This window comes from Lagenorhynchus albirostris, chromosome 7 (assembly GCF_949774975.1).
Source record: "Lagenorhynchus albirostris chromosome 7, mLagAlb1.1, whole genome shotgun sequence".
Classification (NCBI taxonomy): Eukaryota; Metazoa; Chordata; class Mammalia; order Artiodactyla; family Delphinidae; genus Lagenorhynchus; species Lagenorhynchus albirostris.
The window spans coordinates 20,877,408-20,949,234 of NC_083101.1; the positions used below are offsets into that span (position 1 = coordinate 20,877,408).

Here is a 71,827-nt window from a genome sequence, read left to right on the forward strand (position 1 = left end):
ATGTGAGATCCTCCCAGACCAGGGCTCGAATCCGTGTCCCCTGCATTAGCAGACAGACTCTCAACCACTGCGCCACCAGGGAAGCCCACCAAAGTGTTTTTAATGTATGTTTTTCTCCCTGCAGTTTCCCTTTTCTTTCCCAAATGTCACTCTTAGTGAAGTCTACCCTGACCACCTGATTTAAAACTACAATCCTTCTTGTATCCTTCACCCTGCTTACTCTCCTTTGTTTTTTTCCCATGGTATGCATCACCATGTAGCATCCTGTTTAATTTTGTTATTTATTCTTCCTTTCTCTGCACTCATATGCAAGTTCAAGGAAAACAGAGATTTCTGTGTTTTTATTCAAGAAGGCACTCCCAGTGCCGTAAATAGTTCATGTCACAACACAGACTGTCCATTAACAATCATTGAATGAGTGAATGAACCCCAGCAGGCACACGTTCTGTGCTTCATTGCTTCAGAGGAAGGAAGTGGCAGGAACAGAGGCAGCCTCCATGAGAGCGTGGCAGGTTTGGGGCGGTTTGTGGGAGAAGTTAGAAAGTAATTTGTAGAGCAGCATGAGGTAAAGCGGGGTTCCCTTCCCCAACCCACAGAATACCTCAGCCTAGAAGAGGGAGCCTGAAGCGAGGGGCCTCTGGATCACCAGGGGAAGGCCCTGGAGGGAATGGCGACAGACAGGACAGAGGGCCATGCCCCAGCTTGGGGAAGGAGCAACTGAGAGGTCAAGAGACCTTGCAGTCGGAACAATGATAGCAAACCCAAGTGTGGCCCTGCCTCCTAAAATCGTGGACCAGGGGTAGAGAGACCACCGATCATACAAATAAACATACAACCTGTTTAGAGGGGGTTAAAAAAAGATGAGCGCTTCTTTAGGAAGCCCTGGTCTTGAGTTGTGAAGTCTTAGGAAAACTTAAACAGAGGACAGGCAGGTGGGAGACAGATCCCTGGAGGGCACCCTACCTTTCAGCCCTCTCCTTTGCTCATGTCTGGGCTGTGACTCCCTTTCACCGATCACCTCAGGCGTTTAGATCAGCCTGATTCCTCCTGGGTAAACATGGAGCAAGTCCCCCTGCAATCACTTTCTCTCTGTTTGCAAAGGCTCTCGCTGTTAACCTGGATTCTTGCAGCAATCCAGGGGCCAAAAGGCCAGACGTGGCCACCCAGAGAGGGGATAGGACTTCCCAGGGTCTACAGTGAGTCCGTGGCAGACAAAAGCCCCCCCAACTTGCACCTGGCCCAGCACTGTGTCCCACTGTGGAAGGCTGTGAGCAGCTGTTACAACCTCAGACTAGCATGTGCAGGATGCGGGATGAGACCTCCCCGCAACTACAGTGGGAAAAGGGGCCCCGGGGAGGTGCACACATTTTACCCAAATGTACCTGAGATGCTTCCCGAGATAACCCCAAACAGGGCCTTGAGATCCCATGCTTTACTTGCACGGTGTCTTTTTGTTTGTTGGTTTTGTTTTTTGAGGGTACTAAATCGTTTATTGATTACACATGATAATGGATGATACACAAGCTTCATTCCCATCTGTAACTTTATCTGGTACCATAATTCAATTTAGATAGTTTGCATGGGATGTGCCAACAATCATATGAATAACAAAAAAATTCCATGACTTTGCTTGGGTGACCCTTTTAATGGTGGACTCCGGGTTACAGCACAGTAACTCTCAGTTCAACTACACCAAGGTTTCTGAAGACAATGGCTTCTCCATCCAAGCAGGTTGTAATAGAACCTGGCATCACCCTGAAGGAATTCTTAGTTCACACTGTTGGGGTAGTTTACCAAAATGGCCTCAGAGTAGACTAACTTTACGCAGCACGTTAAAAAAAAAGACACATTTATTCAGTGTCATGATCAGACTATTACACTGAGCAATCAACAGCATGGGTGCAAAAAAAAAAAAAATCTACATTAAAACCCTTCGTTGGAATGCTTGGCTCTTTCCACAGAACAGAAACTAAAATAAGCTGTTATACAGTTAGTCACAAATACAGTCTTTGAGGGTTTTTTTTGTCCGTACACATGAGTATGGTCTCAAACATGTCTTCTTTGTAGCAGCGAGGCCCTGCCACCACTGTGCTTGGCTGAGCTCACAAATCTGTGTTCACGAACCTGTAGCTTCCCTGTCACTTGTCTGGCTCTCCTCTCCTGCTAAGCTTTGCAGTTAAAACCTTCTGCCATTGCCATAGCTGCTGCTGCTGGAACCACCATAGCCACCTTGGTTTCGTGGTTTGGCAAAGTATTGGCCTCCACCACCATAGGGGCCAGAGCTTCGGCCTCCAAAGTTTCCTCCTTTCATGGGTCCAAAATTTGAAGATTGATTGCTGTAATTGCCAGAATGATTGTAGCTTCCGCCACCTCCAAAATTGCTTCCACCATTACCGAATCCATTATAGCCGTCCCCACTGCCACCATAGCCACCACCACGGCGGCTGCCACCAAAGCCACCTCGACCTATGAACCCACTTCCGTGACCACCACCAAAGTTTCCAGAACCACTTCAACCTCTTTGGCTGGATGAAGCACTAGCCATCTCTTGCTTAGATAGGGCTTTCCTTTCTCCACAGTTGTGACCATTCACTGTGTGGTATTTCTTTTTTTTTTGGCTGCATTGGGTCTTCGTTGCTGTGTGCAGGTTTTCTCTAGTTGCAACAAGCGGGGGCTACTCTTCGTTGTGGTGCACAGGCTTCTCATTGTGGTGGCTTCTCTTGTTGCGGAGCATGGGGTCTAGGTGCACGGGCTCAGTAGTTGTGGCTCACAGGCTCTAGAGCGCAGGCTCAGTAGTTGTAGCGCACAGGCTTAGTTGCTCCGCGGCGTGTGGGATCCTCCCGGACCAGGGCTCGAACCCGTGTCCCCTGCATTGGCAGGCGGATTCTTAACCACTGCTCCAGCAGTGTGTTCATTCTTGAAGCCACGGTTGAGGAGGTAACACCTCTAAGAATTCTTAGGCACAGGCTCTCTGCCCAACTTCACAGGGACCCTGGACTTGTCTTGATGGGCTCCTTTGACACCTCTATGAGGTTGTCCACTCCAACTGCCAAGGGCTCCCAGGCCCTGCACACCTGCCTCCTGCAGGAAGACTGAGGGGCCCCGAAGACTTTCCATCAAGTTGAAGTTAGTCCATGATGTCATGTCCCAACAGTGACTCAGAGGCAAATCTAAACATGAGATAATAAGCAGTTGGTACTTTATTTGTTTGCTCAGACATCTTGTACTGTTTGGTTTGGTATTGCAAAACAAAGAACCACATGGAAGTTTACAGTTCAGGGAGATTTTTTGCTGTGAGTACACAGACATCCAGGCAGCTTTCCCAAACATGCCTGAATGTCCCCTTCTGAGAAATCACAAGTGACAGGCAGGGAGAGGGCAGCAGAGCATTGTGGATGAGGGGCCACCTGTACGTGGATCAGGACGTGGATGTGCGTATAGTGAGTGTGTGTATATGTCAGAGTACGCATGATTGAGCACGTGTGTAACTGTGCACGTGCATTGGGTAGATTTATGATTCTGTACTTGTGAGTCAGTGTGAGTGGCAAGTCTCTGTGTGAGCTAATGTGTGAGTTGAGAATGTGGGGAAATGTTGGACTGATGTGTGTGTGTGTGTGTGTGTGAACATGTAGGCACTTCAAATGATGGGGGAAAGGAGGAAGGGCTGGATGCTCACTGTTGGCCATGAGAAAGCCCGCAGGAAGTAAACCTGGGACACGAATGCTGCAGGGTTGACGGGAAACCACCTCTCTGGTCCCTGACTTGGAAAGCCCCAGGGCTGGCGCTGCTTCCAGTTGGAGCCAGCATTGATTACGATGTACCTCTCTAGATCCAAGGCCAGTCTGTCCAGGTTCCTACTCTCAGACCCGCATTTGAAAGCCTCCTCTTATTTTTTTGTGCCCTGAGACCCCTCCTCGATAGACTGTCTCTATCTGCAGGCCCCTGCCTCGTTTGCAGAGGGGGAGATGGGGTTGTCACCTTCCAGAAAGCAGCCTTGAGTTGCTTCTGTATAAGTGGGTTGAGCACAAGAACCAGGCAAAGAGGTCACCTGGCCTGTCTCTCCAGTCACAGAGAGATACCTGGTTCTAGAAAACTATAATCAGAGCTCCAGGGAATTTGAAGGAGCAAGGATACGTCTTTTTCTTTCAGAGGGGTAAACAGTAAGGGATGTCCCCCCTGAACTGAGACTCAGGAGGCCTGACTCCAGACTGTGCTATTGCCCTAGTAACTCAGGAAAGTCATTTCCCTCCTCTGGGTGTCTGTAGGAATAAAGATAATCTACAACACAGAATCTCTAAATGTTCTTCTTTTCCAAGTGGTTAGCACATGGTATTTTAATGATCTGTAAACTTATCTGTCTCCCCCACTAGAACCTAACAGACTGTTCCTGTCCCCCTGACCCCCATTCATACGTTGAAGCCTTAGCCCCCAACGTGATGGTATTTGGAGATGGGGCCCTTAGGAGATAATTACGTTTAGATGAAGTCATGGGGTAAGGCCCCTATGATGGGATTAGTGTAATTATAAGAAGAGAAAGAGAGACCGGAGCTCTCTTGCACGCGCTCTCTCTGACTCTCTCTCTCTGTCTCTCTCTCTCTCTCCGCCATGTGAGGACACAGCTAGAAGGCAGGTGTCTGCAAACCAGGAAGAGGATTCTCACCAAGAACCAAATCTGCTGGCTTGATCTTGGACTTCCCAGTCTCCAGAACTGCGAGAAATAAAAGTCTGTTGTTAAGTTACCCAGTCTATGGTATTCTGTTATAGCAGCCCAAGCTGACTAATGCAAACGTGGAGTTTTCTTCAGTATTTCCAGGGCTTGCCTGAGTTTCTGGCATATATTTAAGGATGGCAATAGCAATAATGGAATCTAGAGTTATTGTACATTTCCTGTACCTGGTTCTATGCTGACCACTTCACACAGATTATCTTTTCTAATCAGCACAATAACTGATGATGTGGATGCCATGATGATCCCCATCTTTTCAGAGAGGCCAAATAGCTTGCTCAGGACACCCAGCTGGTAAAGGGAAGACCCCAAGCAGTCTGATTCCAGAGGCCCCCTTCTTAGGCATAAACAAAAGCACCTTCCTTAGGAGGCATATCACAGTGCTCAATAAATGAGGATTAAATATTGTTTGAGTTGGGCTTCCCTGGTGGCGCAGTGGTTGAGAGTACGCCAGCCGATGCAGGGGACGCGGGTTCGTGCCCAGGTCCGGGAAGATCCCACATGCCGCGGAGCGACTGGGCCCATGAGCCATGGCCGCTGAGCCTGCACGTCCAGAGCCTGTGCTCCACAATGGGAGAGGCCACAACAGGGAGAGGCCGGTGTACCGCAAAAGAAAAAAAAAATATTGTTTGAGTGAAAGAAGCTGTTCCTTGCAGTTGAATGCCCTCCCCTTCCCAGTCTGCCAAATCCCTTTTCAGGGCTCAGTTTCCCTGACTCATAATAAGGACACAGTACTGTCTTGTGGATACCTTTTTTTAAACAATTTTTGGTGCTTTTTCCTTATTCTTACCTTAGTGATCTCTGACTTAGTTCCTATATGCCTTTGTGGGCTCCTCCAGGATGGACCTGTGTCTTACCTACTTCTCTATTCCCAATCCACTACCTAGATGTTTCTAGGCATATGGTAGGTGCTCAGTTGATACTGGGTTGACTGACTAGCAAAAAGCCAAGGATGATTTCTGAAAATTTCCCCAAAGTGACCACATAATTAACATATATAAAACCATTGACCTATGGAATCATACATGCAGAACAAAATGTGTAAGTAGAGTTATGGGGAAAACACATTTTTCCTAAAGCAACTCTCAGTCTTTCCTCAATTTTGACTTTCAGAAATAATGCATAATTTAATAAGGTATTATTAATTTATTCAGTGAGGTATAATGTACACTTTGATGAGTTTTGACAAATATATACACCTGTAAAACTATCACCCCAAAGAAGATATAAACTTTTCCAACATCCTAAAAAGTTACTTTGTGTCCCTTTCTAGATAATGTTTCCCACCCCTTGCCCTCTACAAAAATTGTTCTGATTTTTATCACTATAGTTTAGTTTGTCTGTCCTAGAACATCATCTAAATGAATCATACAGTGTATACTCTTCTGTATGTGGCTCTTTTCGTAAACCTAATGTCTCTGAGTTCATCCATGATGTTGTCTGTAGTTCATTCTTTTCATTGCTGAATAGTATTCACTGTGTGGATATATTATTTCCTGTCAATATAAATTTGGGTTGTACATGAACTATCATGTACAAGTGATTTTGTAGGCTTATGATTTCATTTTTCTTGGGTAAATACCCAGAAGTGGAATTGCCGTGTCAGGCTATTTTCTTAGGTACCCAGAGTCCTTTGTAATTGTTAGAAACAAATTATTTTTCAGAAATGTGACCACTTAACATGGCACATCATCAGCATAAGGCCTGGAGATTTCCTGGAGCACGAATGCTTCGTGTTCCTTTAATTGGCACACGAGGCAGTATATTCAGGGCTCCGAGTAGGCACAGAAAAAAGAGAACAAAGAAAGAGTATGACCTGTTCACAGAACTGTATGAAGTTTCTCAGAGCACTTATGGTTTGAGCAGAGCAATGGAAGATGCTAAAATCACTTGGCCGTTGCAGACCTTTGGAGTAAAGACTTCGACAGGATTAAGAGGGACTCAGACCACATGTTGGGTATTGGCTAAGCCATGTCCTACCTGTGTGACCTTATACAAAGTTGCACAACTACCTCTGCATCTCAGTTTCTAGCTTGTAAAATGAGAGGAAAACCTTGTGAAACAAAGACAGACATTCTCTGCCCCCTGCACAGCAATGCTGTAAGGATGAGCTAAGATAAAATCTACCTGTCTCACCTTGATAAACTGTAAAGTGCTGTGCAATGTGAGATGGCACCATGTGGGGAGAAGCGGGAACACACACAGAGCTCGCTTTGTGCTCCGATGACTGGCACTTATTGCCAGGAGGACTCAGCTGCCCTTCTTTCAGGAGACTGCGGGCAAGGTCAGACACACGGTGACAGTAACTCTTTGTGAGTTGCCAGCTGGACCCGGGTACCTCTCTCCATTGTGTTCATCTCTGCAATGGGGGACTGTCAGGCTCTTTATTCCTTTACACCTGCAGGAAAATCGTTCCCCAAATCGCAGCCACCTCCCCACCCTCCACACAGTATGTCTTCAACAATTTTGTCCCTCGCTGATCTTTATCACCCAACTTATTCTCGGTCCACCACTGCAGATGACCTAAGGTGACTATTTTATGGAAAGTCTGTCTGGGGTAGTTCTAGCCAAAGACCTCAGGAAGGGATCTTAACTGGAGATAAAAAGGTGAACGCAGGCAACGTCACATACCAGCTGTATTTATCGAGAACTTACCTCTGAGTGCTAAGTGCTCATAACATTTTATGAGTTGGGCACTATTATTACCCTTAGTTTACAGATAAGGAGCATGAGGTAGGACTAGGAGTCTTAGAAACTGAGGATTCCATTGTTGTCACTACCAAGGCTGCTGCCAGGTCACATGATCTTGAGCCTCAGTCTCCCTACCAGTAAGATGACAGTGAGGACTACCTCCCTTTAATTTTAGACATCTTTTCCAGCATCAACATCCTGTGAGTCTGTGTCTGACTTTGGATGAGTCAAATAGCCCCTCTGAAATTGTTTTCTCATCTGTAGAAGGGCAGAACCATCATCACCTGGCTAGGTGCTGCTGTGACAGCGTCCTGTGAAGAGGGAACTGTGCTGAGATACTGCGTGTGTGTCTCCTCAGGGCCCCTGAGCCCCTAGGAAATGGTGGGAACCCGTGATGAGCCGGAAACCAGGCACTTCCTTACAGGTTCCCCGTTCACTTGGTCAGGAGTGGATAGAAGAAACAACAGAGATTATGGGACATTTTGCCCTGACAGGATTTTGAGATCAGCTTGTTAAATACTTTCCATTTGATAGAAGAGAAAACTGTTGCCAGCAAGGGTAGTGCTTTCTCCAAGGACACTTAGAGAGCAAAGGAAGAGCTGGAATTTGCATTCCTGGCTGGCTGATGCTGGGTCAGTTCTTCCTGGAGCATCAAGATGCTCACCTGCAGAAGAGAATGCTGCATCACTCCCTGGGCCCCACTCTCTGCCTGGGTTTGCTTCCTGTCTAGCCACATTTCAAGTAATTAATAGTCACGTGTGGCTAGTGGCTGTCGTACTAGGTAATTGCAGCTTGAGAGACGTGATGCTGTTTTACTGAGGATTGGCCACTGGGTGGCGCCGTTATCCATTTTGATCCGCACTTGAGAAAAGACTCAGACACAGGAGTAAGGCCAAAGCAAGGTATTTATTACCCTGTCCTTGCCTTCCCCTGCCCCTCCCCCTCCTTCAGAAGGCCCACTTACAAAGAACTGCTGCCTAGCCTAGGCACAGACTTCCCAGAGAGCAGTAGGTGAGTTCTCACACGCGGCTGGGGCATCGGGGCAGTTCAGCAGAGCCAGGTGATGGGTAAGGACGCCAGTTGGAGCCAAATGCCCTCGAGTCCTGTCAGGCTTCCAGGTTACACAAGGAGAGGTGCTGTCTTACAGGAAACTTGTGCAGAATTTTACAAAGAAGTTTGGATATCCAAGTCGATGTTATCAAAGCTTTATTAGGAAAAGGCAGAATATACACCTGTGACCCATTTCTTAAGAAAAATCATCTGGAAAGAAGCTAAATAATCTGATAGGAAATTCTAGCTAACCACTAGGTCTTTGGAATTTTAGCCTCTAGGCTCTTTCTTGTGCAAACTTCGCAAACAAGCTTTAATATTTTCTTTGCTCTCTGGTGAGGAGTACAGAAACTCATTACAAATGTACTTTGCATCTAAGAAGACTAAGCCTACAAATAGAGTTTGCCTAGTTTCACCCTAAGACAGAGTAGTCCATGGGAATTACATTATTCTCAGGCTGAGACAGTCCAGTGAATGGGTCATGAATCTGGGTATCCCTACCCATTTTAGAGGCAGCATGAAAAGTGTGAATTGAAGGGCTGAAACACACACAGCCTCGGTACTGCGTCTGCATTCTGATCTATTGGGAACACTGTCCTTCTAAGTTTCTTACCTTTCACTGATCTAGCATGAGATCTGAAACACCAAAAAGACACCACAGTAGGGGCAATACTCTGGATCCCAATTTTTGGAAGGCTGAGGGGGGAATCACTTCCATTCCTCTCCCACTTACGGGTCATTTAGAACACCTGCCACCATCTGTGAAAGAAAGCTCAGTGTGAGTTCCTACCATTTGCACTGTGACCCTTCTCTGAACTTCTTGTGTTTGCTGGCAGCCCCTGATCAAGTTGAGTTCACTGTTAGGAGGCAGTATATTTCCTCAAGCGTGACTCTCTAGGTGTGGCCCTGCAGGTGGACCCAGGGCAGGAGTGGAACAGAGGAAGGGAGAAGTGCTGGCCAGGGATCTAGGAAGCAGGCTTGTCAACGACCCAGGAGCACTGGAGGCAGAAATGAGCTGTAGCCCAGCCCTGATTTACCATGAGAAGGCTTCCACCTGCCCCCAGGTGCTTCTCCATTGCACACTCCATTGTGTGTGTGCATGCAAGCACACAGGGCATTTCTATGGAGAGACAAGCCATAGTCCATCAGACTCACAAAAAAGAAAATGGTAACAATTCCTGTACTAAAGTTCTCTGTGCAAAAGGGATAAATGAACTCAGGGGGTTGTGAAAAGAATAACTTTGGAAGAATAAAGTTCTTGTTAGAACTTATTGGAAGAATAGGCTTCATGGCAAGACAACGCACATTTAAGATCTGACAACTGTTTAGTAAAGGAACATGCTTTTAAAAAAACAACCAATACCATATTCAGGTATCATTGACATACAAAAGACTGACCATATTTAATGTATACAACTTGGAGAGTTTGGGGATAAGTATACAGCCATTAAACCAACACCACAATCTATGCCGTAAACACATCCATCACCTCCAAAAGTTTCCTCCTGTCCTCTTTGTTATTACTTTTTGTGATATGACTATAACTTAAGATCTACCCTCTTAGCAAAATATTAAGTGTACAATACAGTATTGTTAACTATGGACACTAAGATGTACAGCAGATCTCTAGGACATATTCATGGTGTATAACTGAAACTTTGTATCCTCTAACCAACACCTTCCTGTTTCCCTCTCCCCATAGCCCCTGGCAACCGCCATTCTACTCCATTTCTGTATATTTATTTTAGATTCCTCATATCATGTAGTATTTGTCCTTCTGTGCCTGATTTATATTACTTAACATAATGTCCTCCAGGTTCATCCATGATGTTGCAAACGGCAGGATTTCCTTCTCTTTTAAGGCTGAATAATATTCCGTTGTATGTAGATACCACATTTTCTTTATTGATTCACCTACTAATGGACACTTAAGTTCTTTTTATGTCTTGGCTATAATAATTGTGAATAATGCTGCAATGAACATGAGAATGCAGATAGCTCTTCAAGATCATGATTTCAGTTCCTTTGGATATATACCCAGGAGTAGGATTGCTGGATCATATGGTAGTTCTAACTTTAATTTTTTGAAGAACTTCCATACTCCTTTCCATAATGGCTGCACCAATTTACATTCTCATCAACAGTGTACAAGGGTTCCCTTTTCTCCAGACCTTCACCAACACCCCCCCTTTTTTTAAAAAAAATAATAACCATCCTAACAGGTGTGAGATGATAGCTCAGTGTGGTTTTGATTTGCATTTCCCTGATGATTAGTGATGTTGAGCACCTTTTCATATACCTGTTGGCCATTTGTATGACTTCTTTGTAGAAACGTCTCCTCAGATCCTTTGCCCATATAAAAAATCAGGTTATTTGGATTTTTGCTATTGAGTTGTAGGAGTTCCTTATATATTTTGGATATTAATCCTTTATAAGATATAGGGTTTGCAGATATTTTCTCCTATTCCATAGGCTGCCTTTTCATTTTGGTGATTGTTTCCTTGTCGTGCAGGAACGTGCTTTTTATATACATCATCTCACCGACCTTCCCAAAGCTGACAGTCCAGAGATACTAAACAGCTTGTCCGGGTCTCACAGCTTTTACCGACCAGTCTCCGGGTCTCCCGACGCCTGCTCAGTGCTCTTTCAACTCCAACTCCAACTCCGAGACCCAGGCTCCCCGACCTACCTGGTGCTGTGGCTGGCCCTCTCTGTCCAGACTCTGGAGCTGAATCAGCTCTTCTTTCCACGGAGAGAGGCCAAGAAGTGACTTGCCTGGGCCAGTCTTGCTGCTGACAAATCTGGAACCCTTGAGTTCAGAAACACACTGGGCCAGATCCTGAAAGTGCCCAGCATGGCAGCTTTCTTTTTGATCAATTCTCTCCCATGTACATGGAGAGGGGTTGCAAGTGTCCCTGGTACAGGGATGTCATTGCGTGTGAGCTCCTGGAGGGGGATGGGCACTGTGGGGAGGGAAAGGTGGAAAGGGATCCTGTGTCCTGGGGCTGGGCCTGCTACAGCGCACACAGCTCCTGGTGCCACCTGGAAAACAGGTTTCCTAACTCCCAGGCCACCTAATTTTCCCTCCCACTAAACCACCCCTCTGGTGCATCTACCCCAAACCAGTTGAGCAAGCCCAGTGATTGGAAGGATAACCACGGTGCTCATCTTCTGTCCAACCGCGCTACCTTGGGTGGATTTATTATTGAGGAACCTCTGAGGTTCAAGAATATCACCTATGAAAATAAAAAGACAAAGTAAGATCATAGTTTAAGCTGAACCTACTTTCAGTTTTATGCGTAAAAATGTCTTTCATTTCTACAACACTACTTTAGAGTTCACATGATAGGTTCATATATTTGAAAAGCATCTATGGGATTGTCGCGCGGCCCCCATCGTCGGCGGCCTCCTCCGCCCGCCGAGCGCGCTCCCGCGAGGGCCCGGGAACCCGGCGAGCTGGCCGTGCGTTCCGAGTCGCCGCCGTCGCTGCCGGTCTCCGGGGCCGGCGCTTCCAGGCCGGGATAGACGGGCACCTCCCGCCCCTCGAGGCAACCGTCGCCTACCCGCGTGTGTGGGAGGAGCCGCCGCCGCCGCCGCCGCCGCCGGTGCAGACCGCGGAAAAGTCCGGGGCCCCGAGACATGGGAAGCATACCGCCGCGCTGCGGGAACAGGTTCCGGTCACTTCCGCCTGTCGGAACCCCGTCCCCCACAGCCGCTCTAGTTCCGGCGCCCGGAACCTGGCAGGGACGGCGAGAAGTCCGGCCCGAGACGCGGCCGAGGCTACGACCACGACCGGCCGGCAGTTCCGGATGGAGAGCGGAGCCTAGCTGGCCCGGCCCGGCGGCGGGGACTTGCAGGCCCCCGAGACCCGGCCTAGGAGCCGACACCCAGCCCTGAGCCAATCCCGCCCCGGCCCCGGAGGGACTCCCGGGCGCCCTAACCCGCGGCTCGCCGACTTTCCTCCGTGACGAAGTTTTCTCCTGTGCCTTCCCGAGGAGGATCGCTCTCTAGCTCTAGGACTCGTCTTCTGGCGGACTTGCTTGGTTTGCTTTGGGAGGTAACTTGCTTCGCTCCCACCCACATCTCCTTTCCTTGACCACTTCCTGTCGGACGTTCTAGGTGACTGAATGGAGTTTTGAGTTGGACTCTCGTGTGCCTTATAGAGTTGAGCCTGATCCTGGAGCGCTGGGAGTGGGGTGGCGTCAGCTGTAAGATGCAAATTGGATAAAAGGAGGACCTCTCGCCAAAGGCCCCAATGAATGGCACACAGTCTACTATCACCGATGCGTTGGTATGAAGCTCCCCCTGCGCTTAGCCTCCCTGGATGGGGCCCGACCTAGCCGGAGAGTCAGGGTTTGCCGATTCCCTTTGCCCAGTGAAGTTGACAGGCGTCAGAGAGAGGGTTGTTTTGGAGCTCTGCGATTAGCCTGGGGTTGCTGCCAGGTTATCCGGTTGATTGAATTTGGAAATGTAGGGGGTGGTTTGTTTGGTTGGTTGGTTTTTGTTTTTCTGAAGAGAAACATTTCTCCAGATTCTCAGGGGAGGGGTAGGTAAAGCCATGACTGTGTTTCTCTGTCTGCAGTGTGCATTAAGATTCTGTGCTGATCTTGGAATCAGAGGGTGAAGGTCAGTGCCCGAAGTCAGCTGGGGTATTGGTGCATCGTCTGTTTTACTCCTGTCCTGTAGACTCCGTTGCATTTTAGGAATTTCTCAGAACTTCATTCTGAGACTGCCACATGATGATTTATGAATTTGACATCCTTTAAGTATTGACTTGCACAGTGTTTATTATCTAATCGTTTTCCAGAATGTTGGAGTTACCAGTAAATCACAGGCTCCTGGTGGGGACAATATCAAGAAGCTAAAAAAAGGCGAGGGAACATCATGGGGCTTGATTTTTTTTTTTTTTTAGTAATTTTATTTATTTATTTTTGGCTGTGTTGGGTCTTTGTTGCTGCGCGCGGGCTTTCTCTACTTGCAGCGAGTGGGGGCTACTCTTCGTTGTGGTGTGCGGGCTTCTCACTGCGGTGGCTTCTCCTGTTGCGGAGCAGGGGCTCTAGGCTTGTGAGCTTCAGTAGTTGTAGCACGCGGGCTCAGTAGTTGTGGCTCATGGGCTCAGTAGTTGTGGCTCACGGGCTCTAGAGCGCAGGCTCAGTAGTTGTGATGCACGGGCTTAGTTGCTCCGCGGCATGTGGGATCTTCTTGGACCAGGGCTTGAACCTGTGTCCCCTGCATTGGCAGGCAGATTCTTAACCACTGCACCACCAGGGAAGTCCATGGGGCTTGATTTTAATTATTGCGTTTTTAGTATTTCATCTTGCTGAAACATTTGCATTTAAGGGGTATAAAGCCTAAGTGAATTATGTAGTAGAAACTGGCAGGTGGATTTGTTGAGTTGGGTGAGTCCTTTATAGCACTTACCTATGTTGCTTGGTGGTGGTTGGTAAATTGAGCTAGACTATGTGTGGTTTAAGTAGAGTTCCCTTATTCTTAAGAGTTATTCTTTGGACTATTAGGTGAAGTGATAAAAGCATATTCCTTTACTACATTTTACTTCTCAGTTTAATTATGACATTGTATCCAGGTCCCAGGTTTTACTCAGCCTTTTTTTTTTTGGTCAACCTTCAAACTATTACATCATTAAAAAAAAAATCAAATAACTGAAGTAAGGGACCAAAGAAAGCACTTTGATGAGAAGTGCAACAATTGTGCTCCTGCAGAAAGTGGTTGAATTTCCTAATAAGAGAGTTTCACCCAATTTTAAGACACATTTGTTGATTTTAAAAGGGCCAAATTCCATTATCATACCATAGCTATTCCAGAAACAGAATTTCCTCTTCCTATTCATGCTTTCCAGTGTCATGTGAATGTTCACCTAAAAGATTCCATTAAATATTTAACCCTTTTTTTTTTAAAGCACCTGTGGAGTGTACCTATGTGCCAAGCACAGAGCTGTGCTTAGGAGGCAGTGGTGAACAAGTCATTCATGGCTCCCTGTCTACATGAATTCACAGCCTGGCAGAGTGTGAAGCCCTAAGCCCTGGCAGGTTTTGACAGTTTACTGGGAAGCCACATCACCTTGCTGGCTGGTAAGGCTTTTCTGCCTCTTCCCAGCTGACACTTCCCAAGTCACGCGGTGTCCTCGGTACCACATAAAGGACTGCTCAGTGAGCAACAGTGCCCGTATTCTCTCTCTGAGGCCCAAATATGTGTACCTTTTGCACCTTCACTCTGTATCCAGCAGAGGAGTACTTCCTAGGCTCATTCCTCTGGTAGTACCTTTTCCTTGGAGGTGTCGGCTACTTCTCTCTCCTTGACCTACAGGCAGAGTGAAAAGGTCTGTTTCCTCACACTCAGAGTGATGCAATGGAGGATCATGAAAAGATGGTTTTAAGAAGGGTAATTAAAGTTGTTTCCTGTGCTGTGTGCCCTCTCTCTCTTGGCACAGCTAGGGTGGCCCATCCTTGTCAAATGACTGAAACCAGTGTGATGGAAGTCTCCATCTCCAAATTACATCAGCTTGAAAGTGTCATTTCTAGAAGCGACCTCCTTCTGGTCTTTCTTGTAAAAGAGCCTCTTGTATGGGAACAAATGAGGAAGATCCACATTGACTGCCTCAGACAGGGACTTCCACATGGAAAGAGCTACACCAGCAGCTTTACATCTTCCTCTCCTAAAGAGTACACTCACAGTCCTTTCCTTCTGGGATCTCTACACCCTTTGCGGCTCCCATTAACCCTGAAGGTGGTATTCAAGATAATTAAGAGGTGAAAGGAAGGTGTGATAAGGTGGTTTATTCCTAATTCTGAAAATTAATTCTTTAAATCCAGTGCCTTATTGTTTGGTGAATAAGGAGGGGGGAGGGTAATCTAGTACCTTGTTCTTTACTTTAGAATGCTAAGTTCCTATTAATTAATTTTTATTTTTTTTAGCCGCGCCGTGTGATGTGCAGGATCTTAGTTCCCCCGACCAGGGATGGAACCCATGTCCCCTGCAGTGGAAGCGCAGAGTCTTAACCACTGGACTGCCAGGGAAGTCCCTCATTAATTTTTTATATATACAGAAAGACATTTATTACACGGAACTGGCTCACGCGATTTTGGAGACTGACAGGTCCCAAGATCTGCAGGTGAGTCCGCAAGCTGGAGACCCAGGAGGGCTGATGGTGTAGTTCCAGTCTGAGCCTCAAGGTCTGAAATCCAGGAGAACTGATGTTTCAGTTACTGTCCAAAGGCTGGCACAAATTTTTATAGATACAGAAAGAAACTTTAAATATCCTCTTTATGATGGAATGATTTGATTGTGCGGCATAACCCGTTCTGTAGCTGCTATTTCATAGTCCCAGGCTGAGGGTTTGTTCAGAGGGAAACAGAGGAATATCTAAGTACATATACTACCTTGCATTCCTAAGCACTTTGAGTTGTTTCTTTCTAAAGATTAGCAAACATGGCATGGTTATTTTATTTTGTATCTCTTTAATTGCTAGTGAAGATGTCATTTTTTGTCACCACCTGAAGTTTAAGAGCCTGTATTTTATCTGAACACTTATATTTGCATAAATTCTGTGTATATTTGGGTAGTAACCTGTTATCAGCTCTCACCTTCCCCCCATTATGTTCCTTTCCTTTTGATATTTTATGCATTTCCTGATATTTTATGTACATAGTACCATAGAATGTTGGTTCCTAGTGGTGTACTCAGCAAATATTTATGCAGACATGTTGAGTTTGAACTTGAATGGGCTTTGAGGCTTTCTAGTCCAGGAACCTAAACATACATATGTAGAAGGTGAGGCTCAGAGCAGTTCAATGATTTATCTAAGGTCATAGCTGGTAAATAAAGAATATTGAGCTAGACCTTGATGTCCGGTAAGGTTCTAGACACCACACCAAATTGCCTCAAACCCTAGAGCAGGGCTTCTCAACCTCAGCACTAGTTTTTGAGCCTAATTGGCCAGATAATTCTTGGTTGTAGGGGACTGTCCTGTGCATTGTAGAATGTTTAGCAGCATCCCTGGCTTCTATCCTCTAGAAGGCAGTAATGAATGCCCCCACCCCTGAGTAGTGACATCTGAAAATATCTCTAGACATTGCCAAGTGTCCCCCGGGGTACAAAATTTTCCCCAGTTGCTCTAGCAAGAGGTAAACACTTCCTAGGCTTTGCGGGGGAGTGGTGAGTTTCCTCTGCAGAAGTTTAGAGTTGGAGCCTGGCACTCTTCTCAGACAGGTGGAAGATGTGGACAAACCCATATAGTTGCCCCATTCTACCTCTACAGAGCCAGGAGTATGGATACTGAGAACCCCTATCCCATCATATAGTTCTGAGTCAGCCCTTCTTCCACAAGGTTCACAGAAGGGCTGAACTGGCAGGCTGGGAATGGGCAGGGAAGAGGTGGGGTCTGCACACTTGTTGGAGCCCAGGCTTCTACTGAGATGGAGACAGCAGTTCAGACCCCTGAAGAATGACACAGGCAGAGTGCTGAGCAGGTCTTCCCAAGATAATGAGTGTGAAGCCCCGGGAAATCAGCACCAGAGACAGCTCCCAGGACAGACAGTTTTCAGGCACTAGATTGACCCAGAGGAGTTCCTTCCAGCCCTGGTAGTTTGGATCTGAATACCCTTTCCCTGCTGATCTCCTCCACCAACAATGTTCAAAATATATGTTTAAGGTAACCTTCACCACTGCACTATGAGATTGCTACTATGATCCTAATGTTACAGAGACTGAAAGCAGGCTCAGAGGTTCCCTTGCTCAGTGTTACACAGCTAGAAAATCTCAGGCTTCACAGTTGGACTGAGGATACTGGCTTCAAAGTCTGCTCTTTACCAGATGCCTCCTCCAAGCAAAGCTTAAGCATCACATCTTCCATGAAGAACTTCCAGAAACTCTGTTCCCAATGGAATTGACCACTCCCTCCTCTGCCTCCCACCCCCTGACACCATACCTTGTAAACACTTCACAGCCTCTATAATACTTTGTTGCACTTGTCTCTACATCTTCCCCTGCTATACTGTAGACTTCCTTAAGGCCAGGTCGAATATCCCCAGTTAATAACATGGTGCTGCCTGACACACAGTAGACATTTAATAAATGTCGTTGAATAAATAGATTCAGAGGAGCTACATGAATCAGTTATGGGGACCTTCTCCCATGATCAAATCCATTATAGGCGGATCAGCAAGAAGAGAGTTCTTTAATTCCTGATTCTGAACTCTTTTATGTAGTCTTAAAGAATGAAACCAAAGTGATGATTTTGGCAAATGTGGAAAACAAAGATTACTGACTCATTATTTTCCAAGTTGGTCACACTGCTGTTAGGACAACAAATGAAAAAGAAAAAATGAAAGTTACTAGACAGTGTTAACAGATTCAGGTTATTGAATTTTCAATGTTTTCAAGATTGGAGAAGAAAATCCTTAAGGAGGAAAGAAATAAACCACAGACTTTGTCCCTGAGCATCTTTATAAGGCAAGAAGTTCAAACTTTGGAAAGGGTCTGATCAGTCTTTGGGGTTGGACACTGCTCTCCAAGACCTGTCAAGCATCACTCCAGTCTAAGGAGAACAAGCTCTCTTGGTTGACTGAGGAATTGATCTCATTTATCACCAGATTCTTCTTGGCTCAATGTAAGGTTGTGTTCAGATGTGCCACCCCCAAAAATCTGGGTCTTCCCCAGGGAAGCATCTGTTTCTAAGCCACATGAAGGCAAGCTAAGGGCCCTGCTCAGACTCTGTAGTCTTTGGACGACCCTCCACCATTCCTAGTGGAAAGAGACTCCCTGTCATTAGCGATCACTCCTAAGGCTAGAAGGCCCTTCGCTTTGGTGAGTCTTTACTTACTATCAGACCCAGAGATCTTCCTGCCACTTGGACTTGGCATTTCTGAGAGTCAAGCACTGGGGACAGGGAGGGATGGAAGAAACAGTTTAAACCCTGAGAGTGCCTGAGGGTATTGGACTTCCAGTTAAACACTTTTGAGTAATTACAACTTTTATCCAAAAGGCACACATAACTTTTATTTTTTAATATATATAAATTTATTTATTTTTGGCTGTGTTGGGTCTTCGTTGTTGCACGCGGGCTTTCTCTAGTTGTGGCGAGCAAGGGCTACTCTTTGGTGCAGTGCACGGGCTTCTCGTTGCAGTGGCTTCTCTTGTTGCGGAGCACGGACTCTAGGTGCGCGGGCTTAGTAGTTGTGGCTCGCAAGCTCTAGAGCGCAGGCTCAGTAGTTGTGGCTCACGGGCTTAGTGGCTCCACGGCACGTGGGATCTTCCTGGACCAGGGCTCTAACCCGTGTCCCCTGCATTGGCAGGCGGATTCTTAACCACTGTGCCACCAGGGAAGCCCAACTGTTGTATTTTTTAAAATTTTTATAAGACATCGAAAGGCAAGGCTTCATATAGTTGATGAAAATAAACACTAAGATTTAAAATAAATGGGCTATATAATTTACAAAGGAAAAAACACACTAAAAACTAGTTAACACACTAGTTTTGATAATGATAATGATAAAATCATTCCGGGTAACTTAAAGATATGTCATTCAAAACAAAAGGCTTTATGTTCTGCTTCTTACATCAGGAGTTAAAAAAAAAAGTCTCACTGTCAACAGTAGGATTTATAATCCTATCATCACTGAGGGAAATCAGTGATGATAGGATTGTAAATTGGACACAGATCTAGGAGACAGCATGGTGCAGTGGCAGGGTCAGAGAGAGCTGCATTCCAGTCTTGGTTCTGCCACTTACTATCTCTATGATCCTGGAAGTTTCTTTGGGTCTGTGTCTTTCACATCATCTTGAAAATGGGGATAATACTATCCACTACATATACATATACTCTTTTTTTTTCATCTGTAGTTTTACTTTATTTATTTTTTAAACATCTTTATTGGAGTATAATTGCTTTACCATGGTGTGTTAGTTTCTGCTGTATAACAAAGTGAATCAGCTATACATAAACATATATCCCCGTATCTCCTCCCTCTTGCATCTCATATACATATACTCTTCAATGAGTAACTGATGTAAACTGTTTAACAGAGAACCTGACATGGATAATTAATGATGGTTGATCTCCCTACTCCCACGGAAGGGAAGAGGTGACAATTCTCAGTGGAAGCAGCATGGATATTTGCTATATTATTCTTCTGTTCTTGAATATGTTACACCGTTATTCTATTCTTGAAAAGAGAGATAGAGAAAGATCTTGAAAACTGGAGATGATATTTCAGGAAAAAGGCAGCCGTGACTCACCTCTAATTTGGATATTTTCTTCTCTTCTTGGGAAAGAACAGACCAGGGAAAACAGAGCTGAAAGGAGAAAGGAAAGCCGTAGGATCAAGCCTGGCCAAATGCAGCCTTAGAATTGGAAGGGATCCCTTGCCTCAGCTGTGCCATCTGGCCTCTTCTTCCTTCCTCACTGCTTTCTGCCCTTTCCCCCGACCCTCCCACATGTACAGTAAGTCCCCTACATATGAGTGAGTTCCATTCTGAGAGCACATTCGTAAGTCCAATTTGTTCGTAAGTCCAACACAGTTAGCTTAGGTACCCAACTAATACAATCGGCTGTATACCACTGCTTTTATGCTTGCTTCCGGACATCCTGGGTTTGAAATAAAGATACTGTGCTAGTGTACTCTACACAGTACTGTATAGTAAAGTATACAAAAGCACAACCACTTGTAGAGGATGCACGCACATGACAATGTATGCCAGACACATGAACTAACTTATGTGATTGGACATGCGAGCACATGTTCACATCTTTGAAAGTTTGCAGCTTGAAGGTTCGTATGTAGGGGACTTACTCTAATGCTCACCTCTCTTGTCCACAGCCTTCTCCTCCTCCCTGGGGCAGTGTGGGAGGGGACTACACAAGGGTGTGACTACCAGGAAGTGGAGATCACTGTAGGGCATGTTAGAGGCTGCCTGTTACAGACGGCATTTCTTAATTAATTAATTGAAATATAGTTGACGTACAATATTATGTTAGTTTCAGGTGTGCTCCATTGTGATTTGACACTTGCATACATTATGAAATGATCACCATAATAAGTCTAGTGGACTTCCCTGGTGGCGCAGTGGTTAAGAATCCGCCTGCCAGTGCAGGGGACACAGATTCGAGCTCTGGCCTGGGAAGATCCTATATGCCATGGAGCAACTAAGCCCATGCGCCACAGCTACTGAGCCTGCGCTCTAGAGTCTGTGAGCCACAACTACTGAAGCCTTCACGCCTAGAGCCTGTGCTCCACAACAAGAGAAGCCACTGCAATGAGAAGCCTGCACACCTCAATGAAGGGTAGCCCCCACTCGCCGTAACTAGAGAAAGCCCGCGCGCAGCAACAATGACCCAACGCAGCCAAAAAAAAAGAAAAGTCTAGTAACTCTCTGTCCCCATACAAAGTTACTACATTATTACTGACCATAGTCCTTATGCTGTAGATTACATCCCCATGGCTAATTTATTTTTTAACTGGAGGTTTGTACCTCTCAATGCCCTTCACCTATTTCAGCTCCTCCCACCCCCTTTCCTCTGGCAACTACCCATGTTTTTTCTGTATCTATGAGAGACACCATTTCTGTGTTGTTGGATAGTTAGGTTGGTTCCAGTTTGTCAAGACCTTAAATAACACTACAATGAACATCTAGTATAACAAGCATTATGTTTAAATTAGGAAAAATATATTGTTAATTTTTAAAAAGAATTAAGAGCAATTACTGAGAACCCTGATGAAAAGTTGTTATACTCACAGTTATGGTTTATTACAGTGAAAGGATACAGACTAAAATCAGCAAAAGGAAGAGAAGCGTGGGGAATGGTCCAGGAGGGTTCCAGGTATGAGCTTCCAGTTGTCCATTCCCAGTGGGATTGTGTGGATTGTGCTTACCTCTCCCAGCAATAGGGTCTGGCAATATGCATGGAATATTTCCAACTAGGAAAGCTCACCTAAACCTTGGTGTCAAAGGTTTTTATTGGAGATCAGTCATGTAAACATGAATGATCACCAGTGTGGCTGATCTAGAATTTCTATTTGGATCTTTTTTAAAAATGTAATTTCTGGGCTTCCCTGGTGGTGCAGTGGTTGAGAGTCCGCCGCCGATGCAGGGGACGCGGGTTCGTGCCCCGGTCCGGGAAGATCCCACATGCCGCGGAGCGGCTGGGCCCGTGAGCCATGGCCGCTGAGCCTGCGCGTCGGAGCCTGTGCTCCACAACGGGAGAGACCACAGCGGTGAGAGGCCCGCTTACCGCGGGAAAAAAAAAAAAAAAGTAATTTCTATCTCTTTATTGATATTTTCTATTTTATGAGATAGTATTCTCATACTTTCCTTTAGTTAGTTATTCACGGTTTTCCTGAGTTCTTAATCATATAAAATAGCTGATTTATAGTCTTTGTCTAATAAGTCCAATGTGTGGGCTTCCTTAGGGCTAGTTCTTCGACTGCTTTTTTTTTTCTTTTCTTTTTTTATTTATTCTTTCTTTATTTATTTATTTTTGGCTGTGCTGGGTCTTAGTTGCGGCATGAGGGATCTTCGTTGCGGCATGTGGGATCTTTCATTGTGGGGCGTGAGCTTCTCTCTAGTTCTGGTGCACAGGCTCCAGAGCGTGTGGGCTCAGTAGCTGTGGCGTGCGGGCTCCAGAGTGTGTGGGCAGCATGTGGGCTCTCTAGTTGTGGCTCGCATGCTCAGTAGTTGTGGCATGTGGGCTTAGTTGCCCCGCGGCATGTGGGATCTTAGTTCCCCGACCAGGGATCGAACCTGTGTCCCCTGCATTGGAAGGTGGATTCTTAACCACTGGACCACCAGGGAAGTCCCTTGACTGCTTTTTTCTTCTGTATGGGTCATACTTTCCTGGTTCTTTGCATATCTTTTGCTCTTCTGTTGAAAACTGGGCATTTTAAACAATAAAATGTGACAAGTCTCGAAATCAGAACTTGATCTCCTTAGGGTTTGTTATTGATGCTGTTGTTGTTTGATTTGTGACTTTCTGGGACTACTGCTGAACATTCATATTTTATATCATGTTGGCTATTGAAGTGTGTACTCAGTTAGCCTAGTAGTCTGCCAATGATTAGATAGAGATTTCCTTAAATTAACTGAACCAATAAGTCTCATAGTCTTTGCTGAGGGTCTGTTGTGTGTTTCTGGGCGCATCTTCAATACTCCAGCAATTTATAATTCTCTCTTAGCCTTTGCTCTTTGTGCACAGTCTTAAGGTTAGCCAGAGGTGAGTGATTAGGCCTTCCTAGGTCTTTCCTGGGTGTGTGCACAGTCCTGCACACACACATAACCTTTTAGATCCCCAAGAATATGTGAGAGCCTTTCAACCCTCCTATGGGCATCTCATTCCTTAGGTTTTCCTTATGTTTTTGGCTGGCCTCTGTTTGCCCCAAGCAGTATCAGTGCTTCAGGCAGCTGTGGTGTTAACTGCCACTGACTGTTTTAGATCCTCTCTCTGGGGACAGGGGCTTCTCCCATGGAGTGAGTTCCAAGTTGGGTCAAATAAAGACAAGCCTGTGAATGAGGCCCTTTCGGGGAGCTGAAAAATAGTTCAGATAGTGACAGTTCTCTGGAGATGGGGCTCTGGGGAGCTCCTGAACCAGTTGTCCCTTCCTGTGGCTGGTAGGCTGCTGCTTTTTACAGCTACCTTGATTGTGAACCTGCTGATTTTCAAGCTACCATGGAACTGGGAAGAGAAGGATGGAAGAGGGCAATTTAAAATGCCACAAAGCTCACTGTTCTTACTGATACTGACTTTTTTTTAAAAAAAATATATCCCTTTGGCATGCCTTGTAATTTTTTTTGTTGAAAGCCAGACATGTTGTATTGAATCATATGAACTGAGGTAAATAGGCCTTTTGTGTGAAGATTTATGTTAACTGGGCTAGGAGTTGAGCTGTTCTTAATGTTTGCTGTAACTCTAGGTTCTAGAGCCTTCAAACACCTCTAGTGTCCTTGTTTTCATTCCCTTGGGACTCTGGGCTTCCATAAATTCTCCTCCTCAGAGAGAGTTTGTGTCTTGTAGCTCTTTCAGCTGTTATCCACTCTTGTTATACTGAATTCCTTTTAGTATGGTGGTAAACTGTGGGGGAGGGGGAGCATTCTATAATCCTTTGATTAAATCTCAGTCTTAGAATGAGCCTGTTTCGGGAGGCTATGACCATTACATGTGTTTCTCCATTAGTATTGCTTTCTTTCCCCCACCTTATTTGTATAATAAAATTCCAAACGAATTTATAATGCTAAGAAATCACGTTTGATCTGAAATACCATGGAGAAAGTAAGACGCAAAATATTATACTTAACTTTTTAATTGTATGACAAATGCACTCCTTGCTGCAGAAATGTCAGATTATAAGGCATGTTCACATTAAGAATACCGTCATAACAACAGAAGAAAGATTTATTAACTTTATTGAAATGAAAGAGAAATTTAGTTATTATTTAGCTTAGGAAATTATTGATACTACGGAAAAAGATGATATTGACATAATGCTAGTGGTCAGCTATATAAGGAACAGTGGTGACAGGTACACACAAGGTTCTAAAATCCATTATTTCCACCAAAAAAGTGATTATGTCACGTGACTCTGCGGGCACTGGCCCCAGCTTTTTCAACCGGAAGCCCCAGTATTTGTATATTTTGCCCCTATCATGGATATGTTTTCCCTTTCTCTGGATTTGTGTCGGGATCTCTCCTAAGAAACAACCCTGAATATGGAAAAATTAGTACAGCACGTGATGATTTCCAGCCTCTAAATGCCTCAACAAATGGATACTCCAAATGCCTCAATAAATGGATACTTTTGTAAAATAAGTCTCGCTAAAATGTTATACGAGAAAGTTGAGAGTAAAGAGATGGGGAGAGCGCGGAAAATGGGAGGGTCTGTGCTCAGTTTTTCAGAAAATAGTCTCGAGAGATCTGCGTGGCCAAGCTCCTCCTGGCAGTCAGGGCCTGGGAAAAGCAACTTTTTATTCAGTATTTCCGCAGCCCCCAGGGGTCACGCAGGCGAACCTGTGATAAATGTAAGTGGGTTTCTCGTCCGGGAAAAGGCTCCACATCTCTCGGACCCAGGACGTGGATCCCGCACCCACTAAGGAGCCTATTGGTCTCGGGGCGAGTCGGACGCCCTCTGCAGGCCGTTGATGAGTGGCGAACAAAGCCAAGCGCCTCCTCGCGGCCATGTCGGAGAATCACGGAAATTTTCGAGGCCCTGCTTTTCGTTAATGGCCCTGGAGATGCTCTGCTCTAGCCATACCTGTTCTCTTTCCTGGGACAAGCCTTCGTGCCATAGCTTGGAGAGCAAGGAAATATTCATGGCTTTAAGATATCTGGAAAGGATCTCTTCTAAGTCATGCCATAATGTCAGGACCGACTTCAAGTTTCAGGAGAAGAACAGGGGATATCAAAACCCCAAAGGCACTGAAGCACCTGTTTTGACCATCCGCCACTTTTCAACCTGCTTGACAGAGGACTACAGTTAAGCCTGAGATAAGAGCCCTCTTGATAAATCTCTCTCTAACTTTGATCACAATCAGGAACAACTGGAGCAGAAGATAAAGGTAGAATCTCTTCAGGCTTGTACCTGTTTTGGAATTGTTCAGAGGAACTTCCAAGAACTCAGTAGCTCTCTGAAGCAGGGGTCATTCAGCCAGTGTGCCTTGGAGCTTATTAGAGGGGAGACTGAAGTGAGATTTTCCTCCCATTTAACAAATCCCTACGAAAAATCAGAAAATAAAGAAAAAAGTGAAATTGGAACACTCTTAATTTTATTATTGTTTGCTAAGTACAAGAAGGCAATCTACCCTTGTATTTCTGTATCAGATTAAAATACCAGAAACCAAAATCATGCTTGTACATCTTCAATTTCCACAAAAAAAAAGTTTAGAGAGAAGAACATGATCTATAATTCCTTAAATAATTACATTTATTATTTACATTTATCATTTAGTTTTGCAAATTTTCAGGGAGTCTTTTATATTTCCCCAATTTGAAATATATATATATATATATATATATATATGTATTTATGGAAAACTTTCTTTGGTGTACAGACTTCTGTCAGTTAAGGTGAAGTTAGCTTCTGCAACAGAAAAACACGTGACTATTGTTTGAACACCATACAAGCTTATCTTTGCTTCATATAACACCTAAATATAGGCTTTCAAATCAAGGGACTTTGCTTATGGCTTTTCTCCCAACAATGATCCGGGACCCCAGGACCATCTTTTTTATGAATTTGCCATTGTCAACATATGGCTTCAAATCTGGCTCCAGTGCTTGGGTCTACCCCACTCATTGTAGAGGGTGAAAGAGCATGTTACCTCTCTTGGGGGAGTGTTTTCATAGGCCAGGCCTGTGTGGGCCAAATATCACTTCTAGCCACGTAAACTTGGCCAGGACTCAGTCTCATGGCCGTACCTAACAATAAAGAGGCTGTGAGACAGTCTCAATTTTGTGACTGAGGAGAAGGGGATGTAATAGGGAAGAACCTTTGTATTTTATTACAAGTTAATTACTAAAGGGGTGTTGCCTGTAAACTTAAATTTTACATTATGGCCCATCTTTGGGAACTCTGCCTCCCAGGTAATGAGCATTAAGCCAAAACACCTTAGTTTAGCTCACCAGAGACATCCTGACCACGTCCACCTGTGAATGACTGTAGGAAGGAAGAAATTAACACATCCCCTCTGGAGGCTGACCAGAACCAGGAAATGTTTGATTTTACTCTCTCCACTTTTAGTATAAAGGAAGCCTGAATTCTAACTCAGGCAAGATGGTTCTTTGGGACACGAGTCCACCATCTTCTTGGTCTGCCGGCTTTCTGAATAAATTTGCTATTCCTTGCCCCAGCAACTTGTCTCTTGATTTATTGGCCAGGCATGGGGCGAGCAGTGTGAGCTTGGACTCTGTAACTGAGAGACAAGATTGGTGAATAAGTGCACTGTTGATTTTTACATTATAAACACTAATTCGGTTTTTAGAATTAACATCCACTTTTCTTGCTTGAACACAATTTACCCAATAAAACTGTGACTCACAATCTAATTCCATATATTAAACCCAGGAAATACACTCAGGGATGTCAATCATAAGGTTCACAGAATCATCGGCTCTTTTTAAAAAGGGAGATTCACACTGTTTCAAGAGCATAGATTAAAGTTGAAAAAGAGCCTAGACTATTGTTTTCTCAAAATAAGAAAGAAGGTAGTTAATATACTTAGTAATACTTAGATAGAGATTGACACTGGGGCCATCAGTCAGTGACTATGACAGATACTCCCATGTCCAGGATGATGTATGTGGTCTTTCACTCAGCATACAGAGAGGTTGGCAATGGGACTCACTCTTTCATGTGCTTTCATTTGCTTTCATTTTACTGTCCTTCAGTTCACATGTGATCAGTTAAGTGAACATCTCAGGAGTTATTCTTTCTTTATTCAGGTCCTTGACAGTTTCTAGAAGCCCTTATTATGCAGTTTGTGGTGCACCAGGGTGGGGCCCACTCTTTAATGTCCTTGAACATGAAACACAGTTGAGGATGAGTGAGACCCAATCCCAGCCTCTTCCCCAGTACACCTTTATTCCTCATCCACACATGTTTTGAGGACTGACTGACTCCACGGAGACATCTCAGGGAAGGCAGCCATGGTGAGGGCTCCCTGGAGCTGGCTCCCAGAGCTGGTCCCTGCATCTTGGGGAGCCTGAAGTCAGGTCTGTCCTCCCGGATTGGCAGACATAAAACACTCACTTTTTGGTGGAGGAACATGAAGATGTCCCCTTTGCCCAGATAATGGCCTGAGCCAGATCACAACCCATAAAAAAGATGGGGCTGGAAAATGGATGTTCCTTCAATTGAAAAACTTTTTCCTTTAAATATTTTTGACAGATTTGATTTGTTTGGAGACACTTCACCAAAAAAGATGTGTGGATGGCAGATAAAAACATGAAAAGATGCTTAGTCATTAGGGAAGTACAGATTAAAACCACAGTTGAGGGCTTCCCTGGTGGCGCAGTGGTTGAGAGTCCGCCTGCCGATGCAGGGGACACAGGTTCGTGCCCCGGTCCGGGACGATCCCACATGCCGCGGAGCGGCTGGGCCCGTGAGCCATGGCCGCTGAGCCTGCGCGTCCGGAGCCTGTGCTCCGCAACGGGAGAGACCACAACAGCGAGTTCCGCGTACCGCAAAAACAAAAAAAACAAAAAGAGCCCCACAATTGAATACTACTACATAACTATGAAATGGATACAATTTTAAAATCTGACTCTAGTAAGTGTTAGAGGTTGTGGAGTGAATGGAACTCTCCTTCACTGCTGGTGGGAATGTACAGTGGGGGCATGGCCACTTTGGAAAACACTTTGGTAGTTTCTTAAAAAGTGAAATTTATCGGGCTTCCCTGGTGGCGCAGTGGTTGAGAGTCCGCCTGCCGATGCAGGGGACACGGGTTCGTGCCCCAGTCCGGGAAGATCCCACATGCTGCGGAGCAGCTGGGCCCATGAGCCATGGCCGCTGAGCCTGCGCGTCCGGAGCCTGTGCTCCGCAATGGGAGAGGCCACAACAGTGAGAGACCCGTGCACCGCAAAAATAAAAAAAGTGAAATTTATCTCTTCAGTATGAGTCATCTATTCCACTCTTAGATATTTGCTTAGAGAAATGAGAGTATATGTCCTCACAGGACGTATACAGGAAAACCCGTAGCAGCTTTATTTGTATTGCCAGAAACTGGAAACAACCCAAATGCCTATCATTAGGTGAACAAGTAATGTGCACATCTACGCAGTGGAGTACTATTCACCCACGAAAAGGAACCAAACAGGGGTGCATCTCAAATAATGAAGCTGAATGAAAAAAGCCAGACCCCCCCAAATCATTTATACTGCATGATTCCATTTACATAAAATTCTAGGAAATGTAAACTAATCTATAGGGATAAAAAGTAGTTCAGTAGTTGTCTGGTGGGGAGAGAGTAAGAGACAGGCAGGTAGCAGAAGGAAGGGACTATAACAGGAAAACTTTTGGAGATGATAGATATTTTCATTACCTTGATTGTGGTGATGGTTTCATGGGTGTATACACTTGTCAATGCTTATCACATTGTATTGTTTAAACATGCCCAGCGTATATTATGTCAATTATAGCTAAGAAAATTTTAAAAAAGAAAAAGAAAAGCCAACTTGGACATGAGGGCAGTCCAGGGCTGCCCAAAGTAAGGCAGCATCTACTAAGAAACAAAATCCAGGCGCTAGTGACTTTGTAGGGAGGTGGAAATCACAGGAGGGAATTCACGCCCTCTACTGGCCACCAGAGACAAAGACCATCCATCCCTGTGGGCAGAAGGCAGACAAGCACATGTGTGACCTAAGTAGAGCTCCTCCGGCTTTCCTAGCAAAGCTGAAAAGAACTCTTTCTAGTCAGGACTTCTCTTATCTCTGTTACAAAGAAATTCGTCTTCAGCGTCAGGTAGCAGAGAAAAACTACAAGTTATTTAATCTCTCTATACCTCATGTTGCTGATATATGGATAATAATAGTGCATGGGTCATAAGGCTCAGTGTGTAACCTATAGTTTTCCAGCTCAATAAGGCATATCTACTGTGATGTAGGATAAATGTAATGTGAATAGATGTGGAAATATATGAAGAAATAATATAACACACAATAGCAAATACATAAACGTTTTAGTATATTTGGAATCTAAATAAATGCAAATCAAAATGAGATATCATTTTAAAGCCCAAAAAAGCAAATATTAAAAAGACTCTTTAAGATTGTAGGGGAAGGGTGGGACTTCTCTGGCGATGCAGTGGTTAAGAATCCGCCCACCAGCACAGGGAACACCAGTTTGAGCCCTGGTCCAGGAAGGTCCCACATGCCACGGAGCAACTAAGCCCAAGCGCCAGAAGTACTGAGCCTGCGCTCTAGGGCCTGCATGCCACAACTACTGAATCCCACGCACCTAGAGCCTGGGCTCTGCAACAAAGAGAAGCCACCGCAATGACAAGCCCACCACCACAACAAACAGTAGCCTCCGCTCACCGCAACTAGAGAAAGCCTGCCCAGCAATGAAGACCCAACGCAGCCAAAAATAGATAAATAGATAAATAAATAAATAGATAGATAAATAAATACATTTATTTTTTAAAAAACAGAATGTAGGGGAAGGGTAAGATGGATTATCATTGCTATATGTCAAAACCTCCTAAATGTCACAAAAATACACAAGATAATAGTAAATAATCAAAATATCAAAATACACCCCAGGCATCCCCATGTCTGTCACCTGCTCCCCTGAAGGGCACTTTCCAAATACAATGAGGCATTTGTTCAGGGGCTTCACCACTGGAAAGCAGGGGAGGGCCCAGAAGATTCATGTCACAGAGGCAAGGGTGTTCGGCTCTGTGCAGAGAGAGCCCAGGCCCACCAGAAACCAGAGGTGTTTCCAGGACAAGGTGGATGTTAAAACTCTGAAGAACAAGCCAGTCATGGACCAGTTCCTAAATTACAAAGCAGGGGTAGCTTGTGGAGCTAATGCAATGAGAAAAGTCCTCCCAAAGATGTACTCACAGCCCAGGAGGGGACCAGATAAGCAAAGCCCTTAAGATTACAAGGCTCCCTCTTTCCCTATACAGGGAAGGACATCAAATCCACATCTGCAGACTGGAGCGGTCTTGAGGTCACAATGCTCTTAACAAGCAACAGGAAGGTCAAAGTCAGAGTCATGATGCCAGGAACTGTGAGGCTTCAGGATCAGCACCTGTGTCTGAGGGAATCACGTCCTGCTCCCTAGAGGTCTCCTGTCTCTGAGAGAAGAGGCTATGGGACCAGACCCAGAATAAGCAGAGACTCCTGGGGAGAACCACAGGTTCTGTCCAAGGGTAAAATTAAAAAGAAATGAGGTGTTTTTTTCAGGGTCTTCATTTACTGAAAAGAGGGAAAATCAAAAAGAGCCATGGTCCAAACCAAGACATGTCAGGCTGTGTGCAGAGCCCAGACGCCGAGAAATCAGAGCTGCCTCTGTGAGCGATGGACCTCAGCCACCAGGTCCCTGGCCACCCCTACTTTGCCTCACGAGTTTGGGAGACTTTCAATCATCAATCAGATATCACCCTCCCTCCCATCCATCCAGGCATGGATCCCTAGAAGCAACGTTTACTACATGTAGACAAATTCTACTAACTCTCTCCCAACCACTGACATTGATCACAGGACATTGCCAGGGCTCCAGCCTTGCAGCCCATCCCGCGTCATCCATGTATATCGTTCTATATTATTCAGAGACTGCAGAAGGGCCATGCCGTGCAAGTGGACAACTTTATCGATAGGCACTATACGTCAAGGCACAATACGTCAAATCAGTGAGACACAAAGCTCCATATAATGTCCAAGGAATTGTTTTTCAGAAAGACATGAGTTCAGATTTTTAGGTTGGTTGGTATAAAGATTGCACATGATGGAAATATTCTGTGGCTTGTGGGTGAAGTGGTGGTAACATGGGTTCGAATACATTTGTGAACATTTGCTTGATGTATGCACTTACATGCTGTGGAATCACGTTTAAAGTGAATACAGTGGAGAAAGGAAACAGGAAAATGAAGGGGAAAGGAAGGATTCAGGACACTACCAGAACACTTGTAAGCACATTCACAAAGTCACACTGACAAAGGACTGTCAGAGTAAAAAATTTATTGCAGTACATGGAAAACACAACGGTCCATAGTAAGTAAAAATGTAATTTTACTTTCAACACCAAAAATCTACAAAGTCCCTCCTAGAACCCAGATTGCTCATCTGATATAAAGGTTTGTTCAAGGTAGGTTTCTAAGCGTAACCTCGAAGAAACCCAATCTTTGGTAAAACGCAAAGACAGACGTCTAATTGTTCTTTGCAGTGGAACATACCCCGGAATCGATCTATCTCTACCTCTATCATCTAATCTATCGATCTATCGACCTATCTATCTATCCGTCTGTCTCGTCCTCCTCCTCCTTCTCCTCATCCTCCTTTCCCCATCGCTCTCTCTCCTTTCATTTTCCACATGAAACAGGAAAATATGGAGGGATGAAAAGGCACAAATCACATCACTAAGGTTCGCAGTCTGAACCGCAGAAGAACAGAAGTGTTTTCCTCTGAACGCACATCCTGGCAGCCTGTCTTCTGGACACGGGGCCACATCTCCCTGAGCTGGGATGCGGCAGGAGCTGATGTCTGGTGCGTGCTGCACACCGTTCCCGGGACAAGTGGATTTCTGTCCGCTGTGGGGGAAGCTCGTCGCCTCCGGTTACACGATGCTGCCGCGGAGCCTTGCACGGCGAGGTGGCGGCGCGGAGTCCGGCTGGCTCTTGGGCGGAAGGGACCGGCCCTAGGAGGGGCGGGGAGCAGCTGGGTGCGCCCCTAAGGCGATGGCGCCCAGGGCGGGGAGGGCTGTGGGCCGGCGGGCCCGGAGCGCGCGGCGAGCAGGGAGTCGAGCGCCGCGAGCGCCCAGTGCAGGGCCGCGCCCGCGTGCGCCAGCTGCCAGGCGAGCCAGGCGCGCTGCGCCGCCGTGGGCTCCGTGCGGCCGGTGGACTGCGGCAGGAAGGCGCCCCCCGGGGCCCGCAGCTCGCCCAGGACCACCTCCAGGGCGCCCATCTGGTTGCAGAGATTGGACGTGAGCGCCGCCAGGGGCGCGCGGGCTTCGGGCCCCAGGGTTCCGCGACGGCGTTTGCGGGAGGGGGGCCCGGCCTCCGCCGGGCTGTGCTGGCAGCGTCCCCAGCTCCTGACCCACGCTGGCGATCGGGACCGGGTCCTCCTGCGGTGGAGGCGCCAGGGAGTGTGAGCGGAACCTGCGCGGGAGACAGAACGGGAGGGATTCAGGTGATGCGCGCCGCCCCGTGGGTCAAGGTCACCATTGCCCCTCCCCTGTCTCCACTCCCCAACCCTACGCCCCACACCCCACCACGCCTGACTCTGGGGGCCTCTTCCAGGATCTGCTGGCAACCGGGACCAGGTCCTGGATGCCTTGCTCTCAGCCCTTCTGCCTTCAGGGGCATCTCACCGGGGTCATGGTCTTTCTCGGCACCCTGGGGGCTTGGCTTGCCCCTCAGGTCCTTCCCTCACATCCCCACCTCTGCCGAGGCCCAGCGCAGACACCTACCTCCTCTGCGGTGAAGTCCCGCTCTGGAGGAGTCGGGCTGCTCCTTAGCTCTCCGGGGGGCTGGGGGTGGTCGTCCCCTCACCTTCTTTTCTCCAGGTCTGTTTCCTTGGTGGCGACTGTCAGGGGAGCCATCGGGGCTTCTCCCCCGCTTGTGCCTGGTGACCGCTGTGGGTGGAGAGGAGAAGAGGAGTGAGTGTTCCCTGACCTACCTCTGGAACGTGGGGGGAGTGGATTAGAGGAGATTCCAAGTCCCACCGCTCCGCCCACCTCCATTCCACCCCATCCCCCAAGCTCTGGTTTCCTCCTGCTCCCCACAGCCTCCATGGGCAGCTCCCTAGGGCCGGGTCTCTCCTGTCGCTGTGGCAGCTCCTGAGCTGCCTGGCAGGCATGCCCCTGGAAACCCTCCCTCAAGTGCAGCCCCCGAGGATGGCACAGCTGGTAGAGAGCCCCGGGTCACAGGGAATCGGGCCTTCACCTTGGGTTTCTCTCACCGCTTGCAGTGGTGTGAATGTCACGTCTGGCACCTGTTCCTTTGCTCCTTAGCCCAATATCTTGTGTCTCCCAAAGCCTCTCAAGCATCACTCAAAACAAATGTCTGCAAAAAAGAACCTAGAATTTTACCTCCTTTGCTCTGACAGCCCTCTCGGGTCTCAATGCTTCCTATTGCTCTCCGTCTTTCTGAGGGATGTGCATCTCCTCCCTTCTGTTTTAGAGACAGGTTCTCCTTGGAGCAAAGCCTTCCATTTTCCCTGTGGGAAAGACCTTTTCTCTGCTGGCCAGGCCGCCTGCCACTTGCTGCCCCTGCCATTTCATCCAAGCCTCCCGGCTGAGCCACAGGTCTGGAGGCCTGGGGAGTGGGAATGACTAGGCCAGCAGAGGCCCTGGCCTTTTATGGCTTCCCAGCAGCCCACTGCCGGGTCTCAGATTGGTGCGCCGGAGACCACACCCACCAAAGAGAATTGCAATGATGAGGTTAAGGGCTGTTTGGGCTATCCCACTGCCTTCCTTGGTCCTCAGGACGTTGTAGCTGTACATTTCAGAGCATTTCGGCTCTCTGCTGTATGTTAACTTCACAAAAGGGCACTTGTTTTCTGGTTCGTTTCACGGTGCTTTTTATCTGTTTGTTTCACCAGTTCTGTGTGTGTCTGCATGTGTTAGCATGGGTCACTCTTATGCCAGTGGTCAAGAATAAGGTGCTGGTATAAAGGACGAGAAAACCTTTTGGTCCGTTTTACTTGCATTCCCTTTGGCCCCTACTCAGGTCTGCCATCCTGACAGGAATGCCACCGTAGACACTACAGGATGAAAGACTGTGGTTAGGCCCCAAAATAATGTTTTTTACAAAATAGGCAGCCACATACACCCAGCCTTAGGACCTCTGCCCTCCACAACATATCAAATTTTGAATTTAATTTTTTTTTTTTTGCAGTATGCGGGCCTCTCACTGTTGTGGCCTCTCTCGTTGTGGAGCACAGGCTCTGGACGCGCAGGCTCAGCGGCCATGGCTCACGGGCGCAGCCGCTCCGCAGCATGTGGGATCCTCCTGGACCGGGGCACGAACCTGTGTCCTCTGCGTCGGCAGACGGACTCTCAACCACTGCACCACCAGGGAAACCCTGAGTTTAATTATTTTTTCACTCCTCTTTCTTCTTTTGTACTGGATATAGACTTTTTTTTTTCAACTTGGTCCAAAGGGTACAAAAAGACATATTAGGAGAGTGTCAAAAATAACCTAGGACTCAGTCAGTGAAAGCAATGGTCCATGATTTCTTTGAAGCACCTGATGGATATATTTGCTGGCTCTAATGGCAAACAGTGTAGTTGTAGATGGAATAATTTCTGTGAGTGAGCAGGAGGGAGGGTATGGAGACCGATTTGTCTTTTGCACAGCTACTCTTCTATAAAAACAGCCTCCACCACATCAGTGGGGCCTGTAGGTCAGGTTGTTGCTGCCTATGGCTGATAAAACCAGCAAAAGCCAAACAGAATCTATTCTTGTTAGATTCAAGGTACCCAGACCTCAGAGTAAGGAGCTCAGTCCCATTAATGAGAAGGTTCACTCTGCGGTACACCTGAAACTAACAACATTCTTAACTATACTCTAATAGAAAATAAAAAGTTAAAAAAAAAAAAAGAAAAAAGGAGTGTCCTGTGGTTGCTGGGGCTTATGGAGTCCTTACCTGTTCTGAGGCTTCATGAACTGTTACTTGGATTCGGAGACGTATCATAGTATTTTTTCACCAGTTATCTTGGACCACGTATTGATATAGGGTGTCACATCTTGCTAGAAAGTGTATGAGTTACGAGAGTGGCAATTAATTCCAAGTGCTCATGTGTCTGGAAGTCCCTGCTCTCCCCTCATTCCGGGGTCACCATTGGGATGATTTGTATGTCATGTCTGGAAATCCTTCAGCTGTAATCATGGCGACTGGCCACGTGAATGTAGGCTTCTTGAAGTGTTAAAATCCAATGTGGCTCCCCGAGCAGGTTCCCATGGGGGAGTCAGTATTCTTTATAATTTTGCTCAAAATATCCAAATTTCATATATCCCAGAGGTTTGCCTTTAATGGGCACAGAATTTAGATCCGAAGAGATCACAGATAAAACCAGTATAAAGTGGATGATTAAGGGCTACACGTGCACTCAGGGAAGGTGCTGTCCTCCTGGCCTGGATGTTGTGATTCATAATAAGAAATATATATTTGGTGTTTGCCAGGGTTTCTGGCTCAGCCCCTAAACCCACTGGAATTTCCTAAGTGTTGAGAGTGATAAATGGGTTTTGTTATGTTAATGAGGCGACCTTTAGAAAGCACACAGGTCACCAAAGGGTGGGGGCTGCTTTCCAGAAGACCCCACGTGGTGATTAGGGGATTACCGCTTTGTATCGGAACCCCCAGGTTCCCGGAAGGGGAGACAATCTGGAGGTTGAACCCATCACCAATGTGTAATGAGTTAATCACGTCCCTGTAACGAAGCCTCCTTGAAAAAAACAAAAAGGCTGGGGTTCAGACAGCTTCCAGGTTGGTGAACACATGATCTGGGGAGATACCTTTTGGAAAGGCATGCCCCTTCCCCATGCCTTGCCCTATGCATGTCTTCCATCTGGCTGTTCCTGAGTGACAGCCTTTTATAATACACTGATACTCTAATAAGTAAAATGTTTCTCTGAGTTCTGTAAGCAAATTAATTGAACCCAAGAGTGGTTGTTGGAACCTCTGAGCTGTAGTGGACCCCCCAGAAGCACAGCTGACAACCTGGACTTGCGATTGCACCTGAAGTGGGGCAGGGGCTGTCTTGTAAGACTGAGCCCTGAACGTGTGGAATCGGAAGCTGTCCCTGAGTAGATAGTGTCAGGATTGTAAGACACCAGACTGGTCTCAGAAATTCCCTGGCGGTGTAGGGAAAACGCACAGACACATTGGAACTTGTACTAGAATCTTCCCACCCTTACCAGGCTACTGTTACCGCCAGCTGCGCCTGCGGGCCCCTGCATTTGTAGGACCCCTCTGGGTTCAGAGCAGCCAAGCCGGGGAGGTCCTGTAGGCTTCAGGGAAACCAAAACAGTAGCAGGCATAGCTCGTGTGAGGCTGACTTCTCTTCATTTACCACGTATTTATACTTCCCATAGCAAGTATAAATTGGATTGTTTTCCCATCATTCACTCTGGACTCTCCTGTCTTCAGAGGTCTGATTTACTTCGTGTCCACAACATTGGGCCACATCGCCGTTACTAAGGGAGATCTGTTGCTTTCCCTCAGCCACACGCCATGAGCACAGAAGCCCTTGCAGAAAAAAAAAAATTATTTTTGATCACTTTCCCTAAGGCAGTTATATCGGAGCATCTGGCATTGGCTGGTTGGTTGGTTGGTTTTAATAGTCTCTACTCACGGCATTTCTAAGTAGAAAAATGACCATCTAATCTATGCTAATGTGAAGAGAGGAAAGGACTCGCCTTGCCCCCCATCCCCGTTCTGGAAGGCTCACTTCAGTCCATATCTCACAGGACCATGTGAGATGAGTAACCTCAAGGAGAATGTGCCTTTGTCTTTTAAATTCTACCAAGTAGGTGAGTGGTTCACAAAGTGTGATCCCAGGACCAGCAGTATCACCATCACTTGGGAATTTGTTACAGATGTAAATATCAGGCTTCCATCCAGACCTAGAGGGTCAGAGCACTGGGGGCGGGGCCATGTGATCTGTGTTCCAAGGCCCTCCAAGAGATTCTGATGCAGGTTCCAGTTTGAGAAGCACTGAAGGAGGATATTCAGATAGAGATGGGGGAGGAACGTCATTCACTTACAGCCAGTGATCAGGATCCTAAGGGAGCCGTCTGGATCGGGTCATTTTACTCTTTTTTTCTTATAAGGGCAACATACAGTAATTTTTGTGTGTTTATGCCAATATAGGTTTTAGGGAAATAAAAGCCAATTTTCTTGTTGGTACAAGTTGTATCCTAAGCTTATCTTCCCTAAGGTGTAAATTCAAAAATTAAACACAAGGGACGGAACTGAAGAATGCTCAATCACCCTTGTCACTGAAAAACCAAAAGAAAACTCTCGAACTGAAAAATACAATGTCTGAAATTTGAAATTCACAGGATAAATTTGACAAATGTAAATTAGAGGGGAAAGAGTCATTGACTTGAAATAGATCAGTAGATATGATCAAACAAGTGAGAGAAAAATGATGAAAAGACATTAACCTGTGACCTGTGGGACAAAAAAAAAATGTCTTACATATATGTAGATGAAGTTCCAAAGGAGAGTGAGGAGAAAATGGGACATACAAAATATTTGAAGATATAATGGCTGATATTTCCCCAAGTTTGGTAAAAACATTATTTTGGGGCCTAACCACAGTCTTTCATCCTGTAGTGTCTATGGTGGCATTCCTGTCAGGATGGCAGACCTGAGTAGGGGCCAAAGGGAATGCAAGTAAAACAGACCAAAAGGTTTTCTCGTCCTTTATACCAACACCTTGTTGACCCCTGGCATAAGAGTGGCCCATGCTAACACATGCAGACACACAGAGCTGGTGAAACAAACAGATAAAAAGCACCGTGAAACGAACCAGAAAACAAGTGCCCTTTTGTGAAGTTAACATACAGCAGAGAGCCGAAATGCTCTGAAATGTACAGCTACAACGTCCTGAGGACCAAGGAAGGCAGTGGGATAGCCCAGACAGCCCTTAACCTCATCATTGCAATTCTCTTTGGTGGGTGTGGTCTCCGGCGCACCAATCTGAGACCCGGCAGTGGGCTGCTGGGAAGCCATAAAAGGCCAGGGCCTCTGCTGGCCTAGTCATTCCCACTCCCCAGGCCTCCAGACCTGTGGCTCAGCCGGGAGGCTTGGATGAAATGGCAGGGGCAGCAAGTGGCAGGCGGCCTGGCCAGCAGAGAAAAGGTCTTTCCCACAGGGAAAATGGAAGGCTTTGCTCCAAGGAGAACCTGTCTCTAAAACAGAAGGGAGGAGATGCACATCCCTCAGAAAGACGGAGAGCAATAGGAAGCATTGAGACCCGAGAGGGCTGTCAGAGCAAAGGAGGTAAAATTCTAGGTTCTTTTTTGCAGACATTTGTTTTGAGTGATGCTTGAGAGGCTTTGGGAGACACAAGATATTGGGCTAAGGAGCAAAGGAACAGGTGCCAGACGTGACATTCACACCACTGCAAGCGGTGAGAGAAACCCAAGGTGAAGGCCCGATTCCCTGTGACCCGGGGCTCTCTACCAGCTGTGCCATCCTCGGGGGCTGCACGTGAGGGAGGGTTTCCAGGGGCATGCCTGCCAGGCAGCTCAGGAGCTGCCACAGCGACAGGAAAGACCCGGCCCTAGGGAGCTGCCCATGGAGGCTGTGGGGAGCAGGAGGAAACCAGAGCTTGGGGGATGGGGTGGAATGGAGGTGGGCGGAGCGGTGGGACTTGGAATCTCCTCTAATCCACTCCCCCCACGTTCCAGAGGTAGGTCAGGGAACACTCACTCCTCTTCTCCTCTCCACCCACAGCGGTCACCAGGCACAAGCGGGGGAGAAGCCCCGATGGCTCCCCTGACAGTCGCCACCAAGGAAACAGACCTGGAGAAAAGAAGGTGAGGGGACGACCACCCCCAGCCCCCCGGAGAGCTAAGGAGCAGCCCGACTCCTCCAGAGCGGGACTTCACCGCAGAGGAGGTAGGTGTCTGCGCTGGGCCTCGGCAGAGGTGGGGATGTGAGGGAAGGACCTGAGGGGCAAGCCAAGCCCCCAGGGTGCCGAGAAAGACCATGACCCCGGTGAGATGCCCCTGAAGGCAGAAGGGCTGAGAGCAAGGCATCCAGGACCTGGTCCCGGTTGCCAGCAGATCCTGGAAGAGGCCCCCAGAGTCAGGCGTGGTGGGGTGTGGGGCGTAGGGTGGGGGAGTGGAGACAGGGAAGGGCGATGGTGACCTTGACCCACGGGGCGGCACGCATCACCTGAATTCCTCCCGTTCTGTCTCCCGCGCAGGTTCCGCTCACACTCCCTGGCGCCTCCACCGCAGGAGGACCCGGTCCCGATCGCCAGCGTGGGTCAGGAGCTGGGGACGCTGCCAGCACAGCCCGGCGGAGGCCGGGCCCCCCTCCCGCAAACGCCGTCGCGGAACCCTGGGGCCCGAAGCCCGCGCGCCCCTGGCGGCGCTCACGTCCAATCTCTGCAACCAGATGGGCGCCCTGGAGGTGGTCCTGGGCGAGCTGCGGGCCCCGGGGGGCGCCTTCCTGCCGCAGTCCACCGGCCGCACGGAGCCCACGGCGGCGCAGCGCGCCTGGCTCGCCTGGCAGCTGGCGCACGCGGGCGCGGCCCTGCACTGGGCGCTCGCGGCGCTCGACTCCCTGCTCGCCGCGCGCTCCGGGCCCGCCGGCCCACAGCCCTCCCCGCCCTGGGCGCCATCGCCTTAGGGGCGCACCCAGCTGCTCCCCGCCCCTCCTAGGGCCGGTCCCTTCCGCCCAAGAGCCAGCCGGACTCCGCGCCGCCACCTCGCCGTGCAAGGCTCCGCGGCAGCATCGTGTAACCGGAGGCGACGAGCTTCCCCCACAGCGGACAGAAATCCACTTGTCCCGGGAACGGTGTGCAGCACGCACCAGACATCAGCTCCTGCCGCATCCCAGCTCAGGGAGATGTGGCCCCGTGTCCAGAAGACAGGCTGCCAGGATGTGCGTTCAGAGGAAAACACTTCTGTTCTTCTGCGGTTCAGACTGCGAACCTTAGTGATGTGATTTGTGCCTTTTCATCCCTCCATATTTTCCTGTTTCATGTGGAAAATGAAAGGAGAGAGAGAGATGGGGAAAGGAGGATGAGGAGAAGGAGGAGGAGGACGAGACAGACAGATAGATAGATAGATAGATAGATAGATAGATAGATAGATAGATAGATAGATAAAGATGATAGAGGTAGAGATAGATCGATTCCGGGGTAGGTTCCACTGCAAAGAACAATTGTCTGTCTTTGCGTTTTACCAAAGATTGGGTTTCTTCGAGGTTACGCTTAGAAACCTACCTTGAACAAACCTTTATATCAGATGAGCAATCTGGGTTCTAGGAGGGACTTTGTAGATTTTTGGTGTTGAAAGTAAAATTACATTTTTACTTACTATGGACCGTTGTGTTTTCCATATACTGCAATAATTTTTTTACTCTGGCAGTCCTTTGTCAGTGTGACTTTGTGAATGTGCTTACAAGTGTTCTGGTAGTGTCCTGAGTCCTTCCTTTACTCTTAATTTTCCTGTTTCCTTTCTCCACTGTATTCACTTTAAACGTGATTCCACAGCATGTAAGTGCATACATCAAGCAAATGTTCACAAATGTATTCGAACCCATGTTACCACCACTTCACCCACAAGACACAGAATATTTCCATCACGTGCAATCTTTATACCAACCAACCTAAAAGTGTGAACTCATGTCTTTCTGAAAAGCAATTCCTTTGGACATTATGTGGAGCTTTGTGTCTCACTGATTTGACGTATTGTGCCTATCCATAAAGTTGTCCACTTGCACGGCATGGCCCTTCTGCAGTCTCTGAATAATATAGAATGATATACATGGATGACGTGGAATGGGCTGCCAGGCAAGAGCCCTGGCAACGCGAACCATGAGAGTCAACGTCCTTTACATGGAAAATAGGCTTTTTCTCCAAGGGAACCTGTCCCTTAAAGAGAAAGGAGAAGAATGAGGACCCAATAATGGATGGAGCAAAGGAGGTTCTTGAGACCCAGGAGGGCTCTAGGGGAGATAAGGAAGTTTGCAGACTCTTCTTTGTGAAGATTAGAGTTGGGAGGTGGCACTAGGCTTTGCACATGCAATTATTCAATCTGTAATGCTGTCATAGTTAATTCTTGTTCATCCTTCAAATGTCAGCTGAAATGTCCTTTCTTCCTGGTAATTTACATAAATCTAAGTCTATAATCCATACTCTCATGGCACCATGTATCTTTTTTGAAGCACTTATCATAGTCCTAATTTTGTGTGTGCTCATTTGAATAATACTCGTCTCCTCCCCTGCATCCTAAGCTCTCTGAATGGGACCCATGTTTCAAGATTTTTCCCATTATTGTATCCACAATACCTGGCCTAGTACCTGGCACATTATAGATGTTCAATAGATATCTACAGGTGGAAAATGAATTATTGAATGCATGCATGAGAAAACATTGATAGGTGGGATCACACAGTTCTCTTAACTTTTCTGGACAAGTCTCACACAAGGTCCGTTGGTAGGACATTTCCTAGAGACTATTGTAAGAAAGTCTTTATAGTCAAGAGCCAGACTACAGGCTAACGGAGGGAACAGAGTTTCTAAGTCAGGTACCTAAAATTGTGCAGATGGTAGAATCTCATGAGACCAGAAGAGGTAGTAGAGATCATGGAAAGCAGAGACAATTTCCTGGGCTTTCTTTGATATGACAATTGTTTTACTCAGTTGAAAATGTCAGCACATACACAAAAACTCACATGTAAGTGTACAACCCACACACTGATCCTTACTGTCTTGACAAAATTGATTCAAGTGTTAGATTCACTCTTTGGGGACTTCTGTGACGGTCCAGTGGTTAAGACTCCACGCTTCCACTGCAGGAGACGCAGCTTCCATCCCTGGTCAGGAAACTAAGATCTAGCATGCACCGCAGTGTGGCCAAAAGGAAAAGAAAAAGAAGATTCACTCTTTCACTATTTATCCTGAGCCTGGAAACTGACGGACTCTGCCATGCCAAGAAATGATGGAACTCCTCTGGTAGATTGAAAGTTCCTCGTCACCATTCCATGACCTATTTTCACCAACCTCGTTCATCTTCTTCATTTCTCTCCCCTCTTCCTTGCTTCCCTTCCTCCTCTTCAGTGCAGGGAATATCCATACCCTGCCTTTCCTATGCTTTTCCATGCACTTCTGTCTCTGAATACCGCCCTCTAAGGGCCATGTGAGGATGATTAGTTAATTACTAGAATCAAGGGCTTGGAGAGCTGTTACAATAGAGACAGCATTTTGTTTATAGATAGGTTGGAACTTGTTTGGATTGGTGAGGAAACACTGATATTGTTAAAGCAAAGTCTGGAGAAACTGGACTGCCTCTCTTCTCTCACAACTAGCTGGGATCAGATAGAAAGTAGAATTTTTGGGTTTTTTTTTTTTCGCGGTACACGGGCCTCTCACTGTTGTGGCCTCTCCCATTGCGGAGCACAGGCTCTGGACACGCAGGCTCAGCGACCATGGCTCACGGACCCAGCCACTCCGCGGCATGTGGGATCTTCCCGGACCGGGGCACGAACCCGTGTCCCCTGCATCGGCAGGCGGACTCTCAACCACTGCACCACCAGGGAAGCCCCTATTTTTTTTTAATGTAAGTAATGGACCTCTTTGGACTGTACTGTAAGGACAAAGTCAGGACTTTATCTGAGGAGGATGGGCGTCAACTGCTCACACCAAGAAGGTGAGGCTCAAAGATGCTCTGTCAGGGACACAGGGGAGGTGCTGTGTCTCCAGTAGATGAAGAGGAATCTCAATCACAATTATCCTTCAATTTTCGCTGAGTCCTTAGTTTTCTATTGCTGCAGAGCAAATTATCACTAATTACTGGATTAAAACAACACAGATTTATTATATCAGTGTTTCAGGACATCAGAAGTCTGGGCATTGTATGGCTGGGCTCTGTTCAAGGGCACACAAAGTTGAAATCAAGGTGTTGGGTGATTGTGTCCTCATCTCGGGCTCCACTAGAGAAGGATATCCTTCCAAGCTCCCTCAGGTTTTTGTCAGAAACATTTGCTCTGCAGTCGTGGAACTGAGGTCCATGTTGTCTTGCCAGTGGTAGACCAAAAAGCACTCTCAGTCCTCAGCCGCTGCTCTCAGGTCCGTGCCATGTGGCTCCTTCCACAGGCCTTCTCACATTTGGAATTTTGGAATTTCTGACTTCTGGAAGGGTCTAGCCACTTTTAAGGGCTCACCGAATTACATCAGCCGCACCAAGATTATCTCCATTTTTATCAACTCAGAGTCAACTGATTTGGGATCTAATCGTGGAAGTAATATTCCATCAAACCACAGGTTCCTCTTGCATTGAAAGTTAGGAGATCTCACAAAGGTATTACGCTAGGGAGCAGAGTTAATGGGGGCCATATTAGGATTCTATGCATCATAATATTTACAACATACTTTGCTAAGCCCTAGAGTTGATGTCAGAAGACTAGGAAAGCATTGCTGGGCCTGGGGACACCCCCCCCCTTTTCCTCAAAGGAAAGTGACCTTGCTTGAAATAATCCTTTGTTTTGTTTTTGACTCCCCTGTCCCAGCCCCTTTCTGCCTTTAAAAGCTCCCCATTTTGTACAACTCCTCAGATGGCCTTTCTGTTTGCTAGATAGGATGCTGCCCCATTGATGAATCGTTTAATAAAGCCAATTAGATCTTCTAATTTACTCCGTTGTATTTTGGGTTTTTTTTAGCACATATAAGTGGAAGGTGCAAAACAGGGTATGTTTGGCTCTGGAAAAAAGAACAATATATTTGTGATAACTTTACCAGCCCTCTGCCTCACTGTAAATTCCACAAGGGTGAACAAAGGCTGTGTCTGAATCTCTAGTTTTCTCATTACCTAGTAAACCCAAGCAACCTAGTCTGCATATAGTATAAAAGCTCAACAAATAACTGTTAAATGAACAAAGTTTGTACATGAACTGGCCCATTGAGAAACTATTTCTACTCCAATTGCTTGATTATTTGGGCTTGATTATTTGGCTGAAACATCACCATCAAACTGGTTCTCACTGAGGATTGATGTATTCACTTAATCTGATGCTTCATGTTTTCTCATTGTTCTTATACCATAAATGAAAAGACATATATTTCAAAGATTAGCGTTCTCTCTCTATAAAACAATGGCATCTGCCCCATTGGGCTTTTTCCCTCCAATTTCTCTCATTATCCCAGCTTTCTGGAGTCTGCGGTAGGCAGTGCGATTCCCGGTTTCCCCGCAGCTGGCTGCACTGACTGGGAAAAGCAACTCCAAATTCTGTCCTCAAGTGTTGAAACCTTTGAGCGCCGGGGTTGGGTTGTCAGGCACAGTGAAGCACTCTGCAGGGAGCAGTCTGCGAGCCAGGTTTTGCCCGCTTGCACCTCACCACTGCGAGACCATCTCAGCTAGCCGGGCCACCCACCTCTGAGCCCGCCGAGAGCGCCAGGTCCCCACTGTACGGCGGCGACTCGGTCAAGATGGCCGCGCCCGGGCGGATACCCAGGGGCGGCGCCATCGCAGCTGCCGAACTGGCAGAGGCCGCGCTCTGGGGGGCCGCCATGTCGGCCTCCGCCTGCCCCCTGATCCTGACAAAGCCAGACACCGCGGACCGGAGGAGGAGTGAAGGGACGGCGGGACAGGCCGGGTGTCCCCCGGAGATGGCTGTGTCGGAGCCCGGGGGCAGCGCCGCGGTGAGCGCGATGATGGGGAGGGGTGGTCTGGTGGTCAGCTGCGGTCGAATCGGGCGTCAGTGACTGGAGGGTTACTGTAGTCTGTGAAGATAGGTGATTCGGGAGTTGGGAGTCGGTACTGGAGGGCCTCTTGCAGGGGTGGGGGGACGGTGTTAGCACACTCAGGGATCGATGGAGTAGTGCTTGGGAGGTGTCTGTGGAGTCCGTTACTGCTGCAGTTTGAGGAAATCAGTGTTTGAGGGATATACGGTGACAGTGGTTGGAGGAGAGGGGTCTGTGGCGGTCCCTGGAAAGTCAGAGTTTGGGAGGCCATGGGGATCAGAAATGGGGGCTTTGGGGTGTATCAAAGATTGGGGAGTCTGTGGGGGTCGCAACTGGGAATGTCTAGGGGAGCCAGCGATTACGGTGCCTTTGGTAGTTAGACTGGATTGTCCCGGGCTGCGTGCAGAGGTGCAGGGAGGTCAGTTAGTAGCTTATTGCAGTAGTTAAAGCGAAGAGATGATGATGATGGTTTACAATAGGCCAGGATGTTGAAAGGCTATTCTGCATCGATATAGAGATAGTGCAGGGCTGTGGTGAAAAGGGATCTGATGTTAAAGTTTTCAGTGAATGAGGGAGGATGACTGTGCAGAAAAGTTGACATGAAAGACCTGAAACAGCTGTCGTTAGAAAGGTCTGATTGCAAGGTTAACCTTTGGCCAACATCCAAGAACTTAGATTTCAGGAGAGTTCCCGCTATTCCCGGGAATTTTAAAAGTGGCTCACTGTGCCTAAACTGTGTAAACAATGTGGTTTATGCTGAAAGTCTGATTTCCTTCGGGGAATCTGGGACTTTTGTATATGCTAGGCAGAGAGTGCCTATTTGACCAACCCCTAAAAATGTTATTTACCAAGCATTGGTAAACAGCATTTTTTTAAATTGAAGTATAGTTGATTTACGATGTTGTGTTAGTTTCTGGTGTACAGCAAAGTGAAAAAAAATATATATATACATATATTCTTTTTCATATTCTTTTCCATTATGGTTTATTACAAGACATTGAATATAATTCGCTGTGCTATACAGTAGGACCTTGTTGTTTATCTCTTTTATATATAGTAGTTTGTATCTGCGAATCCCAAACTCCTAATTTATCCCTCCCCCACCCCCTTTCCCCTTTGGTAATCTAAGTTTGTTTTCAATGTCTGTGAGTCTGTTTCTGTTTTGTAAATAAGTTCATTTGTGTCATATTTTAGATTCCACATATAAGTGATATCATATGGTGTTTGTCTGACTTACTTCACTTAGTATGATAATCTCTAGGTCCATCCATGTTGCTGCAAATGGCATTATTTCATTCTTTTATATGGTTGAGTGGTATTCCATTGTATGTGTGTGTGTATATATATATACACCACATCTTCTTTATGCATTCATCTGTCAACAGACATTTAGGCTGTTTCCATGTCTTGGCCATTGTAAATAGTGCTGCAGTGAACATAGGGGTGCATGTATCTTTTCGAATTAGAGTTTTCATCTTTTCTGAATATATGCCCAAGAGTAGTGGGATTGCTGGATCCTATGACAACTCTATTTTTAGTTTCTTAAGGAGCCTCCATACTGTTCTCCATAGTGGCTGCACCAATTTCCATTCCTACCAATAGTGTAGGAGGGTTCCCTTTTCTCCACACCCTCTCCAGAATTTATTATTTGTAGACTTTTTAATGATGGTCGTCTGACCAGTATGAGGTAATACCTCATTGTAGTTTTGATGTGCATTTCTCTAATAATTAGCAACGTTGAACATTTTTTCATGTGTCTATTGGCCATCTTTATGTCTTCTTTGGAGAAATGTCCATTTACGTCTTCTGCCTATTTTTTTTTTTTTTTTTTTTTTTTGCGGTACGCGGGCCTCTCACCGCTGTGGCCTCTCCCGCCGCAGAGCACAGGCTCCGGACGCGCAGGCCCAGCGGCCATGGCTCACGGGCCCAGCCGCTTCGCGGCACGTGGGATCCTCCCGGACCAGGGCACGAACCCGAGTCCCCTGCATCGGCAGGTGGACTCTCAACCACTGCGCCACCAGGGAAGCCCTGCCTATTTTTTTATTGGGTTTTTTTTTTTATTGAGTTCTATGATCTGTTTGTATATTTTGGAAATTAAGCCCTTGTTAGTAGCATCGTTTGGTAAACAACATTTCACATGTGTTAGTACAACTCATTTCTGAAAGAATTAAGTATGTACTGTGTGACTCTACTGGGAGAGGACTCTTGGAAACTTGTTCCTGGCTTCCTCTGGACTTCACCTCATGCAGCTTTTTCCAGCTGATTTTGCACTGAATTCTTTTGCTGTGCTAAATCATAGCTATGAGTACAGCTATATGCTGAACCCTGTGAGTCCTTCTGGTGAATCATCGAACCAGACTATTAATGGGTTAAAGTCTGGTGATACTCTAAACGAGTTAGGGATTTTGAAGGATGAGTGAAAAACTGTTGAAAGTATAATTTACTTCATTTTCAGGCCCTGAGGTACATGGGTTGGGGTGGAGGTGGGCAAACAACCTCCACGGGGATCACTGTAAGGGAACAGAGTCCTCAGGAGACAGGTAGGTTTTGGTTAAAGCAAGCAGGCAAAGGGAATGGCTAAAGAGGGTGAGCGTGTAGTGAAGTTTACTGGCAGTGATTAGAGTTTCTGTAAAAGGCACTGTTTGAGAGTTCTGTTGGCATCAGTGACTGGAGATTGATAGGATTTGGGGTGATATCAGAGATGGAGATTGATATGTTCCACTGGTATCAATAGTTGAGGAACCTGTGGGAATATGTAATCAGAGTGTTTGTGCGGCAAGTGACTGGGGAGATCTGTTGCTGTTAGTGATTGGGAGTTTGTTGGGATCAGTATTTTTGGAATTATAGGCTTAGTGATTAGGAAGGGCCATGCTGGCTCAGTGATTGGGAGGCCAGTGACAATTAATGACGGGAGTTATAGGAATCAGTGACGACGTTTGTGAGGTCAGAGATTGGTGACACATGCAGCTAATTTATTGGTGGCTTATGGCGGTCAGGGGTGATCTTTAAATGTTAAACAGACATGTTTGAATGTATACTTATCAGTTTCAGAATTCTCCAGTAGCTGCCTAATAAGAGGAGAAGTTTAACATGCTTTAATTTCTCCCCGTCCCTAACCAGTTATATGCCTGCTTATTTTTCTTACATCATGCCTCTTGATTTTAAGGTTACTTTTATAACAATTGCACAAGAATGTTATCAAGTTACTTGGATGTAACTAGACATTTTACTGGTTTTATTATTCGTAGTTCTCTCTTGTATATGCTCAAGTCTTTCCCAATCTTGAAATCTTTATTCTGATCCAATTTTCCTTCTTTTAAAAATCATTCCTCTTCTTCTTCTCCTCCTGTCTCTCCTCTTCCTACCACATTCCCAGTTTCTCCCTCCCTCCTTCTCTTTATTTCTAAAGTACATAGGTAATATACTTTCTGCATCCTTACATGCCTAAAATACCTTACTTTTGCTTCCGAACATAAATGATTTTTTGACTGGTCATAAAAACCAAGGGTCTCGATTCTTCTACCTCAGAACTCTATAAACACTCCTCCATAGTCTTTAGTTACAGAAGAAAAGATGAAGACTGATTCTGGTTTGTTTGTTTGTTGTAATTGTCTTTCTCTCTGATAATCATAGGATTTTTTTCCAAAGTACCGTAGACTAAGTGGCTTATAAACAACAGAAATTTGTTTCTGACAGTTCTGGAGGCTAGAAGTCCGACATCGGGTCGGGATCTGGCGACAGCCCTCTTCCAGGTTTCAGACTTCTTGTTGGATCCTTACTTGGCAGAAAGAGCAGAGACAGGAAGCAAGCTCTCTCATGACTCTTATAAGGGCACTGATCCCATTCATGAAGTCTCCCCTCTCTTGATCTCATTGAATCCTAATTATCTCCCAAAGGCCCTATCTCCTAATATCATCATATTGGAGGGCAAGGTTTCAACAACGAATTGGGGGGACACAAACATTGAGTCCATTATAGGGACATTTCTTAATATGATTTTTGTCTCTCAAAAACAAAAATGCAAAATTGGGTAAAAAAATAAGCCCCGTGTATAACATTATGATCATCAGTGAATGGTCAAGGTAAGAGAAAGTCATTATTATCTTGTCTGCATCTTTCACTGATGTGGATAACATTGGACTGAACTAGGAATGTGCTATTACAGGGATCGGTAACATTCAAAGATGTGACTATGGCCTTTACCAAGAAGGAATGGGAGCAACTAGATCCTGCTCAAAAGAGCCTGTACAAGGATGTGATGCTGGAGAATTACAGCAACCTAGCCTCAATGGGTAAGGACAAAGTAATTCAAAGTGTGCCTACTGTGATGCCTTCTCTCTGAAGCCCTTGGATAAGTTTATCCTTAATTTTTATGAATCAAAGAGTTTTAATCTCTTTTGGGTACTAGCCAGAATACTTGTGCTCCTCTGCCTTGAAAATGGAGGATCTACTCAGATGGGGTACATGGACATCTGCACTGTGAAATTTCAGAAGCCATGTGTTCTTTTATCCTTTAAAAGCTCTGAAGCTTAAATGGTAGGGCTTGATTTCTGGAATGTTTGTTGTTCTAACACTCAATTTCTATCTTTTCTCATGAATAGGATATCAAGCTCTCAAACCAGACATGATATCCAAGTTGGGAAAAGGAGAAGAGCCATGGCTGGGGAAGGGGAAAAGACCCAGACAAGGTGGTCTGAGTGAAATAGCAAGACCCAAGGGAATAGGAGCCAATGGAAGTAAGTTCCTAGTTTCTTGGTGGTAACTTTGGAATTCTTTTTTTTTCACATTTTTATTATTTATTAATTTAAAAATATATTTTTTTCTTTTTATTGAAGTATAGTTGATATACAATATTGTGTTAGTTTGAGGCATACAGCAAAGTGATTCAGTTATACATACATATATTTTTTAAGATTCTTTTCCCTTATAGGCTATTGCAAAACATTGAGTATATTTCCCTGTGCTATACAATAGGTCCTTGTTGGTTTTCTGTTTTATATACAGTAGTGTGTATATGTTAATCCCAAATTCCTAAATTATCCCTTCCTCCCATCTTTCCCCTTTGGTAACCATAAGTTTGTTTTCTATGTCTGTAGGTCTGCTTCTGTTTTGTACAGTTCATTTGTATCATTTTTTTTTTAGATTCCACATATAAGCGATATCATATGATATTTGTCTTTCTCTGTCTGGTTTACTTCACTTAGTATGATAATCTCTAGGTCCATCCATGTTGCTGCAAATGGCATTATTTCATTCTTTTTTATGGCTGAGTAATATTCCATTGTATAAATATATCACATCTTCTTTATCCATTTATCTGTTGATGGACATTTAGGTTGCTTCCATGTCTTGGCTGTTGTAAATAGTGCTGCAATGAACATTGGGGTGCATGTATATTTTCAAATTATGGTTTTCTCTAGATATATGCCCAGGAGTGGGATTGCAGGATCATGTGGTAGCTCTATTCTTAGTTTTTTAAGAAACCTCCATACTGTCTTCCATAGTGGCTGTACCAATTTACATTCCCACTAACAGTATTGGAGGGTTCCTTTTTCTCCACATCCTCTCCAGCATTTATTATTTGTAGACTTTTTGATGGCCATTCTGACTGGTGTGAGGTGATACCTCATTGTGGTTTTGATTTGAATTTCTCTAATAATTAGCGGTGTTGAGCATCTTTTCATGTGCCTGTTGGCCATCTGTATGTATTCTTTGGAGAAATGTCTGTTTAGATCTTTGGCCCATTTTTTGATTGTGTTGTTTTTTGCTTTTTTTTTTTTTTGATATTGAGCTGTATGAGCTGTTTTTATATTTTGGAGATTAATCCCTTGTTGGTTGCATAGTTTGCAAATATTTTCTCCCATTCTGTAGATTGTCTTTTCATTTTGTTTATGGTTTCCTGGGCTGTGCAAAAGCTTTTAAGTTTAATTTGGTCCCATTTGTTTATTTTTGCTTTTATTTCCATTACTCTAGGAGAAGGTCCCAAAAGATATTGCTGCAGTTTATGTCAAAGATGGTTCTGCCTGTGTTTTCCTCTAGGAGTTTTATAGTATCTGATCTTATATTTAGGCCTTTAATCCATTTTGAGTTTATTTTTGTGTATGGTGTTAGAGAATGTTCTAATTTCATTCTTTTACATGTAGCTGTCCAGTTTTCCCAGCACCACTTATTGAAGAGACTGTCTTTTCTCCATTGTATATCCTTGCCTCCTTTGTCATAGATTAATTGACCATAGGTGCATGGGTTTGGAATTCTTCGAATAATTTATTCTTAAATTCGTCTTATAGATCCTAGGAAGTAGCAGTAGAAAAATATCAAAATCTCCTGGGGGAAAAAGAGTTCAAACTACAAAGATTCTCCAACCTTGGAGATTCTAATATCTCTTCCTTCTGTGAACCTGTCCACATGAGAGGTTCTCATAGGAGATTCACTGTAGTTGGGAGCCAGTGTGACTTATGGGGATTTGCTTATACCATTTGTATCAGTCAGCTTAGTCTAAGTTACATCCCGTTAAAGAAAGACCCCAAAATCTTAGTGGCCTACAAAAAGAAAGATTTGGGGCTTCCCTGGTGATGCAGTGGTTGGGGGTCCGCCTGTTGATGCAGGGGACACGGGTTCGTGCCCCGGTCCGGGAAGATCCCACATGCCGCAGAGCGGCTGGGCTCGTGAGCCATGGCCGCTGAGCCTGCGCGTCCGGAGCCTGTGCTCCACGGCGGAAGAGGCCACAGCGGTGAGAGGCCCGCGTGCCGCAAAACAAACAAACAACAACAAAACAAACAAAAAAGATTTGTTTCTTGCTCAAGCTGCAGCCCTTTTCCACGTTATCTTGTGACCTACACTGAAAGAGCAGTCCCTATTTGGCCAATTCTGGTCTCATTACAGAGGCAATGAAGAGGGAGTGGAACCATATGATGACTTAAAATCACTGATTGGATGTGGTAGATATCTCTTTCTGCTTACATTTTATTGGTTCATTAGTCAGAGCAGATCACCTGGTCACTCTCGAGTTCAACTGGGTAGGAACTATACTTCTTTCACAGGGAGGATTCAAATGGCCATACAGTGGGGCTGGGAGGTGTAATCCACAGGGAACAATAATACAGTCTGCCATACCACTCGGGTTGTGGTAGGAAAAAAGGTGAAAAACAGGGCTCTAAACCTTGGATACCAGACCATCAAATGCCTAACTGACCCTTCCATATAGCCATCTTTCCTCATCCATCCTCTCTGTTGCTCAGTTTTGAGAAAGAGCAGTGAACCCTTTTAGCTGTTTTCTTAAGTAATCCCATTCCTGCTTACCTCTCTAAAGCAATGCTTTTTAAAATTATCCTCCCTTTTCCTAATATCCTCAGCTTTTCTCCCTTCATCCACCCACACTCTTAGACCCCATAGTATCAAATTTCTCTCCTTAGAGATTCAGGCATTCTTAAATCTGTCCTCTATCCAGTCTCTTGGTGTAATCCTCCTGCCCCTCATTACTTTCCATTTCCCCCCTTTCACTGTGAAATGCTCTAGATTTGTGGTCTATACCACCAGCATTATTTCCATTTTCTCCCTAACCCTTGCAGTCAAATTCCATAGGATCCATGCCTCTAACAATTTCTGACTTTAAAGTCAGCAGTGGTAACCTTCCAGTGCATATTTTAATAGTTTTGATCAGCCTGAAATTCTTGCCCACCTAGCTTGAATTATACCACTTGAATCTGATTTTATCGTTTAAGTGTTCCTTTACCAGTTTTTTCACCAGATTCTCTTCTTTCTCACTTTGAAGTGTCCCTAAGGTTTTGTCTTCTACTATCCTTTTTTTAAATTCTGTTTTCCTCAAAGGAATAATCTATTGTGTAAATACAAGCTATTTATTCTATACTGGTGACTTCCAAGATAAATTTATCTTGTCCAGATAAATCTTCAATTCCTTTGTCTTATATTTTACCTCCTTACAGGATAGCTTATTCTCAGATGGTCAGAAATTGAAAGCTTTATCTTTCTTTCTAAATTAGAGCTTCCTTCCACCTTCCTTGTTTTTATCAGGGTCAGATTTTAGGCCTGTCTGCCATGGAGTTCCCATGAATCCTTGCTCTCTGCATTCCCTCTTACTATTCTTTCCTCAGTTCCTGATTCTTTTTCCCCCTTCAGTTCTGACTGACATCACCCAAATTATATTCATATTGTCCCATACCTAAATTGCTCCAATTCTTAGGTAGCTTATTAAATCCCCCCCTTAAAAAATTCATCTTAGATGTTGCTACCAAACATTAAAATATTCAGTTATTACATATCACTTCAGTCCCCAAATTAGCAGAATGTCCACAATATCTTTTTAAGTTTCTTCTAACATTGAATTTTTCAAGACTCCATGAATTTCCCAAGACCAGAGGGACCAGTCCTTCAAATGACAAATGAAGAGACTTCATAGAGTTTTCTTTGTTTGTTTGTTTTTGTTTATTTTATTCTATTTATTTATTTTTGGCTGCGTTGTGTCTTCGTTGCTGCGCGCAGGCTTTCTCTAGTTGCGGTGAGCAGGGGCTACTCTTCATTGCTGTGTGCAAGTTTCTCATCGCAGTGGCTTCTCTTGTTGCAGAGCACAGGCTCTAGGCTCCCGGGCTTCAGTAGTTGTGGCATGATGGCTCAGTAGTTGTGGCTCACGGGCTCTAGAGCGCAGACTCAGTAGTTGCGGTGCACGGGCTTAGTTGTTCCACGGCATGTGGGATCTTCCTGGACCAGGGCTCAAACCCGTGTCCCCTGCATTGGCAGGCGGATTCTCAACCACTGAGCCACCAGAGAAGTCCTTCATAGAATTTTTGATCCATGCATTAGTGGCTCCAGTTTTAGCTGTCTTCACTTTTCTCGCTGATACTTGGTGTTACAACTAAAAAATAATCCTGAGTCATTTAATACATACATTTTTGTCATTGCTACAGTGACTCTATTCTTGGCTCAGGTTCTTCTATCATCCTTGAAGTTTCTTCAAGGAAGGACTATTCTGTTACCTCCAATGATTTGCTGGGTCTAATGAGCTCCATGCTTCAGTTTCTGAAGTTACAGTCATTTTAGCTTAAAATTCATGTCTTAGTTACTGTCTCAGATTCAGGACAAGCTTATAGCCTTAATTACATGCTCTGCCAGACCCAGCTCTCCCCTAGTATTACCCTATTATTATACCAGTTCACTAGTTCAGAGCCTCCTCCCCTCCCTCATGGTGAATTTCTCTTGTGGTGCTTTATATCTTTTCCAGCTGGCCAATGTCAGTTGGGACCAGCCCAAATCATCATAATAAGAGATTCTTATAATGTTACACCTCAAGGGGAAAGGTTTGAGTTTTGATCCCTTTCTTCCCAGAAGGAGATTTGCCTCCATCCTCCCCAGCATCCTTGGACATTGGAAGATGCAGCCCTGTCATGCTACATAAAAGCTCTTGTTGGGCTTCCCTGGTGGTGCAGTGGTTGAGAGTCCACCTGCCGATGCAGGGGATGCGGGTTCGTGCCCCGGTCCGGGAAGATCCCACATGCCGTGGAGCGGCTGGGCCTGTGAGCCATGGCCGCTGAGCCTGTGCGTCCGGAGCCTGTGCTCCGCAACGGGAGAGGCCACAACAGTGAGAGGCCCGTGTACCGCCAAAAAAAAAAAAAAAAGTTCTTGTTATACTCTTTCTCTCAGGATGCTTGCATCGCTTAAAATTTCCTAAATGAAAAAGCAGCTGGCAACTCCAATTCTTCCTACTATAACACTACTTTATGTATACTTATAAAAATTGATCTACTCCATGGGAACTAATCTCTTACAAGTTCTCCATAAAAGTAATAGTATTTCCTGGCTGTATATTCAAACACCATAACTCTTTTCTGTTTGAACTCAGTTTTCACTTTATCCATGTAATGTTCTTTTACTAGTAAAACAACTATTCACTTTTTATCTCTTTCTTTCTGAGGTCATGGGGACTCTTATATCTGCTTCTCTCTTTGAGTCTCTTTGATTCCTATCCTGAAGCTTTATCTGTTTTTCCATGTCCATAGCTGAAAAAGGCCACCCCCAAAATGGTAGTCCTAGCTTCTAAATTGTTTGGTTTTTACATATGTAACATCCATATCTAGCTAACAGAAGTCTTCAAGTTTCAATTCTAAGTTCTTAGGAGAATTGTTGAATAGCTGGATCCTGGTGTTTACCACTGTCTGATCAATTGTTTTCAAGGAGAAGTTAGATCATATACTACAAACATGGCTGCCTACATCTGTCAGTGTGGGTGGTGGTCTCAGAGAAGGGAAGCATAGATTGAGAAGATATCTTAAAATGTATAATTGTATAATGTATGGAGGAAAGAATGTGAGCAATCACTTAGAGTTAGGAATTAGTTTTAAATTTATAATTGGCAATTAGAGTGACCTGACAGGAAGGTGTGCTCCATAGCAAACTATTGGAAAACAAGTGTGTGTGTACACTGTAAATCCAAATGGTGTAAAGTTTATTTGCCAATATCAAACTTTATAATATGGTAAAAACATCAGGTAACTCATAGAAACTGTCGGATGTTTCTTACTACAGGAATTGCATTATTATATTAATCATGGGTGGTAGCAGTGGAACATCCTTTCCTGCTTAATCCCTCAGTCATCTATATGCTGTTCAGTACTCTTTGATGGACTTACCTTATTTTCTCTTATTTTGGCTCTTTGGGGAGCAATAACAAAATTTTACTTGAGCTATCCTAAGTAAATGGAGGAATTTATTATAAGGCTTCTTGTAACCTAAGGGGTGATACTTCAGCTGGGGACTAGAACCAGTACTGGGAAGCCATTAGGAACTGGGATTATGCAGATGGTCTCTTTGAGGACACATGATCCTACATCTCTGCTTTTCTGTGGATGTATGCTTTATTCTTTGTACTGATGAACTTTCTGTTTACATAGGGAAAATGTGGCTTTGTAGTGCTTGTCTTATATCATTTTTAAATTTAGCACCCAGTGGAGACTAACTAGGGTCTAAGTTTTTAGGAGACATACTCTTATTGGACATCTTGGCTTGAGCCAGCTGTCTCCAACCGTGACTATGGAGAGTTGGATGAATATAGATGGGCTGTAAGAACCAAATACTATTGGTGGATTGGCAATTATTAAATCTGGGCAGCTTGGGCTGAGGAGAGAATTCAAAAAGTGTCAACAACAATTACAAGCTTTTATCTTCATCTGTTTTTTATTCACTGCTCCTTGTGTTTATTTCATCTTTTATCCCAGGTTGCAAGGTCATATTTATAAACAGCCAAAGCCTTTTCTAATCACTATTGTCAATTTTCTTTTCCTGTTTTTACTACAGCACTTTGCCTCTCCAGTCCAAAAAGACAGGGACATTTGCACTTGATATTTCATTCACTTTAGGATACTAGGCTTGAATAAAGATTCAGCCCCACAACAAGGCATTTCTTTATAAGTTGTATTCCAAAATATGAGAGTGCAAAGATTCACAAGAATGTCTCATTGAATTCCACTTTAGAAGAAGTCCAGCAAGATGATGACCAGCTAGAGAACCACCAGGAATCTCAAAACAAACTCCTTGGGGAAGTTGCTTTCAAGAAAACAACTCTGACTAAGAAAAAGGGCCATGAATGTAGTTCATTGGGGAAAAAAAATGTGAGTACAAAATATGTTCCTTCAAAAAAAAAGCTTCTTAAATTTGATTCACATGGAAAGAATTTAGACTTACCTGGTCATGTAAGAAATTATGTAGAAAAGAAACCCGATGTAGCTAAAGAGCATACGAAATCATTCAGCCATAGCTTATCTGATACAAAGAAAGACAAAAATCAAACTGGAAAAAAATGTGAGAAATTACCCAACCATAGCTCATCTAATAGGCCTGACAAAACTCAAACTGGCAAGAAACATACTGAACGGGACAAAATTCAAACTGGAGAAAAACATAAGGAATCATCCAGCCATAGCTCATCTCCTACTAAGTGTGACAAAACTCAGAATAAAGTGAAACCATATGAATGTAATGAATGTGGGAAGGTTCTCAGCCACAAACAAGGACTCGTTGACCATCAGAGAATTCATACAGGTGAGAAACCATATGAATGTAATGAATGTGGGATAGCCTTTAGCCAAAAATCACACCTTGTTGTACACCAGAGAACTCATACTGGAGAAAAACCATATGAGTGTATTCAGTGTGGCAAAGCCCATGGTCATAAACATGCCCTCACTGACCATCTGAGAGTTCATACTGGTGAAAAGCCCTATGAATGTACTGAATGTGGGAAAACCTTCAGACATAGCTCAAACCTTATTCAACATGTGAGATCTCATACAGGTGAGAAGCCCTATGAATGTAAGGAATGTGGAAAGTCCTTTAGGTATAACTCATCTCTTACAGAACATGTGAGAACTCATACAGGTGAAATACCATACGAATGTAATGAATGTGGAAAAGCCTTTAAGTATAGCTCATCCCTTACTAAACATATGAGAATTCATACAGGTGAGAAACCCTTTCAATGTAGTGAATGTGGGAAAGCTTTCAGCAAGAAGTCACACCTCATTATACATCAAAGAACTCATACTAAAGAGAAACCCTATAAATGTAATGAATGTGGAAAAGCCTTTGGACATAGCTCATCTCTTACTTACCATATGAGAACTCATACTGGTGAAAGTCCTTTTGAATGCAATCAATGTGGGAAGGCTTTCAAGCAAATTGAAGGTCTTACTCAACATCAGAGAGTTCACACTGGGGAGAAGCCCTATGAGTGTAATGAATGTGGGAAAGCCTTTACCCAAAAGTCACACCTCATTGTACATCAGAGAACTCATACTGGGGAGAAACCCTATGAATGTAATGAATGTGGAAAAGCGTTCAATGCAAAGTCACAACTTGTTATACATCAGAGATCCCACACTGGAGAGAAACCTTATGAATGTAATAAATGTGGAAAAGCCTTCAAACAAAATGCATCCCTTACTAAACATATGAAAACTCATTCAGAAGAGAAATCTCATGGGTGAAATTAGTGTGGGAAATCTGAACTAAAGGTTTTATGTAACCTTAGAAGTATTCTAACTTTAAAGAATGTTAGAAAGCTTTTAACAAGAAGTTACACCTCGTTACACGTGAGAGAATTTGAAAATGAATCACCACATGGAAGAAATGGATGGAGAGTTTAAACCTTTTATATAAAATATTGTTTTAAAAATATTTTAAATGATCTATATATTCAGGTTGAATATAAAGCTTTTAAAATTGTTAATAATTGAATAATCAGAGCACTAGAGAAACAAATTACATTTTCTGACAATTCCTGAGTTGCTTGAGGGTTGTGTACTTAAACACCACATGTGAGAATTGAATTGGTGTATCTGTTTATTGCCATGTATAAATGTGTGTGACCATTGGTATGCGTTTCATCTTTGATGCTATCATGCAGCTCTTTCTTAATGTCTTTGCTAGTACCTGCGTCAGCAGAAAACTTTATAGAAGGGTTATTATCTATGTTAAAAAAAATGTTAACACAAAATTAAGAGAAAATGAAAGAAATCAGCTGAGAACACACAGGTGCTGGTAGGGAATGCTATCCAAGATATATTGTTGAGTGAAAAAAGCAGGTTGCTCAACTGTGTATATAGTTTATTCCCACTTGTGTACAAAAGGGTGTGTGTGTTTTTCTGTCTGTGTGTATGTATGTATGTATTTGTGTATATATATGTATATTTATATGTGAGTAAATTGGTTTGAAAAAATACAAAAGAAACTTAGCGGTTGCCATTGGGCACAGGACTACAGGAATGGGGTCTGGGATGGGACGGAGACCTCCTTTTTATTGTATACTCTTTACATTTTTAAATCATGTACATATATTATTTTCACAATTAAAATCCTTTTAATATGTATAAATCAGTACTAATGAAAAATTTCACTGAACCCACTCCATGATGTTATTTGACAAAGTAAGAGTTTCTATGCTTATTCATGAATGAGGATATGGTATTAAATTTGATATTGAATTCACAAAGGCTTTTCCTATCAAACATGTTCTTTCATTAAAATAATGAATTACAACTATAACTCAGCACTGTGTTTCTTTTATTCATCACATTTTTAAAGACTGAAGATGAACTGTGATTGCAGCTGAATGAAAGTGATTTTCTGCACAATCACTCCATTTTATCTCATATTCAAAGTGCTTATACACAAATACCTCAATCTGAGATTTCAAATATATTGCAGCAAATGGCACTACTTCCTGTTCTTGCCCAATAGCAGACCTTGTTAATGTATCACTGCACTCTTTCTGAGTGAATCTAGACTTGGCCTCAGAATCATTCTTAAGCATGCATTCCAGAAGATACTGTTAATCAATTTGGGTTTGCACAGGAAACCTATTTTCCTATTTTTACTCATGAGTCATAGATTTAAAAATACAGCTGAACTGTTCTAAAATTTAAGTTGTTACAATAAAAACAGTAACATAAGGACAAAAATGGTTTTGTAATATAAGGTAATAATAATATTTGATATGTATGTCACCTTTTACATTTTTCAGAACACATTCACTGCATTACCTGATTTATTCCTCAGAATAAACATATAAGTTGGTAGGAAAGACTTGTCTAGTCATGGTCAATACTTCTCAATAAATATTTCACCTAGATACTAGCCTAGCATAATTATGGACCCTCAACCATATGTGATTAATTGCCATCTTTGCAAATATTTCCTATTCCAATGCCTGCCTTCTTGAACTAATTTTGGAGAATTAAAGAGTATGAATATTTAGAATGAAATATGTGCGTGTGTGTGTGCACATGTGCACATACATGTATTGAAAGATTAACTCACGGATATTATGCTCTCATTACCAAGTAACTTATTTACTGTTGGGGAAGAAAATGAAATGTGAAAGCCATTTCCATCAGTAATTTATTACCAGGTGAAAATCTAGCACTATGCACAGAATGAATCATCACTGTCCAGAGCTATAGAAAATCTGTACTTTGTAGAAGAATAAAACAGTTGCACATATGGCTAGAAATTTCCTACACTTCTTGGAGAACCCATGGTAGTGCCACACCTGGGACAGTCAAGAATATAGGTATACCTGAACAGTAAAAATGAATGCTGAAAGTCATCCTGTGCAGTAAAAAATGAATTAAAATTTAGTATTAATTAATAGGAAATGATGTCTAAAAATAATTAGAAGCAAACAGGGCTTCCCTGGTGGCGCAGTTGTTAAGAATCTGCCTGCCAATGCAGGGGCACAGGTTCAAGCCCTGAGCTGGGAAGATCCCACATGCCGTGGAGCAATTAAGCCTGTGCACCACAACTACTGAGCCTGTGCTCTAGAACCCACGAGCCACAACTACTGAGCCTGCGTACCACAACTACTGAGGCCCATGCTCCTAGAGCCTGTGCTCTGCAACAAGAGAAGCCACCGCAATAAGAAACCCGTGCACCACAACGAAGAGTAGCAGCCGCTCGCCGCAACTAGAGAAAGCCCGCGTGCAGCAACGAAGACCCAACACAGCCAAAAATAAATAAATAAATATATATTTTTTAAAAAATTAGAAGCAAACAAAGAAAATAGACATACAGATGTGAGTCTAAATCAATGATACACCAGCTTGGGCATGCATCACAGTGGCCTGGAGGGCTTGTTAAAACATGGACTTTAGAAATGGGCCCCACCCACAAAATTTCTGACTCAGTAGGTCTGTGATGGGGCCTGAGAATTTGAATTTTAAATAAGTTCCCAGAAGATGCTGATGCTACTGGTCTGGGGACAACACTTTGAGAATCACTCAACTGAATAATTGTTTAAGTAAAATTTAAAAATATTTTTAAATGTTCCTGAGACATTTCTTCAATGTAAAGAAGAGGAGGAGGCATATATCCATAAAATTAATTATTAACAGTTTTAAAACATTTCTTTATTCAAGAAATATTGATCATCTACTATATGCTGGGCACTGTTCTAAGTCTTAGAGATATAGCAGTCAACAAAACAAGAAGAAAAGAAATCTTGTCCTCAGAGAGCTTAATTCTAGAGTGGGAGACAGGCAGTAAATCTAAATATAGTTGTCCCTTGGTATCCACAGGGGACTGGTTCCAGGACCAGCCACAGATACCAAGATCTGCAAATGCTTACGTCCCATAGTCGGCCCTCCAAATCTGTGGTTCCATATCCAAGGATTCAACCAACCATGGGTGATGTAGTACTGTATATATTTATTGAAAAAAATCCATGTATAATTGGGCCCACACAGTTCAACCTGTGTTGTTCAAGAGTCAACTGTAATTAAAATACAGAGTATGACAGAGGGTGACAAGTGGTATGGCAAAAAACAAAACAGGGAAGGGAAACGCAATTGTAAGAGAATGCAGTTTTAAATGTGGTAGTGGTGATACAAGCTCAAGCTTACTTAGTGTTGACACAATCTTGACGAATATGAAAACAAGTCATGTATATATGATGGAAGAGTGTTCCAGGCATACATTTTTTAGAATCTGAGGGAGTGGGAAGAGAGAGAAAGATGCTGAACTCCTCTGACATACAGAAGAGGAAAAAGTAAGAAATTTTTCTATTAAATGAAGATTTGAAAAATAATCAGATTTGCAGGAGAGGTAGAAAGCTCATACACTGCTTTTGGTAGTCAAGTTTGTACAACCTATTTAAATGTAAATCTGACAGTATACATCAAAACCTGAAAATATTTTGCACTCCTACTTCCAGGAATCTATTCTATGAAACACAATCAGGGTGTACTATAATTATCACAGAACACAGAGAAGTTGGATAAAACATAAGTTGCCAATTAATTGATTAAAAAAAGTATGACACCCTCATAAGATAGAAGTTGGTGTGGTAGATGGAGATAATTTGAGAGAAAACATGCAGGTTTTTTTAACATGAAAAACCACAAGACTGAGTTCATAGCAACCACAGCTACTGGAAAATGAGGGGAGAATCCCAGAAAAGAGAGACTCAAAGAGGGGGAACCCAAATTATGTGAATAAAGTCTGCACAAGTCTCTGGCTGACCCCTGAATCATGCAGGTATGGCACAACTCCTAACCCTTTGTCTTTTGAACTGAGCTTTCATTTGTGCTGCTTCCTCAGGGACAGAATTTAAAGTCTGAGTTCAACGATGTTAATTACTTGATAGAACAAAAACATTAACACTCCTCCAAGAAATATAATGGAATCCAGAATTGCCACAACTTAGCATTCATGATATCCAGGATACAAGACAAACTTACTTGACATTCAAAGAATTAGGAAAATGTGACCCCATTTCAAGAACAGACAACCAACCCAGAAATTGGAATAAGCTGATGAGGATATTAATGTAGCTATTATAACTATGCTTAATGAAATAAAATATGCTCAAAATGAATGTAAAGATTTTTAACTCAGAGAAGAAATAGAAACTACAAAGAAAAACCAAAAGAAAATTCTCAAACTGAAAAATACAATGTCTGAAATTTAAAATTCACAGGATAAGTTTGCCAAATGTAAATTACAGGGGAAAGAGTCATTGACTTGAAATAGAGCAGTAGAAATGATCAAACAAGTGAGAGGAAAATGATGAAAAGACATTAACCTGTGACTTGGGGGACAAAAAACCATGTCTTGCATATATGTAGATGAAGTCCCAAAAGGAGAGTGAGGAGAGAATGGGACATACAAAATATTTGAAGATATAATGGCTGATATTTCCCCAAGTTTGGTAATTGACATAAATGTACTGATTTGAAAATCTCAGCAAACTCCAAGCAGGATGAAAATTAAGAAAGCCATGATTAGGTACTTCCTAGACAAGCTCTATAACTTAAAGATAGAAATAAAATCTTGGGACTTCCCTGGTGGTCTCAAGACTCCACGCTCCCAATGCAGGGGGCCCAGATTTGATCCCTGGTCAGGGAACTAGATCCTGCATGCATGCCACAACTAAAAGTATGCACAGAAGCCCACATGCCACAACTAAGAAGCCTGCATGCTGCAACTAAGACCCAGCACAGCCAAAATAAATATATAAGTAAATATTTTTAAAAAAAGAAGAGCATGTTCCAAATCAATATCTTTAAAAAAAGAAAGAAAGAAAGAAAATCTTAAAATCCAGGGGAAAAAATGACACATATTTGATAAAAACAATCTTAATGATTGGTGACTTATCAAAAACTGTGGAGGCCAGAAGACAGTGGATTGGTATCCTTAAAAATGCTGTAGAAAAAAACCAAAAAAACCTTCAACCTCAACCTCAAATTCTATATCCAGCAAAACTATCCTTTAAGAATGGAGGTGGAGCAAATGGTGCTAAATAGTTTTTTTTTTAAGCCACAGTTTCATTGTCTTAGTTAAAACAGGATTTTTAAGTGGTGATTTTAAATTCTTTTTTTTAATTAGCAACTTCAAGTATAACAACTGGAATAAATGTTTATTTTCTATTAACAAAAATGAATTTTGATAAAAAAGAATGGAGGTGAAATAACGACATTTTAGATAAATGAATTAAGAGAATTTATTCCCAATGACCATAAAGTTCTTTGGGTTGAAGGGAAATAATACCAGATGGAAACTCAGCTCTTCAGGAAGCATTAAAGAGTAACAGAAATGGTAAATACATAGGTAAATATAAAAGACTATTCTAACTTGTTAATTTCTTTAAAATACTTAGGATTTTTTAAAACAAAACTTATAACATTGCCTTATGTGGATTGTAAGGTATTTAGATGCAGTACATATAACAACTCTAGCATAAAGAAAGGGAAGTGGACCTATATTGTAGAGAGTTTCTAAATTTTATATGCTATAAATAATAGCAATTGAAAGTAGAATGAAAGTCAAGGTTGTATAGAGCAATATCCAGAGAAACCATTAAAGAGTAAAGCAAAGAAGTATAGCCAGAAACACAACAGATAAACTTAAATGAACCTCTAAGAAGTATTTAAAATTCCTAATGGAAGCAGGAAAGGAGGTACAGAGGAAAAAAATCAAAGGGGAAAAACAATACAAATAATATGGTGGATCTAAATCCAACCATAGCAATAATTACATTAAAAGTTAATGGAGGGCTTCCATGGTGGCGCAGTGGTTGAGAGTCCGCCTGCTGATGCAGTGGACATGGGTTCGTGCCCCGGTCCGGGAAGATCCCACATGCCGCGGTGCGGCTAGGGCCGTGAGCCATAGCCACTGAACCTGCGCGTTCAGAGCCTGTGCTCTGCAATGGGAGAGGCCACAACAGTGAGAGGCCCGCGTACCGGGGAAAAAAAAAAAAAAAAAGTTAATGGACTATAAATTGGAAGATTGGGATTGACACATACACACTACCATATATAAAATAGATAACTAATAAGGACCTATTGTATAGCACAGGGAACTTACACTGTAATTGCCTATATGGGAAAAGACTAAAAAAGAGTGGATATGTGTATATATATAACAGATTCATTTTGCTGTACCTCTGAAACTAACACAACATTGTAAATCAATTATACCCCAATAAAAATTAAAAAAAAAAGTTAATGGACTAAACGCTCCAATTAAAAGGCAGAGCTTTACATAATGGAGAAAAAAAAGCAAGACCCAGTTTTATGTTCTCTACAAGATCCAAACTTTAAAAAGTCACAGGTAAGTTAAAATTAAATGGATTGAAAATGATATATCATACAAATAGTAAGCATACAAAGGCTGGAATGGCTATATTAATAGCAGACAAAATAGACTTCTCTCTCTTCTTTTTTTTTTTTAGCTTTTTAACTTTTTAAAATTGAGGTATAGGGAATTCCCTGACGGTCCAATGGTTAGGACTCCCAGCTCTCATGGCCGAGGGCCCAGGTTCGATCCCTGGTCGGGGAACTAAAATCCCATAAGCTGCATGGCACAGCCAAAAAAAAAATAAATAAAATTAATTAAAAAAAATAAATAGGGCTTCCCTGGTGGCGCAGTGGTTGAGAGTCCGCCTGCCGATGCAGGGGACACGGGTTCGTGCCCCGGTCCGGGAAGATCCCACATGCCGCGGAGCGGCTGGGCCCGTGGGCCATGGCCGCTGAGCCTGTGTGTCTGGAGCCTGTGCTCCGCAACGGGAGAGGCCACAACAGTGAGAGGCCCGCGTACCGCAAAAAAATAAATAAAATAAAAAATAAAGTAGAGGTATAGTTGATTTACAATATTACATAAATGTTACGTGTACAGCATAGTGATTCAGAATTTTTAAAGATTATACTCCATTTATAGTTATTATAAAATATTGGCTATATTCCCTGTACTGTACAATATATCCTTGTAGCTTATTTATTTTATACATAGTAGTTTGTACCTCTTAATCTCCTACCCCTATCTTTCCCCTTCCCCCTTCCTCCTTCCCCCTCCCCATGGGTAACCAGTGGTTTGTTTTCTGTATCTGTGAATCTGTTTCTTTTTTTAATATTTATTAGTTTTATTGTTTAAATTCTATATGTAAATGATAACATACAGTATTTGTCTTTCTGTCTCTGACTTAATTCTCTAAGCATGATACCTTCCAAGTCCATCCATGTTGTTGCAAGTGGCAAAATTTCATTCTTTTTTTATGGCTGAGGAGTATTCCGTTGTACATACGTACCACATCTTCTTTATTCATTTATCTGTTGATGGATACTTAGGTTGCTTCCATATCTTGGCTATTGTAAATAATGCTGCTGTGAACATTGGGGTGCGTGTATCTTTTCAAATTAGTGTTTCTGTTTTCTTCAGATATATACCCAGGAGTGGAATTGCTGGGTTATATGGTAGCTCTATTTTTAGTTTTTTGAGGAACTTCCATACTGTTTTCCACAGTGGCTGCACCAATTTACATTCCCACAGACAGTGCACTAGGGTTGCCTTTTCTCCACATCCTCTCCAATATTTGTTATTTGTGGTATTTTTGATGATAGCCGTTCTGACAGGTGTGAGGTGAAATCTCATTGTGGTTTTGATTTGCATTTCTCTGATTAGCGATGTTGAGCATCTTTTCATGTGTGTGTTGCCCATCTGTATGTCTTCTTTGGAAAAATATCTTCTGCCTATTCAGGTCTTCTGCCCATTTTTTAATCAAAACAGACTTCTTGATAGAGTGTTATCAGACATAAAGAGGGCCAATTAAAAAAGATAAAAGGATCAATTCATCAGGAATACATAACATACATAAATGTCTATGCACTAAAAGAGTTCCAAAGTACAGGCATACTTCAGAGTTATTGCAGATTCGGTTCCAGACCACCACTATAAAGTGAGTATCACAATAAAACAAGTCACATGAACTTTGTAGTTTCCCAGTGCATATATAAATCATATTTACACCGTACTGTAGCCTGTGGTGTACAACAGCATTATGTCTAAAAAAATGTACATACCTTCATTTAAAAAACTTTATTACTAAAAAATGCTAACCATCATCTGGTCCTTCAGTGAGCTGTAATCTTTCTGCTGGTGGAGGGTCTTGCCTCGATGTTGACGGCTGCTGACTAATCAGGGTGATGGCTGCTGAAGGTTGGGATGGCTGCGGCAGTTTCCAAAAATAAGACAGCAACGTTCGTGGCACCCCCAAACAATTACAGTGATAACATCGAAGATCACTGATTACAGATCACCACAACAAATGTAATAATCATGACAAAGTTTGAAATATTGTGAGAATTACCAAAATGTGACACAGAGACCCAAACTGAGCAAATGCTGTTAGAAAACTGGCACTGAGAGACTAGCTCAATGCAAGGTTGCCACAAATCTTCAATTTTTAAAAGACATTTTTTTCTGCAAAGCGCAATAAAATGAGGTATGCCTGTATATGTAGCAGAAATTGAAAGAATTAAACAGAGATATCAATATTCCACAATCGTAATTGAAGATTTTCACATCCCCCTCTAGGCAATTGATAGAACAAACTAGACAGAAAAAATTAGTGAAGATATAGACTACCTGAAGAGCACTGTGAAAAACCTTGGTATTTCTAGAACGTTAGCTCTACAACTGTAGAATATACAGTGTTTTCAAGTGCACAGGGTATGTACACCAAGATAGAAAAATGCTGGGCCACATCACCAGTCTTGATACACTTAAAACAATTAAAATCATGCAGAGTTTGTTCTCTGACCACAATACAATTGTGATTGGAATCTCTGGAGACAGATTCTGAGATAGAGTTGAAGTTTCAGATGTTTCTTAAAGATCAATACCCATGAAAGGAAGGGGGAGAAGCAGGATTAGGCAAAGGAAGTTTAAATACATTATAGGCCCAAAAATGTTAACCTGGTGAGGAGCTCTGGGGTGAGTGTTTTTCTCTTCCAAGTGTCCTGTATTGGGTCTTCATACCCTGACCCCAACCTTGCTCATTCACCAGATGCAGGCTTCCCTGCAAAGGGCATGACCTTGGGTGAGGCAGCTCTCTGTAGCTGAGGCCCACCTTTAAGTAGCTGACAGCTAGAAATTGTCTTCTAGTTGTACTCCCCACAGCTGAGCAGTAAGACCTTCCTTGCAGAAGAATCTGGATATGCACCTCTATGTCTATCATAATCCATCCCTTGCTCTGCTCAGATATACTTCTCCATACATATCTATATATCTATGTATATCTCCTATATATCATTATATCTTGGCTGCACCGCTAACAAGCTGTGTGACCTTTTGGTGCCTGAAATTCCTCCTCTGTAAAACAGGGATAATAATGGTTTTCCCCCTCAGCATTAAATTAGATCAGAGGTCAGCAAATTTCTTCTCTAAAGGGATAGATAATATTGATAAATATTTTAGATTTGGGGGGCCATATGGTTTCTGTCACGACTCCTCAACTCTGCTGTTATAATACAAAAACAATCATAGACAATATGTAAATGAGTGAGCATGGCCAATAAAACTTTATTTATTAAAACAGACAGCAGGCCAGATTTGCCCATGGGCTGTAGATTGCGGACCCCTGAATTAGATTATACATGTAAAAGAACTATTAATTTAGGGCCTCATAAGGCAAAGGAGATTCCCCTGATCCTTGGCAAGGAATTTCCCCCCAAAACAGGAATGTGTGGCCATTCCCAACGGAGAGAGTCACCTGAATCAAGATGTGGAGGTACGATCAGGATGTCAGATCCAGGGATGTGAAAAGTGGTTTATTATACCTGCTATTCTGTTGAGAAATCCCTTCTTCACTCTGTTTTCCTGACAAATTCCTGCTCCTCTTCCAAGACTCAGTTTTTAAAATCATGTCCTAAGCCTTCCTGAGAGCCCTTCCCACACCTCCATCACTACCACCCAGTCCCTGACAGAGTCAGCCCCCTCTAACTGTGCTCCCGCAGCACACATCATGCCCCTGTCAGAACACTGATCACACTGCACTGGCATTATCAGATTGAGCTCCTCCCTTGCATCATCAAGCATGGCAATAATAAATGTGTGTGACTGAAGGAATGCATGAGCTTTACATTACGGAGAAAAAGTTGGGAGACATAAATGTATAGCTAACAAATCAGGGGAGCTAAACTGATTCTGACACAGTCTTGCCCTGAGTAGCTGTCAGACCAAAGGGGAGAAAGACACAAGTATTGGAAATCCCAGTCCCAGACAACAACATGGCTGTGACAGAGGAAGGCATGTTCAGCTGTGCCCATAAAAAGGAACAGATGCCTGGGGGATCTGGAAAAACCTAGAGAGAAGAGGATGTTGGAGCCCAGCTTTGAAGCATGAATAGTAGTTCTCCTGGCATATGGTTGGGAAGGATATTCCAGAAGCATGAAGTACACCTGTATCTGATTTTAAAGAGCTGAGTGACCCCTGAGAATTAATCTACAGTGTCTTTAAGCATTAGTTAGGGCTGGCTATTCTGTAGTAATGTTAAAAGGTAAACTAAGGCATATTAAAATTTTTAAGAGTTTGAGCAAAAAGTGATTTGAATTGGGCAGCACCAAACCAGAGGTGGTTAGAAGTACTCCACTGGCAGGAGCTGGGGGGTAAGACTTTTACAGAGAAGACAGAAGCAAAGCAAGGAAATTATTTGATTGCTGGTAGTTTAAGCAGTTGCCTTATTTGCAGTTTCCCTTATTTGGGAAAGCTTGTTGGCTGTTTGTGATTGGTTGTCCTTAGGTTTTGATTTCTTAACGTCGAGGCATTTGACAGGCTTAGGTTTTGGTTTGATAGAATTATAATGGCATGTCTCTTCAAATCACTGCAAAAATTGGAAAAACACTAGAAAAGGAATAAACCTAAAACAAAAGAACAAGTAATATTGGGTATAACCATTTTATCAGTGAAGATCCCTTTTAAAAGCTGCAGCTTTTAGATTAGATTTACAGGAAGGAAAACTAACATTTGTTGGTTGCTAAATTAAATAGTGTAGAAATTAAGGTGCTAAGGTTATCTAACTCATCCATGGTTACCCAGCTTTTAAGGGCAGGACCAGGATTACAAAACAAATACATCTAAAATTATGCAAAAACGTTCACAATAAAAAGGTAGACAAAAATAAATCTGTAGGGCTCTGATGACAAACCTTGTACGAATTTTGCGATGACACCATACACAAAGGCCTATGCCATAGGGTAGAGCCCATTATTGGGCAGAATACGGACATAGGAAGCCAAAGATATGCATTTTCATTTTCTAGGACTGATGTAACAAATTACCAGAAACTGCATGGCTTAAAACAACAGAAATTTATTGTCTCTCAGTTCTGCAGGCCAGAAGTCTTAAATCAAGATGTCGGCAGGGCCACATTCCTTTTGGAGCCTCTACAGGAGAATCCTTCCTCACCTTTCCAACTTCTGGTGGCTGTCAGCATTCCTTTTGGCTGCATCATTCCAATCTCTGCCTCTATCTCCATGTGACTGTCTTCTGCCTCTTCTCTTCTGTGTTTGTCTTCTCTTCTGTCTCTTATCAGGGCATTTGGATTTAGGGCCCACCTGGGTAGTCCAGGGTGATTTCACCCCAAGACCCTAACTTGTATCTGCAAAGACCTTTTTTCCAAATAAAGTAATATTCACAGGTTTCAGGGGTTTGAACATAGACATATATTTTGGGGGACCACAATTCAACCCACAACAGTACATGAAACTGGAGGACAAATATGAATCATAATCGAAGCAGAAAGCAAACAGATGAAGCCATTCTGAGTTTTAGGATAAGAGGTGGGGCAGATATTGAGGTAAAAAATCCTGACTATGTTTGTCTATAAATTAGCACATGCATGTAAAATTAGACCAGGGCAATGATTTTCAAACAGGAATTCCTGGAGGTACATGGAAATACATGTAGGTATGGTTTGGAGATAATAAATTTCCATATTCTCTTTCCTAAAGTTTATTATCTGAAAGCAAATCTGTATTCACAACAACTCTTCTCTAGGTCTACATAAGAAAAGTATACTCCTCACTCATCCCACACTTCACTAATGCATACCAGACAAAATGGTTATCATTTTCTGGTGATAAATGAAGACACCATAAAGCCTTATGGCTTCCTTCTGTCAAGGGTGAACTATGGGATTAGAAATGATGTACTTTGGCCAATGTTAGGATTTCTAACGTGAGATTATAGTAGAAGTAGGAGGAGGAGTAACTAAATTTTTGAGAACTTCACTTTTTTTAAAAAATTACCCCAACTGTTGCCAAAGAATGTATCACTCTTGAGGGAGGGTCCCTTGAGAAGACAAAAAGAACATAAAAATATTAATGCTAAAAACAGCCTTCTTTTTTTCTGTTTGTTTGGGGTTTTGTTTTGTTTTTTTGGCCACGCTGCACAGCTTGCAGGATCTTAGCTCCCTGACCAGGGATCAAATCTGTGCCCCCGGCCCGCTGCAATGGAAGCTCGGCGTCCTAACCACTGGACTGCCACGGGATTCCCCAAACAGCCTTCTTTATGTAATTAAACAATTATTTTCACCTGTTTTCAACCTTCATCCCTAAGTGTTTTTAGCTGGAAAGGAAAGCATCTTTAAACAACAGTAGTAAAGGTAGTAGTAAAGGTCTGCGGCACTATATTTGGTCATCCACTTGACAGGAAGTGACAGGTGGTCTGAGATAAGGGCCTACAAGGATTCCCGACTAGTGGCAAGTGGCTTGGTTGGTTGGCAAGAGGCCTGAAAGGATTAAGATTGGGATATTGTGGACAAGGAGGTCTGGGCAAGAGGCATGTGCATGGGGTTGTGCACCAGCTGTAGACTTTTGTGTCTCAGAAACAACCCCCTACAGAAGAGGCACTCAACAACTGAATGTACTAGCAAATGTCAGCCAGGCTCTGTGTTTTTCCACCACAGTGCTTGTGCAGTGGTGGCTCATGAATTGAGAAACCAGGACTGCAGAGATGGAAGTGTTACATAAAAGACTCAACAGTATGGTCTCTTTCTCACCAAAACTGATCTAGCTAATGTTGCTGTTGAATACCTGAAAGTTCAGCAGCAGAGACTGACTCTAAGCCTCTGTGGTAACATCTCTAAAGAGATCAGCCAGCCACTTGGTGGCAAGTTGATTACAATGGGCACATTCCATCCTGGAAGAGGTGGTGATTTGTTCTTAATGGAGTTGACAACTAACCTGGGTGTGGGTTTGCCTTTGCTGTGTGCAGTGACTCTGGCTGCATAATTGAGAGCTTACTGAATGCCTAAGTTATGGATGTGGGATCCTCCAAATCATTGCATAAGACCAATGTACCCATTTTTTAAATTTATTTTAAAAAATGTATACAATTTTATTTTATTTTAAGTTTTTTTTTTAATTAATTAAATTTATTTTTGGCTGCGTTGGGTCTTCGTTGCTGCACGTGGCCTTTCTCTAGTTGCGTCGAGTGGGGGCTGCTCTTCGTTGCGGTGTGTGGGCTTCTCATTGCAGTGGCTTCTCCTGTTGCGGAGCATGGGCTCTAGGTGCGTGGGCTTTAGTAGTTGTGGCACTTGGGCTCAGTAGCTGTGGCTTGCGGGCTCCAGAGCACAGGCTCAGTAGTTGTGGCGCATGGGCTTAGTTGCTCCACGGCATGTGGAATCTTCCTGTAGCAGGGCTTGAACCCGTGTCCCCTGCATTGGCAGGTGGATTCTTAACCACTGCACCACCAGGGAAGTCCCCCCAAAATTTTATACAATTTTAAAGGTTACACTCCATTTACAGTTATTACAAAATATTAGCTATATTCCCCATGTTGTACAATGCATCCTTGTAACCCATCTTATACCCAGTAGTCTGTACCTCCCCATGTTGCCCCCCGCCTCAACTGGTAACCACTAGTTTGTTCTCTATCTGTGAGTCTGCTTCTTTTTGCTTATATTCACTAGTTGGTTGTATTTTTTTAGATTCCACAT

General features: G+C 43.9%; 2 protein-coding genes across 7 annotated transcripts; both read left to right on the forward strand.

The window, feature by feature from the left end:
• The first annotated feature begins 12,108 nt into the window (after window positions 1–12,108).
• ZFP37 (ZFP37 zinc finger protein) lies at window positions 12,109–58,602 on the forward strand. Of its 6 annotated transcripts, XM_060154579.1 has the most exons (5): window positions 12,109–12,524; window positions 12,631–12,758; window positions 48,719–48,845; window positions 49,155–49,289; window positions 56,035–58,602. In XM_060154579.1, exons 2-5 carry the CDS (start codon window positions 12,723–12,725, stop codon window positions 57,543–57,545), a joined length of 1,809 nt encoding a protein of 602 aa, XP_060010562.1. In that variant the 5' UTR covers window positions 12,109–12,524; window positions 12,631–12,722; the 3' UTR covers window positions 57,546–58,602. The 6 variants fall into 6 exon arrangements, with proteins under 6 accessions (XP_060010562.1, XP_060010564.1, XP_060010566.1 ...); XM_060154581.1 differs by having other exon boundaries at window positions 12,109–12,758; XM_060154583.1 differs by having other exon boundaries at window positions 12,110–12,754.
• LOC132523078 (uncharacterized) lies at window positions 37,725–39,497 on the forward strand. Its single transcript, XM_060153645.1, has 3 exons — window positions 37,725–37,809; window positions 38,595–38,759; window positions 39,070–39,497. Exons 1-3 carry the CDS (start codon window positions 37,725–37,727, stop codon window positions 39,495–39,497), a joined length of 678 nt encoding a protein of 225 aa, XP_060009628.1.
• Window positions 58,603–71,827: the final 13,225 nt, after the last annotated feature.

Bases quoted from the DNA above. Each gene is read 5' to 3' on its own strand.
- LOC132523078 (XM_060153645.1), top strand. From the start codon at position 37,725: ATGTACAGCTACAACGTCCTGAGGACCAAGGAAGGCAGTGGGATAGCC. The intron at 37,810-38,594 runs GTGGGTGTGGTC...CTCCACCCACAG, and splicing joins CATCATTGCAATTCTCTTTG to CGGTCACCAGGCACAAGCGG. The intron at 38,760-39,069 runs GTAGGTGTCTGC...TCTCCCGCGCAG, and splicing joins GGGACTTCACCGCAGAGGAG to GTTCCGCTCACACTCCCTGG.
- ZFP37 (XM_060154578.1), top strand. From the start codon at position 44,299: ATGGCCGCGCCCGGGCGGATACCCAGGGGCGGCGCCATCGCAGCTGCC. The intron at 44,512-48,718 runs GTGAGCGCGATG...GTGCTATTACAG, and splicing joins AGCCCGGGGGCAGCGCCGCG to GGATCGGTAACATTCAAAGA. The intron at 48,846-49,154 runs GTAAGGACAAAG...TCTCATGAATAG, and splicing joins CAGCAACCTAGCCTCAATGG to GATATCAAGCTCTCAAACCA.